Source organism: Xiphias gladius, chromosome 21 (genome assembly GCF_016859285.1).
Source record: "Xiphias gladius isolate SHS-SW01 ecotype Sanya breed wild chromosome 21, ASM1685928v1, whole genome shotgun sequence".
Lineage (NCBI taxonomy): Eukaryota > Metazoa > Chordata > Actinopteri > Istiophoriformes > Xiphiidae > Xiphias > Xiphias gladius.
In genome coordinates, this window is record NC_053420.1 from 24,454,635 (window position 1) to 24,509,038 (window position 54,404).

At 41.9% G+C, this 54,404-nt stretch overlaps 3 protein-coding genes and 3 non-coding genes across 11 annotated transcripts; 1 reads left to right on the plus strand and 5 right to left on the minus strand.

Moving 5' to 3' along the window:
• Positions 1–18,683: 18,683 nt before the first annotated feature.
• On the minus strand, positions 18,684–35,594 carry eogt (EGF domain-specific O-linked N-acetylglucosamine (GlcNAc) transferase). 3 transcript variants are annotated; one of them, XM_040116565.1, is made up of 16 exons: positions 35,498–35,594; positions 33,939–34,191; positions 33,189–33,289; positions 32,792–32,900; positions 32,446–32,540; positions 32,247–32,351; positions 29,058–29,164; positions 28,571–28,674; positions 27,501–27,593; positions 27,005–27,076; positions 26,133–26,219; positions 22,201–22,269; positions 21,799–21,860; positions 21,500–21,619; positions 20,519–20,621; positions 18,686–20,208 (listed from the first exon to the last, which is right to left on the minus strand). In XM_040116565.1, exons 2-16 carry the CDS (start codon positions 34,140–34,142, stop codon positions 20,062–20,064), a joined length of 1,578 nt encoding a protein of 525 aa, XP_039972499.1. In that variant the 5' UTR covers positions 34,143–34,191; positions 35,498–35,594; the 3' UTR covers positions 18,686–20,061. The 3 variants fall into 3 exon arrangements, with proteins under 3 accessions (XP_039972501.1, XP_039972499.1, XP_039972500.1); XM_040116566.1 differs by lacking the exon at positions 35,498–35,594 and adding an exon at positions 34,368–34,463; XM_040116567.1 differs by lacking the exons at positions 32,792–32,900; positions 33,189–33,289 and having other exon boundaries at positions 18,684–20,208.
• trnar-acg lies at positions 31,389–31,461 on the minus strand. The gene has a single exon. It is a non-coding gene; the product is annotated as a tRNA-Arg (tRNA).
• On the plus strand, positions 32,053–32,124 carry trnae-cuc. The gene has a single exon. It is a non-coding gene; the product is annotated as a tRNA-Glu (tRNA).
• A 449-nt stretch (positions 35,595–36,043) lies between the features above and the next one.
• tmf1 (TATA element modulatory factor 1) lies at positions 36,044–46,122 on the minus strand. The gene is made up of 17 exons (XM_040116006.1): positions 45,987–46,122; positions 44,498–45,885; positions 43,531–43,634; positions 42,995–43,121; positions 42,681–42,786; positions 42,419–42,561; positions 41,506–41,672; positions 40,859–41,015; positions 40,326–40,418; positions 40,062–40,218; positions 39,747–39,939; positions 38,142–38,211; positions 37,965–38,057; positions 37,708–37,830; positions 37,444–37,602; positions 37,034–37,159; positions 36,044–36,904 (listed from the first exon to the last, which is right to left on the minus strand). The coding sequence occupies exons 1-17, from the start codon at positions 46,120–46,122 to the stop codon at positions 36,764–36,766; spliced, it is 3,483 nt and encodes a 1,160-aa protein (XP_039971940.1). The 3' UTR covers positions 36,044–36,763.
• On the minus strand, positions 38,542–38,614 carry trnar-acg. The gene has a single exon. It is a non-coding gene; the product is annotated as a tRNA-Arg (tRNA).
• Positions 46,123–47,063: 941 nt separating the features above from the next.
• uba3 (ubiquitin-like modifier activating enzyme 3) lies at positions 47,064–52,413 on the minus strand. Of its 4 annotated transcripts, none has more exons than XM_040116582.1 (18): positions 52,368–52,413; positions 52,206–52,244; positions 51,356–51,476; positions 51,161–51,241; positions 50,979–51,061; positions 50,788–50,868; positions 50,440–50,483; positions 49,914–49,978; positions 49,587–49,742; positions 49,383–49,485; positions 49,096–49,209; positions 48,726–48,779; positions 48,564–48,600; positions 48,385–48,466; positions 48,191–48,291; positions 47,969–48,032; positions 47,753–47,807; positions 47,064–47,609 (listed from the first exon to the last, which is right to left on the minus strand). In XM_040116582.1, the coding sequence occupies exons 1-18, from the start codon at positions 52,385–52,387 to the stop codon at positions 47,521–47,523; spliced, it is 1,389 nt and encodes a 462-aa protein (XP_039972516.1). In that variant the 5' UTR covers positions 52,388–52,413; the 3' UTR covers positions 47,064–47,520. The 4 variants fall into 4 exon arrangements, with proteins under 4 accessions (XP_039972516.1, XP_039972518.1, XP_039972517.1 ...); XM_040116584.1 differs by having other exon boundaries at positions 51,756–52,244; positions 52,368–52,397; XM_040116583.1 differs by lacking the exon at positions 52,206–52,244.
• Between the last annotated feature and the right edge of the window lie 1,991 nt (positions 52,414–54,404).

Sequence of the window (54,404 nt, forward strand, 5' to 3'; positions counted from 1 at the left end):
CTCAGCCTAGAAAAAGGAATATGTGGTTAAGAGCTGCAACTAATCATTATTTTCATTATTGATTGTTCTGCAGATTAATTTCTTAATTAATCGATACATTTTGTGATTTGTCAATAAAATGTCAAAGAATTGTGAAAACATCTGTCACAATTTCCCAGTGTCTTTAAACTGCTTGTTTTGTCAGTCCAACAGTCCAAAACTAAAACATATTCCATTAACAATCATATATGGCAAAGAAGAACAGCAAATTCTCACATTTGAGCAGCTGAAATGAGTGAAGAGTTGGCTTTATTGCTGGAAATATAACTGAAGCCATCGTCGATTCATTTTCAGCTGATCGACTTAGAGTTTTAGCTCTACTGCGGTTTGGATGTTGTTATTCCTGAAACAACTAGCTGATTAATCGATTAGTCAATCAACCAGAGAATTAATGGACAAGAACTGTGTTAATGGATTAATGGTTGAATGTTTTTTCCAAGAAAAAAAGCAGGTTCCTGCTTCGCATAAGAGAAATATTTTCAGATTTTCTCTGTTTTTATAATCATATAAATTTATATCTTCTTTTTTTTCTGCCATCATGTACATCTACGCAGGACGTCATCTCACCTGTTGGTCGTCTCTGTCTCCTTTGATCACTCTTCCACTGAGTAGCTCCTCTATTGACAGGGAGTACAAGCCATGGCTGCATTCACTCACGCCACAGCTCTCCGCCGCCTCCTCCTCTTCTTTCTGCTTCTCCTCTTCCTCACCCAAAACAGAAGAAGCCCCTGGAGAGAGGAGGTACAAAGACATTCGGTCAGAGAGGTCAGTCTGCCCTGGGGTATCTCAGTGGCATCCAGTGGCCTTGTATGAAGGTCTACACACACACACACACATACACACACACACACACACACACACACACGCACGTACACACAGGGGTAGAGATGTGAAGGCCTAGATTCTGTCAGATCCATTGTTTACAATAGGTTCACCTACCCCCAGGCTGAATGTGATCCCCACTCTAGACATCACACACAACTCTCCCACTCTCTCTCTCTCACAAACACTCACACACACACACACACAGACAAACACTTCCTCATACACTATCTTGTACAAACACATATGCAGATGTAGACACTAAAACAGCGTACTGAACTATTGGACACAGTAAAACTTAAACTGATTCCGAAATGGGCATACATAAGAAAAAACCTCCAGAATAACCTCGTAGTTACTTTCAGCAAATCAGATAATCAAACAAGCTATAAACACAAGTTGATGCTCTACACACACACACACTATCTCTCTCGCTCTCTCTCTCTCTCAAACACACACACATAGTACATTTGCACAGTGTTTGCAAGGTAAATTCAAACAATGTCGGAGGACAGCAGGCGAGACCCTAATTACAGCTGAGTGACAGGTTCTGTAGCGTGTGCGCTTCTACACACTCTCATACACACACACTCAAACATTCACAGGGTAAATTACCATCCCGCCATAAGAGTGTGTCAACACACCTCTCTTTACAAAGGGACTAACTCTGCAATCTAAATGAAAGACAACAGATTCACATTAATAACAAAATGTTCTCCCCTCCTCGAACCTTCATTATTCATCATGACTCATTGATATGCAGCTCAATCTGCTGATATGCTCAGAAACTTCCTGGGAAGGTGTCAGCTCCAACCAAGTCTGATACCTCTCCTGAGCTATCAGTGTAGTGCCACTGCCCCCTAGTGGAAAACCCACCAACGGCCACATACCAGTCGAAGATCAAGGAGAGATACTGTACCTCAGGAACAACCACATTAATTCTACATTAGTGAGACACTACAAAAAGGCATTGAAGGTGAGAGAGAAGGACTGGGTACTGTTTGGGACAACAAAGGTAAATTATCTTTCAAAACAACACCGAGGAGTAGCACAGGTCAGAACGACAAAGATGGGATCATAACGAGGAAAAAAGAGATTGTGAGATAACAAGAGGGCAGAAAATGAAAGAAAAGCAATGATGTTAGAATAAAATGACGGTTTAAACATATACTGGATAATATATTATGTTAAGAGACATACTGCATAAAATAGGGGATGTGTTCGATTCGTGAGTGCCTCTTAAATATGTGCTTCTGCAGAGGAAGTGGAATGCAAATGCAGAAACAAAATCAGTGCCATCCTGTACATTATTTATATAGGTCTATTTGTGTATTTTTAGATTATTATTTTGTGTGTTTATTTGTTTTTGCAATGTATGCAAATTATCTGTGTGTCTGCGTGTGTGTGTTTCATTCCAGTACAGTATGTGAAAGCATGCCATGTGCGTGTGTTGTGTGTGTGGAGTGATTAGGCATGCTGCATGGCACCACAGTAGCCCATTTCTTATTCTCTTTTTAAAGGCCTGGGCCATGGTACGCATTTTTATCAGCTTTGTTCTCTGATACACTCATTAAATTAGCACAATAGTGCATAGGTGTGTGTGTGTGTGTGTGTGTGTGTGTGTGTGTGTGTGTGTGTGTGTGTGTATGTGTGGTCTCCAGATGAGGCTCAGTCTTGTCAGGACTTCAGGGACAAAATACTCATCAGTCACAGCAATGTTGTCACCTCTACTGGGTGTGACACATATACACAGATTGTGGCCTTATAACAGAGTATTAAATAAGTAACAAGAAAAAAAAAAAAAAAAAGAAATCTGTGCTCGTGCTCATGAAGATACAATCTCAAACATTTCCACACAAAACATGCAGGTCTCTAAAAAGTGTCCCTGAGAGCATTATGTTGAAGGAAGCAGAGGTGTGTGTGGGGCTCAGCTGGTCATCACGGCTGTGAGAAGTCGCTGTATTTGGCAGCAGAAAGGACACACATACACACACACTCACGCTAACAAACAGTGCACAGACATGCCCAAGATTATCTGAGAACACCAAGTCTCACTCTTTCTAAAATTATCCGTTCCTTCTGTATCACCCTCCTCACCTCCTCCCTCTCTCTGTGTGTCTCTGAGGGTTGAGGGGCTGATTTGTGTCGTTTCTTGCAGTAATCACACATGACTGACACTGGAGCTCATTGACATGCAATGTGACAAACCCACCTCGGCCACAAATATATCTATGTGCCCTGCATTCAAACAGCGTCATCTGCCAGCACTGTTCGAGCACACACGCACAGTCGCCAACATACAAATGCACCCACCTCATATGCAAAATTATACTTGTACGTACAGTCTCAGTGACCTTATCTGCCACGTCAGGAAACACGTGCGCCACACATGAAAAAAAAAACAACAATGAGACACTACTTGCATGATTGGGATGTTACTGACACTCTGCTGTTTGTCAGTCACAGAGATTATACCAATCTTCAGCACAGTACAGGAAGTTCCCGTTCAGCAGAACCGAGCTCCTGCAAAGAATAGAAACTGCATTATTACTTGATAATCTCAGTGTCTCCTGTGTAGTATGTAACAGAGTTCATCCCTGGACTTCTGTGAATATCTCCGGTTTATCTTCTGTTTAATGGATGCATTATCTCTCTCATTGGAGTAATTGCATTTGTTAAAGTGCTGTTCATCAGACTTGTTGACAAGAACGGGAGTGAGATATGAATTTGTAAAAGTCTGTTTTAGATCGTTTGACAAGATAGTCTCGTCATCAAACTGATGATTGATTGGACTCGCTAGTCGCTTAAGTATGAAGATGTTGGTCACGTGGTCGATCCATCCAACAACCATTGGCCCAAATTCCATCGTATTTCTTATGGACATTCATGATCCTCACAGGGATGAAGTTGGTGACCTTTGACCTTTTTACCTAGCGTGAAGAGGTCAAAATTTCCCCTTAATTAATATTTTGCTCAGTGCCAAGGTAAATTGACAACTAATATCAGGAAATCTATGATACTGGACAACTTTATTATTATTCTAATCTATCTACAGGCCACAAGTTCCGATGCTGTGATCAAGAATTAACAAAATCAAAATCAGCAGGATGAAATTCACATGAAAATTCACTGAGCATATTTAGGATCAACTCTTAAAAATTTGAAATTTTTCTGTACATTTTATTTAATTGTTCTTAGTCATTCAGTCGGTGCCTTTTACATTTTATTTATTCAGAGGCATTGTTGTGTCCTGGAATTTTCTCTACAATAAAACAGATTGGGAGGATCACCTACCCTAATTCTGTACTGAACACAAGTGGGTTTAATTTATATGAAATGTGAAATGAAATAAAGCTAAATAAATTTCTAGATCCCAGATAGAGGAGCAAAAATGTCAGTATTGATTTGGTCTCATAGGTTTAGCTTTTACTTCAGTGTGCATGTGTGAGAAATAGAAAAGCAGTGAGATCGAAGACCACACAAGCATCACACCAGAATATCTCCGTATGCTGATTTTCTTTGCCCAGGCACAGACCAAGCAGACAAAAAGCATATCAGTGTAAAACAAAGTGCATCTCCCTAAGGCGGAAAGATATTGAAAATGAAATGGGCAAAAGCACAAACCCCAATGGAATCTTATATGAAGCGTTTCAGATTTCAGCCGATATGCACAGTATTAACATTCAGTTAGGGTGTGTAATCTTCTGCTTCTATATTTTTGTCTGCCTCTGACTCTAAACCATTACAGCATGCTGCTCCTCGCCATTTCCTCTGGGTCATTGGGCAGATAGAGCGAGTGTGTGCACACACACAAATGCACACTGTCACACACAGAGACACACACAAACTTAAATTAACACACCAGTATGTATTCAGAAGCTAGAACCCCTTACATTTTCCTATCCCCTAATGATCAGCCCGCTATTATCCTGGTTCTTGTGTGTTCCTGTTTTTGTCTCTCTACAGTATCCATGGTTCCGTATATGGGTGTGCAGCTCTTTCTCCCCTTTCCTCCCTTTATCAGCATGTAGATGAGTATCTCTGCTTTCTCCTCACCCACCTTTTTTTTTTTTCTGCTACAAACAAAGTCATTAACCCCCAGCTGCAAGTTCTAATCATGAATACGACACCAGGCTCAATTGTGTGTGACGCAGGGTGCGTGAAGCTGCGTCAGAAAGTGCATGGGAGTTCCCCTGACTGTCATATCAGGCAGAGCCAGGGAAGTAGAAATCTAGGACATACTACATGTGACACATGATAGATTGATAGACATACACACACAAAAAAAACTAAAAAACTATATGTAGGTTGTGAAATGTTCTGTATGTACTCTGATATACACTGTATATGTTTAGATTGTACATAAATGAATCTGTTTTAGTGTAATTTATGTACATTTATGACAATGTTCTTGCTGTTATAATACAGCATTATGCTAACACTTCTTCCTCATACTACTAATACTTCTAAACACACCACAATATTTAGGTATAATCTTATGTAAATTCTGCTATGTGGACCTGTGTAAGGTGCACAGCAATTTTACATTTATAATACTTTATAGGATGGGATTCTTGCCAAATAAGAAAGGGTCAGAAGCCATCTGAGGGACACATAATAACATTGCACCTGTTTACTGCTATCCATCCATTCTGCCCCCACTGTATTGTTTCTTCCAATAAACCAACGAGCAATTGAGTGGAGGATCCTCTGTTTGGTGAATTTCCCAGATAGGGAGAAAGAGAGGAAAGAGAGTTGTGAGAGAAAGTCTGAATTCAGGGCCATTACCTGGCTCTGGTATTGACTGCAGAGTTCAGAGAACGGCCTTGGCACTAAGGTACCATTACAGCTCAATTGATCGGCCTGCACTTAAGTCCAAATCCCACCTTGTTGCACAAGCCATCGTCTCAGGATCCGATGACCATGAAATGTATGTGTGTTTGTGGAGCTTGGTGTGTGTGTGTGCATGTGCAAGAGGCTACAAACTCCAACTGTTTTTGTGTTCCTAGACTTTGGTGTTTTCCAGGGTTGCTCTTTGTATCCTCTCTCGTTTTCTCTCTACCAATCTCTTTCTCAGCTTATTTCTTCCCTCTCTCTCCTCTCTCTCTCTCACCCTCTTTATCTATCTATCTATCTATCCATCTTTATTTCTTTTTTTCCCCTCCCCCCTTTCATAGATAAAGTCAGCAATGATCAAACTCACAATGCGTGTTTCATGTGTCAAAGCAGGCAGCCAGTCAACTCTCCCGGTTTACACAACGTGATAGCAGACTCATGCTCTATTCACATAGATCAGTCCTCATACACAGTTTACACAGAATGAACAGGAGCATTTGTTTCATAGTCTAGTTTTGCTGAATGTACCTGTCACATTCACATATTGCAAGACAGTCTCATTAAAGTCTTTTAAAAACCTCTCCCACTTAAACAGAGTCGTGGGAGAAGCAGATGTAGGCTGTTACTTGTTTGATGGAGGGAAAAAAAGCACAGACACTAACAGGCTAAAAAACATTACCTCGCTAACGCAACAAGTCTGTGACCAAGGTCTAGTCTCTGGTTTCCTCTTTACAAGTTTGTTGTTTAAAACCCAGACAGCCAGCATGGGCCGACATAGATCAGAGCAACCCTCCTCAGAACCACTGACAGACAGAGGCACAGCCGGGGCCGTAAATCTGGCGCACTCTAATAAAGCAATAAAAGGCTGTTAAAAGTCAGTGTCCCTCAGCACTCGAAGATAGATGGAAAGGTGGAAAGAAAAGGGGACACTTTTAGATGGCTGTGCACACCCACACACATTTTTGGCAGGTTTCTTCCCCTCTCTGATCGAGACAAACTAGGTATCTGCAATATTGATGCCTTTCTCCTGTTATTACTCCTCTTTTATTCTTGCCGGCTGTAGCTCACTTTTGTGATAAAAAAAAAAAGTAAACAGTGATTTAGATTGGTGAATCACAATCTTTATGTACTGTTATGCTCACTCAGTATGCTCTCTGCCTCCACAACAGAGATGCCTTCATCACTGCAAGGTCTACCGTGAGGTTTCCTGCTACATTGATTTCATACCAGCACTTGCGCGGACAAGCATATGCATACACACTGTCACATTGTATTCAAACTATCATGCACAACTGCAAATGTAAAGTTGCTTTTCACATCCTGGCTTTACTATTTGTAAGAGCTAATACCAGACTTAGTATTAGGATTAGGATTTGGAATTACAATAATGCAAAATTTTGCATTTTCACTATCTGCGCGTTTGTAACAGGAACATCAGTTTTTTGAGTAATGGAAAACAGACTCTTTTGTCTAGAGAGTGCTTCTTTTCTTTCTTTCTTTCTTTATCTTCCCTCTCTTAGTTCTTTCACTGCAAGCATCTTTTCTTTTCACCAGCTCTCATACTGTCCCTAAGTTTTTCTTCCCTCCCCAACCTGTAGAAGTGAAGGATCAAAACAAGGACAGGTATACAGAAGAGAACCGGTGAACCTGAGCATGATAGGAGGGAGGCAGCACAGCCTAGCCTATTAAACAAATTCTCTGCGTGTGTGTGTGTGTGTGTGTGTGTGTGTGTGTGTGTGTGTGTGTGTGTGTGTGTGTGTGTGTGTGTGTGTGTGTGGCAGTGTATTGCCAACCCTGACTAGACCCTTCTTCTGTGGCTCCTTGTATCAAATGACAGCCTAGAGCCACACAAAAAACAGGCCTAGGCCCTGACAGTCAGTCTCCTGAGAGCAGCAGCAATTCTTTGTGCTTTGTGCCCAAATTATGATTAATGGAAAATAAACAACCTTGATGTGGAGCCTGCTTTGATTTTCTATGAGCTTCGACCTCTGCAGAGTTGTAGCTACTCTTTAGCCCCAGAGAAAAGCACCGGACAAACATTCACTGAACTCCAACTCTGGGCCTCATGTGGCTTTTGTAGGACAGCTTTAAACCAATGGATATACAGATAGAGAAGCTAACTTACTGCAGCTTTCACCGCCTCTCCTTTTCCTTTACACCACAGACCCACAAACACACACAAACACACACACTTGTTTGCTATCTCTGCGCATCCATATACACACAGAAACTCATATATGCAGACAACCGACATCTTGATTATATCAGTCCCCTCTGCTGCTAATGACCAGCTTGCTCGTAATTATATTAATTACCGTACGTGCCATGCCTGTCAATTGGCAAGGCAAAGGAAAGGGATTGCTTGATACAAGTGGGAAAGGAAAGAAGCAAAAAAACGGGGAAGGAAGAAACCTACGGATGCAGGGGCTGGAGTGAGTGATCAGAGAGGTCGGGAAAATAGTAGAGAAAGAGGGAGAGAAGGGGAAAGAGAGGTCGGGAAAATAGTAAGAGAGAGCAAGAGAGAGGCAAAGACAGCGAGCACTGTAGAGAGAGAGAGAGAGGAAGCCTGATCAATTGTTCATTTTACAAAGTCACTGAGACGTGTCAGCAGTGTCAATAAGTGAATTAATTTGTCTGTGGGTCCCCGGAGCATGACACCATATCACTCTGCTCCCCTGAGACAAGCAGGGCCTCTAACCCCCTGACACACAAACAGGCGTACATACTCACACACTCACACCTACAAAGCAATTCCACACAAGGATCATACACGGATATGTGCTGACACAAAAACATTTTCATATAAATGTACTCGTGCTTGTAGATGCAAATTCTCGCCATACACACACAAACACTTTTTTTATGATTTGGGAGGACTTTGCATTGACTTAGATTCATTCCCCTCAGACTTACCCAAATCCTAGGCATAATCACTACATGCCTAACCTTAACCCTACCGATAAACAACCCAAAATGTAATGGTTTTCTCTGTGGAGACCAGCTTTTTGTTCCCAAATGGGAGGTGAGTCCCCATAGAGTGACAGGGTGGACAGATTTTTGAGTGAACCCAGACACATGCACATGTAGACAAGTCATTCACTCCCAGTTTCCTAAATTTTAATGTAAATGGAAGATATTGATTGATAGCAATAACTGTCTCTTATTTCATCCTGGATAAGATATGCGCAAATATGTTCAATCCACCTCCCGGATGAATTCCAGTAAATTACAGTGAATGTGAAGTGGATGCAGACACACGCTCACACACATAGACACACACACAATAAGGATTCATCCTCGACCGAGCAGTCATCCCCAAGGGAGGCTATTGTCCGCTGGCAACAGACATCAGTCAGCCACCAAGAGGGACCCTCGACCGCTGGCTGCCTGCTGTTTTCATTACAAAGCCATCACCTCCAGCACGCACGCATATAAACTGTGCGCACGCACACGGACATACACATTTATAAACACTCACTCAGTCCTCTGACAGATTTCCCCTCAGTCCTGACTACCCATAGTCTTCTCTGTTGAAGCCTTTCTCTCACACATCCATTCAATCCAGCTCTCCGTTCAGCTAACACCCACGCTGGGCCTTGGCTTCCTCTCTTGCCCCCCTCTGTTGTTTTCTATCTCTTCCTCTCGTGCCCCATCCGTCCACTATTTCCCACCTTTCATGCTCTGCATCCCACAGGGTTAAACCCTCTTCCCCCCTCATGAGGCGCAGTGTTGTTTGAGGGGCTGCTGTGATTACCACCCCGTCACCGACGCACCGCTTCCTCGCCGTGGCTTCACAGTGGACCCACATGCACCCCACATGCACATACATCCAGCAAGTTGGGAGCTTTTCATAATCCCACAAACACACTAACACTCCCACGCAGTCACACCGTCGCTCACAGTTACCAACACATCTGCCAGCTGCCAGAGGGAGGGGAACAGGGACTCGCTGTCTGTCGCAGAGACGCAGACAGACAGACGCACACAGATAAATACATACACACACGAGTGTAAGCAGCAGATTGCATCCAAGGTGATAGATAGAGCACTGTGGGAAGGAGCTGTGCCTGTTCAATTACAATCATTACTATCAGTTAGGGAGATTTGTCATGGTCAAAGTGAGACAGTGCTGTGGAGAAAATCACCTTGAGGCCTGTGAAGTGGTGTTATTTGACGTCAAAACTCTCTCCATACTGAAAATGACGGATATTAAACATAAATTAATTACTCCAAAATTCCAAGCAGATGTTTAAAAAATAATCCCTCAGCAGTACATGAATGAATCTTTAAAGGCACTTTGACACACCAAGAACAACAATCCACTAACCATCAATCTGTCACCTACTTTCAAACCATGAGAGCGGTAACTTAGAATGTGGCCGCTGTGCCTTTCACTGTCCTCTCGCGGCTGGACAGGAGGAAGCCGTGTGGCACTGTGAGCTGTCAGTCAAAGCAGGACCTGTTAGATGGAATTAGAGAGTCTGGATGGTGTGATGGCGCCACACAGGAGACCAGGGCCTGGCTGTCACTGATTGACTGACTGACAGAGGGAAGAATGGAGGACAAAAAAAAAAATGCACACAGCTGTGGAGATCGAACATGAGACCTCCACCCTCTGGACCAGCTGGTACCTCCCCTTGCAAAATGATTGCTGTGTGAACGTAAAGCCCACATTTACAGTGACGTGGGGTAAACTGTTACCTTATATGTCGCTACTCCACCATGCTCATACGCTTGATGCTTGATCCCAGTCTGTGCTGTGCTGGTGGTGACAACGAGAAGGGGATGATGATCATGTTATGTCAAATGTTTTCAGATTGATAGATACTATACCACTATGACATTATAAAAACCAAAAAGGCACGTAGACCGAGTTTAAGTACATCCGTTGATATAGAAAAAAATATAGAGAAAAGGTATCTATATTTTTAGCAAAAAATGGGAATAAGAGCACGAAATATTCAAACAGAAGGGCAAACATTAATTAAAAGCCTTGTTTTTTTTACAAAGGATTTTTGAACCTCTTATTGATAATTGCAAGTCTAAGGAGGTCTCCGATGATAATTTTTTTTTCTTACAAATACATAACAATCAATCCAATTTGATAGGAATTCCCTAAAAAAAATTTTTTTTGTGAGAATTGTGAACAAGATATATACTAAGCAGGATATTTTACAGTTGAAAAATCAGCTTGTCAGTGCTCTCTGGTAGGCTAACTAGGTAATGGTTACACTGTTTCTAAATTAATATTTTATTTCTGTACTGCAGGTTCTTGATCACTGATACCAATATATTTCCAATAAGCTAATATCTGCTGATATATATCACCCTGGTCGATTTATCCGTCTAGCTCTAATTTTAATACATAACTGCGATGCTGCTCTTTTAAAATGGGGTTTTTAAAGGGGTCCCTTGAGGCTGGAAACAGAAACCAAATTATTCAAAAAGTGTAATTTATTGACTACATTCAATGGTTTCTTGAGGCAGTCTTCACCAGAGGTAAAATCATTCTGAGCTGGAGTATTCCAATAGGTTAAGCCATCAATTAAAATTCAAGCATTTAGTATTGCATGTGGACTACATTACAGATGAAACCTCATCCTGACTTAATAATCCCACTTAAAGACTGAGCAATATACAATGCATAACAAGAGAGAGGATATGTGTGAGTCAGTTTGCTACAGAGAAAGGTGGATAATAATGTTTCCATTATCCAGTGGGATTTTTCAAATAATCATTGCCCGTAGTAACTGAGCACCCATTTCACTCATGGAGGCTCAAATTCATTGGATCTCATCCAAGCCACCACACACTGTTAACAAGGTATCACATGTTACACTGTAGCCTGTCAGCAACATCCGAACTTTACCCTTCCCTGCCCAGGGTCATGATCTCTTTCCAATTGCTGTTTTGTGGTTGAAACAAGAAACAGATACACACCATGCGCACACTCATTGATCTAATATCTCTCCTTCGTCCATTAGAGTCATGGATCTCCTGTCTGAGAAGAGACATCCGTCCCTGAGTGGATTTTCTCAGAACCTGATTTCATGAGAATGAGTGAAGGCATTATCGTCCACTGCTTCTGTGTGATGCCTATTTGTACTCTCTGATTCAATACACCCAGAAACTGCCCGAGATGAAAAGTTGTCCAGGACACTCTCATTTACAAATGAGAGCCCTTTCTCCATCTTTCTGTCCATGGCATGTAAAAGTCCTCTCTTCTTCTTGTTTTCTCTTTTCTCCTCTCCTCCTCCTCTCAGTCAGGAGGTAGGCATTCATCACAGTCAATCTTTTAATGTCAGTGTGTGTGTGTGTGTGTGTGTGTGTGTGTGTGTGTGTGTGTGTGTGTGTGTGTGTGTGTGTGTGTGTGTGTGTGTGTGTGTGTGTGTGTGTGTGTGTGTGTGTGTGTGTGTGTGTGTGTGTGTGTGTGTGTGTGTGGAGGTGATCACCAATCTGTCAAGCTGCTGTCACCTCACAAGTCCTACATGGCTGATCCCTGTTTATTCATCTAGCATATCACAGAGAACGCCTTTCACACGTGCAGCGTTTTCTCTACTTTACAGACATGAACAAGTGCGCACACTGATACACAAGATTCCATTGTGCAAAGTTTCTCCTATTACTTACACACATAGACACACACACAGGTCATTTCACCTATAGGCTGTCTATTTCTCCTTTTCACACACACACACACACACACACACACACACACACACACACACACACACACACACGCACACAGACACAACGCACACACGCATCTCCTTCCCTTGCTTCATCTCTCACAAATATTTTTTCTGTCTCTCCAGCTCAATTTCTCTCGCCTTCCTTCCTGCCTTCCGTCGCCACTCAGCTTGGACTCATGCACATTCACAAATGCATACAATCCATTCCCCCTCATTCCTAGCCAGTCATCCCGAACAACCCTCTGTAGGATAAGTAGATAGGAGGCTGTTGAAACATGTAGAGCCGAATGGCCCTCTGAGGATACTGTCTGTCCCACAGCTGGGAACTGCTGCAGGAGGACGGGGAGGAAGAGGAAGGGTCTAGATGAGAGAGAGCCTGGAGTGAGGAGTAATTGCCAAGTGTGTGGATGTTTGTGTATGTGTGTGTGGATCTGTGAAAAATGCAGTGGGAGGAAGGGAGGGGGTGTATGAGGCGGTGGAAAAGGGTGACAAAGACAGAGGAGAAGCAATCCACTGCAGACAGGAAAAGCAGCACAGCCAGGCATCAGACTGCCACCCTCACGCAGGTGCCTGTGTGTCACAGACTGTGTGTGTGTGTGTGTGTGTGTGTGTGTGTGTGTGTGTGTGTGTGTGTGTGTGTGTGTGTGTGTGTGTGTGTGTGAGAGAGAGAGTGAAGGACGGCTGGGTGACGGGGGGGTCAGGTTGGAGAGGGTAATCTCCCCAGGATTAAGAGTGCTGCTCCTGTGTTAATGTGACTGTCAATGAGAATTAAGTCCCTGGACCAATTCTCTCCATCAGGCTCTGCTCTGCCCCTCTCTCCTCTCCCGTCCGCCCCGTCACACTAATGACACCACTTTCTGTGGAGTGCCAGTGCTGCGCGCTGAAAACAATGAGGGAATAATTACGCTCTCTCAATACAGTACAAATTGCGTAGTCGAGCCGCCGGACTGCGAGAGATATAAGCAAAGAGGGAGAGGGAGCGCGAGGGGTGGAGACGGGGATGACTAACAATTACAACACGATAGGGGTTGGGTCTCATTACTGCGCCCATTAACATGCACCAAGTAATTTTCTCCTCTCAGTTTATGTGTGTGCGCAGGAGAGAGAGAGCGGGGGGGGGGGGGGTGTCTGTATCTGTTGAGTGCGTGCGTATGCGCCCAATAGAGTGTGCCCAATAGGGTCTGCAACACACCTCCCTGCCTCTGTGCGCAATCTGCTCGCACAACCCGGCGGCAACTCATTTCCCTCCCATATGCCTGAGCCCCTCGCGCTCTCCTCTCTATTCCCAGCCAATCGCGATCCATGCAAAGCGATTAGAAAAGAGCCTCGGTCAGCGGATCATCCTCGCAGATCTCCCAATAGGCGCCGAGCAGCGCCGAGCTCGGACCGAGGGTTTATTTAACCTCGCCGTGGCGAAACACTGCATCAATCTCACCTCAATCTTTCCCTGCCCTCGCGCACGCGACTGCACGCGCTGCACACGGTCGGCGGAGCTAACGTCCGTCTGACTTGGCTCATCATGTGTCCCGTTTTTACGCGTGGCCATCGCGCACCGAGAGACAGCGGAGTCACTTGGAGATCAAGGAGGTTTTCGTCGGAAATCCTGCTGATCTTTTAAGAAAGCATTCCCCGGCGAAATGTGCACACTGCGCCCCGAGCCAGGAGCATCAAAGTTGCTTCCAGCTCGCCAGGCATTTAGTGAGTCAGTCAGTCAGCCAGTCACCACCGCTTCTCTCCCTGCCGCCCATGGAAAAACGCTCCCAACCACCACAGAGAAAGTCCCCCTCTGACCTCCTCGTATGCGTAGCCTATTGACCGTGCGCCATGAAAAGACACGGGCGCTTCAAATGGGAATCTATACTAATTTAATTGGAATGAATCAAACACCTTACCCAAAATCTATAAACTCGATGGCATGGTCACTGGGATTTGTAAAAGATCCAGGTGAGGTAACAGAGCGCTTTGCCACTTCCTGCTTCAACTCCACTGGTTTTGTTTTTCACTAAGTGGGGCAATCCTTTCGAGCCTCCTGTCCAGGTCCCGGAGCCCGCGCACAGACACGCCGAAGCAGGGCTGAGGGTGGCTACTGCCACGCCGGAGAACCAGCCCCACGGAGCCGGCCGAGAAAACAGCGCTCGCGAAGCACTGGTGTGGTCCAATCTGCCATGATCTCGCCGCGTCCCATCTCAGAGCCAGACTGAGGAGAAAGTCGTCAAAAGTGCGTAATTCCCCCAAAGAGACGCCGGGAGAGTGTTTCTGGCAAACACCCCACACACAAGTTCATCAACCTGCGCGCGATTGTCACGGGGAGGCGTTGGAGCCGGCGGAGAGATGCTGATGAGAGTGATGGTACAGTGATGCAGGAGTGATAGTTGCGCTCCCGTCGCTCCTCCCGAGCGGGGATCGATTGGACACGAGAAATGCGATGCGAGCCAGTCTTCCATATTCAGAACACGTGCAACAACGCCCGCCCAGTTCACCGGCTCCCAACTACACCACCTCTTCCTCACTGATGTCATGTAGTTTACAAGTAGCCTGGACTGTTGGGGTGGAGGGGACGAGGGGACGAGGGGGGGGGGGGGCAATCCTGTAGCTATATGTCCAATGAGAGATTGGATTCATCACTGCCAGTCTTGGACTGCAATGAGTCCATCTTAACAAGTCTTCCAGTCTGGTTTTTCGTCATCGTCAAGTGCTTCACATCTACTTTTAGTGGGCTGTTTCGGTTAATTCCCCGGGTCTTAAAACGTGGCAGGCACAACAGATCACCGAGGGACAAGCGAACGATCTTTTTTTTTAACGAGAAAGGGATCTTGAGCCCTCAGGTGGAACATTTGGGGTTAAAGTGAAGTTAAAGTTAAAAGTAAAATATACGAGCACAAGCTCTTTAAAGACAGACCTTAGGCTGGAGGTCATACCTTACACTCACATTTTCACCACTTTATTCGGAGGGTACACCTTGAGTACTCTCATGGTCCCTGACGCACAGGTGCCGCACTGTGCGTGAGTGGGTGACCCCTCCGCATCCCAGTAATAGCCCACCCGGCTTCTACACCTTCGATCATGTTACAGGTGGTGTCTGGATGTCAATACTCGTCCCGTGAGCCCCCCCCCCCTCAGCGAGACGTTAAACAGAATGCAATCGCCGCCGCCTCCCCGCTACGCACCAGGAGACAGACCGTCAATTATTCCATCCCTGGAATATTCCCGCGTGTTGATGGCGATTGATCGCTCCGCGCTTTATTTGCAGTCGTTAAGACTTAGAGGAGGTCGATGTCTGCTAACGACCCATGGTGAGGAGTATCCGATACATTCAGACGTCTTCCTCGTTGCCTTGTAGCCAGCATTCCTGAGCCATAACGATGTGTCCTGTGTCAGGACCAGGTCCCGTGTCCTTTTTGCGGGGAGTAGTTTAGACACACGCGCCCTTTAAACTGACCCAAGCGAAAAGAGCCATGCACCGTGGAGTTCAATGAGTTTCAGGACGGCAGCATAGAACCGGCTCAAGCGTCCTTGTCTGCCACTATCCTCTACCCCCTATGACAAATCTTGCTACCTGACAAAAGCGCTGTATGTTATGTCCCACCGATTAAACTGGGCCTGAATCTATTACAAATCCACCTGTCTGGCTTTGAACCGAGAGCGGGTTAGGCACTAATGGTGGTTTAGCCAGTACTGAAGTACATGCAGCCCTTTGGCTGCGGGATTCAGATTTAAAAAAAAAAAAAAAAAGCCCTGAACCGAAGTTAGAAAAAGAAAAACCCAACGAGCTTCAGCTCCATGGACAGAGCCAGACGCGCTGCATATAAAATCAGCACGTCGGACAGCTCCAGACTGTCCTGTCAGCGGGCTCTTCCCCGCGCTTACGCCGCTGTCAGGTAGCTAATCGAGTTTGCAGACGAAATAGACAGAAAGTGTTTTTGACTGTGTAAAGTGTAAGTGAAGAGAAAAAAAAAAATCACTCCCGGAAGTTGACAACACCAACAAAAACAGAAACAACAACAAAAAAAAAACCCAACAGCATATTCTGTCTGCACCGTCAAAAGAGTTGGGTCTACAGAACTGAAGCTGCGTGTGGCGAGGGGAGTCGGAGGCCTCTTATCTTAAACCGAGGCAGCTAATGGATGCGACGGCCCGTAGCACTTATCTCATCTCTCCTTCCTCGGGTGGGGGCCAGATAGTACCAGAGGGAAACCGCACCATGTGGTGTACACACTTTGCTGGACTTTGAAGCGTGAGGTTGGACGGTGTGAAATGTACTTTGCGTCCCCTCGTGCGTCCCATTGCATTGTCTGGTTCTGGTTGTTGTTGTTGTTGTTGTTGTGACAGGGGGCTCGCTGCGCGCTCCACGCGCGTACACCCGCTTCACGTTCAACCCTTCTTAAGCAGGAGTGTCATGTTAAAGGTGGAAGAATCGTCCCCACGCAGTACACTGCGGTATTGTGAAAGAGGTATGGGGCCTAGGCGGAGGGCCTCTTGGAGTGTCGTGTGTCGGAGGGAAGGGGCTTATAGGATCCTCAGGGGGAGTCGTCGCCCGGGGGAGAAGAAACATTAGGGAAATATCCGCTAAGAACTGAAGTCCTGCACGAATCCCTCTGAAAGACTCGCTCTTCCTCGCGTGAGGGGTTGGCGCCTGGAAAAGTTGGCCGAGGTCAAACGAGCGGACTGTAGGTGATTTGTCCGGGTGTTTATTCCTCACGATAACTCAGCTCATGCCAATGATCACGATGTGAAAGAAAGAGAAATGGCTGCACGATCAGCTTTATAGGCGACGATGAAAGCTATAAATACAGTAAAACACTGGCCTGGGACACGTAGCTGTGTAAATAATGGACCAGGAACTTATAGAATATTACTGCTCCAGTGGACACGTCGGAAAAAACTAAAATACGACACCAACGGTCAAACAAAGCAGCTGGTGGAGTATCTCCCGCTTGAAAAGTAAACTCGTAACCCCCCGGCGCGGTGTATAAACTTCCTCCGGAGTCTGAAGTGTGAATCGGGGCTCAGGCGGATCTGGCGACTTTACCCACAGCCTCCACCTCAGCGATTAAACCCCAGGCTTTGCTTGCGACCAGATCCCCAGCCCTGGCGCGCCTCCGGCCCGTTTCCTCGGAGCCCAGGGCGTGTCTTCGAGCCGACGGAGATAAGTCATTCAACATTGGTAAAGAAAAGCACATCATCACTCAGCGGACCCCGAAGCGGGGCTGCCGAATAAACTCCGAGTGGTGAATTTCCGGAGGACCCCGCACCGAGGCCCGAGGCGGTCGACGTGGGGCCTGTTCGGTGTCGACAGGTGGGGGAACGGACGCCTGCAAACAACGCCAGCGCCAAACGCTGCGCCCTGGCGGCCAGTGAAGCACGTATAAGGTGATACTGAGCGCACAAGGGGCCCGACACACGCAGAGGAGAAAGTTTCCTACTTAGGACTTTGAAAACTGCTCTCCTCACGCTTCACACTTAACGTGGAAATGCGGGTCGGTCGATCGGGTGTGTTTCTCCATGTTCTGATGTCTTCTCTTCCACTCAGATGCTCCATTTTGGACACATCCAGCAGCCAGGCACTGCGCTAAGAAACAGGACGTGGACATCGATTTGGAACCGCCATGAAGGTTAATGAGAACAGACATCTTGGTTCCTCTGCTTTTGATCCCCCCCCCCCTGCATGGAGATTCTTAATTTCTTTACGAGGTCACTGGCCGTAACCCGAGCAGGGCCATAAATAGTGTCCATCCCAGACAGGCCCGGTGTCTGTCAATACTGGGAAAGTTCAGACCCAACTTCCGCAAAGAGCGGGCAGGAGCACGACTGCTCACATCAAACTTGTGATATTGGAGCAAACACACTTGAACCAACATTGTCTTCGTATGACCCAGTTGATATATTTGTACGCGAGTTATTTCCACTTTCTACACTGTCGGATCAAGTCTGTCAGGGACCATCACACAGCGCAGGGTGGAGGATTGGCCCCTTGCGTGGTGCTGTACTGCCCCCATGTGGCTATGATGCGTCACTGTTAACTCTGGGAGTTTTTGAGGCTATCCAGATTTATTATGGCGACAGTAAAAACTGAACTAGTGCCCTTTTGCGAAGAGCGCGTTCCCTCCTTAGACATGAACTCTCTAAAATAATGAAACCGACAGCAAAGAGCTGCCTGGGATCAGCAAGAACTGGCAAGACAGAGGCTTCAGTTTTTCCCCTCCAAGGTCAGACTCCAAAAGATGATTTATTAATTTCAGGATGAATTAAATCTCTGATGCCTAATATGGCTGACACAGATAGGAGGACATGCTTCAGCATTTTTTAGAATTATTTATTTCAAAATATTACACAGCTTTGGAATATGAAATCACCTATACGACTAGCAAAGCCCTGACCAAAAAGGTCTGACTCAGGTCAACATGGTTTCCCCGATAAATAAAACATCAAGCTCACGGAGAGACCAAGAAACATGAAAATGATCCTCTGATCTCTCAAAATACTCTTATGCATTGCATCAGGTTGCATGCAAATTGTGCTCATTCTCTAATTTACTGTAAAATATAAGACTAACAGCAATTCAGAAGGCTTTAGGAAAGGTAGCAACTGGAAGCAGCCCCCTCATTTGACCAAACTGATAATGCATTTCCTTTGATTAAGTGCAAAGGAATTCCCAGTAAAACAGACATCAGTATCAAAAGGATGGTCCATTGGACCAACAAGACATACGCTTAAATAATGACTGTGACAAACATAAAAGAAAACCATTTAAACTTTAAATAGAAATGTAATAGTAAAAGGTAGATTTAAAGAGCCTGTGAGATAGTTTTGATATTTGACTGACAAAAGATAATTGTCATTATGTTTTGAGAAACAATGGAGTGTTGAAACTTAAAATACTTGAATGTATATTTCACAATACTTAATAACAGTGTTTTAAAGTATGAATGTACTTGCACGCACACATAGCACAAATACTGATACAAAAGAAAAAAGCCTCCTGGCAGGAGGAGTGTCTCACTTACCTTCTGTCTCTTATTTTTATTTTTTTTAGAGTTTCTAGTGTTTTTAGTGTTGATGAGCATATCTGAAAACCACATGATTTCGATATGCAAACTAACTGCAAAAAAAGTCTTAGTTTGCCGCTATATGAGCAAATCCAGCATGTGAATACTGGACATCATATTAGAGGGGTATATGCTAGATGTGCTCAGAAACTCTGGTGTGAATATGAACAGCTCTGAAGAGGCTCGCATCAAGGTGACACTGATCAAATGTGACAAGATGTCGCATGTGAAGGGATGCTGTAACAGCTGCTCATTAGCTAACTTTGTCGGCGTGGAATGAAGCAGACGCATGGGAGGTAATGAAGAAACATAGGACACATCTTATCGCTCTCCAGATGCTTCGACTGCACTCCCCTCGTCCTTAAACTGATTTGACACTAATAGAGCTGATGGAAGCTATTCAAAGCGGAGTTGTCCGCCATACTGCTTTCGCTCATCCAGACTTATCAAAGCAGCGGACAGGAGGTGACAAATATTCCATCTGACCACTGGTGAATGAGGTAACTTAAAAAAAACTGCTAAAGGTACATTGGCAGTGTCAGGATGTCTTTCGATCATTACAAAAGGCAGGATCGTGTTGAGAGTCCTTCAGGAGACAAATGTTTGGATCCCCTCTCACAGAGACTCTAGAGTTCATCATGAAGGGCTCGGCGCTGCCATTTGGGATGTTGTGTGACGTAATTGACTGCCTCCAGCACAAGCCGCATGAACTCCCCCACATCAAAAGAGTAGTTAGTAAACTTTGGATGGTCACCGAGGGTGGGATGGTGACCCTGCGAGAAGTGGTAGAGGAAAGTAGTATACATTAAATGGACATACAAAAGCACAGTGAAACAAAACAACAAGACAGCATAGGAATGTGTGTGTTCATGTTGTCAGGCTGTCCTCTCAGGTGACAGAAAGACAACCTAAGTGAGAAACGAGGTCGGCACATTTGTTCTGCTTTGTCTATAACTGCACATAATTAAATGTGTGCATGGGAGTGCAAGTGAGCGTGTGTACATGTGAGATGGGTGAGATGAACTGAGAAAGCTCAGGCTGAGGTGCCAGGGAGCTGATGGTTGGTACGGGAGTTTCCCCTACCTTGTCCTGTGGGAGCACTTTGTCCATTTTCTGCCAAGTCACGTATCGAATGCCCCGCAGCCGAGCCAAATCTCGATAGCAGCTCTCATCCTGACAATTATATCTGGGAGGGACAGATGCAGACACTTAATCTCTTGCTCTCCTCAGTCTGCCTCACTTTCACACTTTCTTACTCCATCTTTCTCTCTCTCTCTCTCTCTCTCTCTCTCTCTCTCTCACTGTACGCACACTGTGGTTCTCGCTCTTTGTCAGTCACCAAAATGCCAACAAAACCCTCCCAAACATGGTCACACACACACAAACAGACACATTGCAATCTTTTGCTCTAGCCAAGGTAGCCATGTGTGATGAATGCGTGGTTAATTAGGCAGTATTTCACAGTCATACACCAAGTGGCTGAGGGGTACTCTGCACGCTGCCAAACCCACTGCTATCCCTGCTCCCCTCTCTGTCTTTTTTCTGTCTTTCACTCTTACACACACACACACACACACACACACACACACACACACACACACACACACACACACACACACACACACACACACACACACACACACACACACATGCGCCTGTGTGTGTGCATGTGTACTTGTATGGCTATACATTGTGAGGAACAGTTTGAATTTTAAAACATTGGAGTGAGGACATTTAGGGAAAGTGAGGACATTTTTTGCCGGTCCTCACTTTCTGACACACCTTAAAAGGCTATTTGAGGGTTAAGACTTGGTTTTAGGGTTCAGGTTAGAATTAGCTTTAGGTTAGGGCTGGGGTTAGGCATCTAGTTGTGATGGTTAAGGTTAGGGTAAGGGGCTAGGGAATGCATGATGTCAATGATTGTCCTCACAAATATAGAAGTACAAACATACATACACAAACACGCGCACGCGCGCGCACACACACACACACACACACACACACACACACACACACACACACACACACACACACACACAAACACAAACAAAAAGTGTCACTCACAGCTCAAAGATGACAGCCCAGTCAGGGAGGAAGAGGAGGTGTGTCAGACCTGCCCCGTGCATCCCTATAAAGATGTCAGAGTTGTGGGTGATCCTCAACTGCTCCAGAAAGGGAACATCCCTGAGAGACAGACAGGCATTCACACATCAGTCATCTTCGCAGTGTGAACACTGTCATATTACACATTATAAAAAGCTAAACACTTTCTTTATTCTTATACAGCACTGTTACATCCCTGACCAGTGCTAAGCAGCCCTGAATAGCTCTTGTAGTAATGTGGCGAGCGCTGTATAACTCACTTGTATTTGTAGTCCACCACATTGACCTCTAGTAAAGGCACAGTCTTGAGGGCATTTACCAGCTGTAACAACAACAGAGGGATGTGTTGTCTGATCAATTAGAGAGCAAACAAATATGGGCACTGACCATTTAAATCACAAGTCTTTTTCACTAGTACTGTTTATAGCAAATACGATTTTAAATAGGCACTTAACAGAGGCGGGCAGTAAATCGATGTTAGAAAAGAGGGGATGAGTGAATGGGAGAGGTGTATAAATTGAAGAAAGAAAAAGGGACAAAAAGAGGGAAAGAAAGACAGAAGACAAAGGAGGACAGGTTGCAGAACAGAAGGGGGGAGAAGAATAAGTGCAAGGAAGAAAGAGACAGAAAGAGGGAGGGAGAGAAGGTGGTGCTGGACTCACCTCCACTTGGTTTAATATCCTTCTGTATTCTGTGCTGCGTGCCAGCAGGGTGACACGAACACGCCCCTCCTGAAAACAGCAATGCACCCAATAATCAATCAGCCAAGGACAGAAAAGACAGGCGGCTGGGAAAACATGATGTTCATTCAGAATAATTTAAAGGCTTCTTCTTCAAATGTCTCTCTATACAGCAGAGAGGAACAGATAAAAATGAGCTGAAATCATATTAAAAAGATATGCTTTTCTGATATGTTCTACTTTGTTTATACAGACAGTACAGAGATGCATTCTTTTTCTGTATTCTTCTACTGCCACCTTGTGTTCTGAAACAGTATTTAGACTTGTTTGAGACGTCAACATTTGTGACATGTGGGAATAACTAATAAGGATCAATTACAGCAACTTACAACCTGTGCAGTCTCTGGTACACAATGAATCAACCTCAACTACAACTCCTTACTACAAGCAGTGAGCATGGATTTAGAGCAGAACTAATTTCTCCTCGCCTACTTAAAATGATTTTTAAAAAATGTATTGAAAAAGATGCCATTCTGAGCAAGGACGGGCCAGAGCAAATTATGACAAGGGGAGATAGGAGGAGACGCGCGGTAGACGAGGATGAATAGAACACAATAGACGAGCGCAGCAGTGTGAGTCTCTGGTTGTGCCATTAATCTAGGGATGAAAAGAGGAGCTGGGGATAGGGTCAGGGCAGAGAAGACCTCTCATTCAGTAGCCGGGTCTGCTATGCCAGCAGCCCCATGTCTCGCTGAAAAGCCTCTTAACATATTTCCAGTGAGGGCCATGAATACCCAATGAGCTACTCCAGAAAGGAAGAAGTTATCGGGCTTTGCAGGTCATAAAGATACAGTCAAGTACTTCAAACCCGGGATCATAAAATTCCTCTGAGGACTGTTGGAGAGTTATAGATGTAGGAGATCATGGCTGTGAGAGTCTCAGTATGCTTGCATGTACAGCACTTATGCATGTACTCTTTCAAAAACTAGTGGGCTCTCTTCGTGAGTTTAACATAGTTAGGAGATCACCTACAGTGAAGTCTGGTTGTAGTGAAATGTATTGAGTTGTAGTGATTGTAGCAACTCTCCATCGAGCGTGGCTGCTTAGTGTGCCGTTCAATATCAAATTTACTGTAACAACCTGATCTTTGCTTAAAATGGCAAGGAAGTTTCCAAACTCCAAATCCCAAACACAGGCTTAGAAAACCATACTTCTTGTTTTCTATTTCTTCTAAAAACATTATGAAATTCAGTCCCCGAGACACAGTTATGGTATAGAGGCCAGAGCATTAGGCTACAATATTATAATGTGTTATGTCTTTTGAAATATACTAAAGTACACACTATTGAACTGGGTAATGCCTTATCAGACAACTGCTTCAAAAGCAGCCACGTTGCATCCGGTTGTTGGGTGGTTCTGAGCCAGCACTCTTAACTCCTTTTGTCTCTTAACCCATACCAAATTCCACGTGTATTAGGCTATGATGCTTAACAGTACGTCTAAAAGCCTTTTCTGATGTGAATGCGATCACAGGTCTAAAACTTGACTGGTGGTTCAATAGGAATTGACTGATAATACCACATCAAAATGGCTTTCCCGGGGCTCAACTCCTCACTGTGAACTGATATTCACTGCTTGCTTGTTGATAAGGAAAAATTTCCAAAAAAGTCACTATGCTGTAAAAAGTCTTAACTCAAGAAGGCTACAGTTAGCGTTTGAGTGAAGCTTCAAAAGGAAGAATGAGTTGGTCATTGCCAAAGCTCACTTTGGTCTAGTTTCTTCACGGTGCCTTAGCATAGATTTTTGATGGTTGGTACAGTTCTATATCCTAAACGTGAACACATGGTAACTCTCTCTCAAACAATATAGTTTAAAATCTCAGGCCTCCAGTTTCTAGCAGTTCAAGCTTCCAGTTTGTGCAGGTGTAAAGAGTAGCGGCAGTATTCACGGTATAAATAAGTTATAGATAAATAATAAGATCAAATGAGTAAAAAATAAACATTTCTAAGGAAGATTCTGACTTGTCAATATGTCCATTTGTAAAACTGAGTTAAGTGATTGCTCTGGTCATCTATTACATATACAGTATATGGTAAAGGTCTAATTTGCTGAGCCAACATTTATATGTGTATTAAAGTTAGGTTTGCAGGAGGCTAAATAATACTACATATGCTGATTTGGCACCAGAATGCCAGAAACACACATAAAGTCTCCCCCTACGGGGAATCAAACTCAGGGCATGGAATCCTAACCACTAGACCACCAGGGAGCTGTGCAAGCACCAATGGCTTGTATGGCAACAGAATAGCAATGTTAGATGGACTGCATTTAAGCGTGAACACGTTATTGCTTATCATACATTCAAATTAAGATCAGACCTACAGTAACATACTTTGAACATTTACATATTCAGTATTCAATCTTGGCCAAATGGAGTTGTTCTCTGATATCAAAAGAACATTTGAACATGTTTAGGGTAGTTTGTCAAGGAACCTAATTGCCTTTGCTTGTTGTCTGAGCAGAATCAACTTGAGTGGATAATTAAATGAAATATAAATAAGGAACTTTAATATATCAATTGGCACTTAACAAGGATCATAATGATTGACTAAGGCACTGCACTGGTTGTCTGTACCTGACCAAATAAAACAGTAGACTACCACAAGCTTTGTAATCAAAAGATTCAAACATGATGAACACAGTAGGAGCTCCATCATGGACAATGAGCCACCAATCCTGACCCCGGCAGTTCAAGTCTGGCTGGGGACATTTGTTGCATGTCATTTTCTGTAATTTCTCTAATAAAAGGCATAAAACGCCCCAAAAAAATCATGAGTACGATAGTTGTCCTCCTCCTTTCACCTTAACCTTTCCCTCTTCCATAGCTTGCCAGAAGGCATTAAAGTACAATGTGTTTAGATTTAGGGTCACAGAAGGAGAAATAATTGGAGTCGGAGCGTAAGAGGTGTAAGAAAGAGCGGAGGAGTGACATAAAATTTAAGCATACACAACAAAGTTAGAAAGCAGAAAGACCGGTGAAAAGGATCAAACCCTTCTTCACAGTCTGGCTGCATAAGTTAATGTACAAACTACAGCATTGAGTGCACAGAATCCTTAACACTAGACCACCAGGGAGCAGATGAATTGGAGGCTCATGAAGCAAGAATAGAGCCATTCTGGGATGAACTTTTATAAGGGATCTTATACAATTTAATACGTTTAAGTTATTTAGGCACAAAGCACATACAACTATCTTAATTCTGACCATTTTCCAAAGCAGTGATTTGAGCTTGCAAAGAACTGTAACTTGAGCTAGCTTCTATCTATCAAACAGAACAAGTCACAGCCTTCATTTGTTTTCAACGTTCTGTTTTCACTCTGTGCCAGTTGCTCTTCACTCAGACTATTTTGGTACATGAGTTAAAGGATACCAAATCAGCAAACTTGGCAAGCAGTCTCTGATGGCATACTCCTCAGGTTTGGAGTTTTCACATAACACTTTGTTATCGTTCTCAGTTTGTGTAATTGTTTTGGGCAATGTGACAAAGCACCTTGTTTTCTGTTGTGCTTTTCATCTGAGCAGAATTGAGCACCCACTGTATACTACAGAAAAATAAGCATGCATTTTGCGAATACACTCAAGCAAAAACAAATTAAAATAAACACAAACTTAAAATAAATGTTCTGCGACAGGGAGAGCACCAAATCCTAACCACTTGACTACCAGGGTTCTGGCACAGACACTGAGAGCCTTCTGGTCAAGATCATATGGCTTGTAAGGTAGAAGTATAGCCATTCATAGCTACGTATATGATATTTAGAAATAATACCAACTGGTTCAAATTAGGGTCCTGACTGTTATATATGGAAGTAAACAGATGTTAATTAGTGTTTCCTAAAGATGTTCTTCCTACCTTTGGCCCGTCTTGCGGGATGTTCAGCCGATGGAGGACATGCTGGGAGAACGCCCTAAACATCCCTTCACTATAGCAGTCTGAGATCTGCCATCAACAAACCACAGAATGTGTCAATTTTAGTCACATATGCAGTTTATTTTTCTTCCATTCAATTCAAAATATTGTATTAGAATGATTATTTTGTTATAGGTTGTATACAGTCAAGCAAAAAGATTAAAATTATTTCTATTTTTAGAAAATCTACTCTCTGATTTGAAATGAATTGAAGGTAAATTGAATCTGGCCACACTTTTGCACTACCGCATTGGACTGTGATGAAAAATATGTTATACACTGGGAATCTGATAATTGTAAACATATTTCCTGATTTCCCTGGAATGAATATCATATGAGCCTAAGCATTACTCAAGTCTGAGAATCTCACACAATGCTGTGTACTGCAGCTGTAACTGTGAACACATGAATATAAACATGACTTGTGCTGCAGGGGCAATCAAAAGCATCAGCTTGAGGCTGAACTATCAATATTTCACACCTCACGGCAGCTACCACAGGACAACACATATTTACGTGTTATCATCTTTATAGTAATCTCCTTGAAATTATCATTTAAATAACATAAGAACTTGCTGTGCTTTTGAACACATCACGTAAATATTTGATCCCAACTGCATGTTTATGAGTAAACAATCATTGTGCATGAATCTATCGCAAAATGCGAAATAAAAACATGTAAATGAAGACACAAATAAGGGAGCACTGAAAGTGCAGGGCACTGCAATTTGTTCAAAGCAAATACATATGTAAAGTACATCTGGTTAGCGGCTACACACACAAACATGCACACATATACATGAGGGGTAACTTACGAGAGGCGTGTTGTAAAAGAGGCCATATCTCATCCTTGGAAGGAGGGAAAAGAAGGCATCTTTGAAACACACCTACGGACAAGTGTGAATAGATCAATGAAGGAAGAATACAGGATAGCAAAGATACCTGTTTGTCTGTGTATATGTCATAGTGTAATACATACATGACGGAATATTGATGGACTTTGAGCATCTGTAGGAGGTGCTAATTTCTTATCTGTTCAGCCATGGTTGTACATACTAACTTCACCGTTTGTTTCATATATATTTCAACCAGACCATTGTTGCTGCTTGGGGACACACCAAGCACAATATTTCCTGTGTGCCAGAAGATTTTTCCTACAAAAAAACAACCCAGTACTGGAGAGCTATAACAACACTCGAAGGGCTTTAATGAACTTAACGGACTACCACTACAAACAACTAAGTTGGTTATTTCAACACCTTTACAAAGAAGGAGCATACAAGGACCACCCAGAGGTGACATTATACCTACTCTTTTCGAGTCATAGGTCTTCAAGTGGATGATGTCATACTCTGAGAAGGCCTTCCATGTTTCACTGAACAGATCTCCATAACCATAAAAACTCTGCGAATTGACATAAAAAAAAGAAGGGTACAAATGTTGATTAAATTAATGTTACAACTGAAATGAAAAACAAAGCAATAAAATGAAAATCAACTTCAGCCTTTAGCAGTGCTTGAGTCATTTATCTTTTTCCAAAACTCTGCTGGTTTTATTTGTCTAAACTTTTGATTGTATACAAAATCTGTTAGCACACTATTATCTGACAGCCTGACCCTATTTGGTTTGCAGTGTGCAGTTTGCGATGAAAGGCTCCTGCTTTCCTTCTCCCTGTCAGTTTTGGCAGCCTCCTGCTTCTTTTTCTCTCTTTCCTTTTTCCTCTTTACCTCTGTGCACAGTGGGGGAACAATGGGCCGGATAAGGCTGCCCGTAAATCATTCTGTTTTTCAACTGGTGTTTCCCCTTGATGTCTTCATCAGGCACTCATGCCACTGACTTGTTAAACAAAAACTGTGAGCATAGTACACTGCAGACAAACTATTGTTTGGCTTTCTTGCTGGGTTATAGCACTCAAATTATTGATTCTTGTGTTTTCAAGTTGCTCTGGACTGTAATGTAAGACAAGCTGTTTTCTAGGGAGAGAAAGCTCAAATATATCGCTCCATCTGCAAAAAGAATTTAGTGCGTTATGTATCAGCATTTTGAAATCTTGTGTTGTGATCCAAGAACAGTTTTGAAACTCCCAGCCTTAGGCTTTATTTCATAAATGTGAATTTATTTCGAAGGTAGAATAGAAGAGGCAATCACCAATTCACTGGAAGCAGGGCACATGGAAAGTCCTGCCTTATTTTTTATTTTTACAGATAAATAAAGGTGTGACATGAGCATCTTAAAATTTTATTTTCTTTTGCCTCAGACTATAAGGGGGACAATAATGCAGCAAACAAGTGAGTCATTTATGAATTGCTGCAATTTCCAGTGCTAATAGCAGGCATGTTTCCCTTAATTTGAACAGTTACCTTCAGCTAATAACAACCCACCGTGTCCCACATGACAATGTTGATATCTGTGCTGAAGGAGTTGTTGATGTGCTGGGAGATGTAGAGGTTGACAAAGTCACAGAAATGGTGGTACATGTTCACCCCTATGAGAAAAACACAGTTATTATCTTGTCATAATGTCGCAACTGAAAATGGAAAATAAGTTAACTGTCAACATCAGTCTGTTTTAGGAATTCTAACTAAAAGAAAAATAAACTACAGTCAAGCTTTCAATACATTATTTTACAATACAATATATCAATACATTATTTTAAATAGCCGGTTTTGGAGGAATCATTGCTATTACATAGTGGAAACATTAATTGAATTCTTTATCAAATGTCTAGCCTCAAACGAGTTAAATGTGCACACCTGACAAAAAGGCTTGTGTATTGTTTTCTTTTAAGACGTAATGACATTTAAGGTTTTTGAGACTTGTTTAGATTGCAGGGCTTTAAACTGACTCACGTAAGTCTTTGTCACTTACCAGCATCCAGTTTCATAAAAACTGTGGGTTTTTCAATGATGATTTCACAGTGTCCATCCTCTATGGGATCAAAGTCCAGCTCTGTGTATGTCTGCAGCTCAGCATACCTACAAAAACAGCACATCACATCAATGTAGTATTGTAAATAGAACTGTAAAAAATCTGCAATGATATGGTACAGGTGACACACCATGGAAATAAGAAGCATTACAACCCAAAAACATTTACAGCATGATGGATTTCAACAGTGATTGGATTTCTTTTAATGATCCTATGCTTAGGATTGGGAAATTTCTGACCTTTGCAGCTGCCAGTGGTGGCATCAAAAAAGAAACTGTAGCAGACAGAAATGCACACTGATACCCCCCCAAACCCAGCAGTGACACCGACATGAATGGGCTCAAAGCAACACAAACACCACTGTAATTTCCACAGAGACTGCCAAATTTTCTCCAAACAAAAAATTACACCATCAGAATTATCTGTAAAATGCTGAAATAACATAGAAATACGACGCCTACACTACCTTTAAGTATATACTTACAAGTCTATGTTGTCTCTACTGTTTAATCTGAAATAAAATAATAAAGTTAAAACAATCAGTAATATTTTGATATCTATCCTCCCTATTTCTGCAGTCCTCTCACTGGTGGAACTGTAGAACAGAACTGAAGAATAAATAATCAGTGGGAGATTTACAGTTCATGAGGCCTGACACTGATAAAAAATGTGATAACATTTTTGGTGTGACTATTGATGCTTCATAGAACATTTAATTCAACAATTAAGAAAAAGGGATGTGTCTTTAATTGCCTATTTAAAGGCATCTCATCGGTCATTTTAAAAGAGCTACAACAGTCATATAAACACTAAATTGTTATGCACTCTTTAAGACCAGGAGGGCTGGTACCAGCTCCTTCATTTTCTTGTAAAACATGGCAACGTGGAAGATATATGATTCATTTATCAAATTAAATAATTTAAAAACTTGTGCCCGAAGAGGTACTGTGTAACATTCATTATACAATGTAATGTTTACTGGCAAACGATACTAGTGGAGGCTTTTCAGTTTCAATGCTGCAAGCTGCTTTGATTGAGGAAATGTTTGATTGTTGTAGTCTACAGTGGTCATCGTAGCATCCCTCTCTGCACAAATGAGAAAACACAAGCCAGCCAGGGGTTGAACCCGGTATCTGATCAGTAGTCAGATGCGTTATCCATTGCACCACTGGCCACCCATTTGAAGGGCTGACTGAGACAACTATTTGAACCGTTGACGATTAGGAAAAGTCCAGTTAACATCTGTGTAACAGAGTAAAAATTTGATGAACTGAAAATTGATCTAGTCAAACTGAATCATGATAATAATGAATGGTATTACTAAAAATTTTTGATTTTCAGAACATGAGATAACAAATTGCTATATTAGATGGACATTATGAGCACCTAATTTGAGTGGTTATGTTGTGGTCAGCATTCTCTCCACAAATGAGGGAAAACGTGCTACAAGCCGGCCAGGAGTCAAACCTAGAACCTCCTGAGCAGTAGTCAGATGCTTTATCCATTACACCACCGGCCCACTGCCAAGGTATGTGATTTACCTTGTTAATCATTTAGAGAAGGCACGTTCCTTAGGGTTGATGTTGTTTAATAATGTGATGGTATTATGAATGGGCAAAAATAATGCTTTTACACAACAGTTAATTTCAGATAGTGGTAGGTTCTCTGGTCTCAGAAAATTAAAAGAAAAAGTGATGTGGCTATGATAGTCAACATAGAAGCATTGCATTGTTCATTTTAAACCATCAGAAAATTTCTGAGCTGGTCCTTCCTCCATTTTTTTTCACTGGCTAGAGATGGGAGTTATATGATTACATTCATTACACTACATAATTTGGACATTTTCCTTTTGGTTCAATGCTATACAAAGGTCTGACAGACAGGATTGAATAGTTTAGAGTGCTGAGGCAAATCCAGAAGATTAGGAGGAGTCCAGCTGTAAACTGTGTGAGACTGTGTACAGACAGACACCAGCTTTTTCACACAAGGCTAATGTTGGTCTGAAACCATTTCACAGACTGTGGAGGTTGAATTTTTACAAATGCGGTAACTTTTAATTTAACAACTCAAACAGAATAAAAAAAATACTATTCCTGCTATGCTATTACTAATTGATATTAAATAGAACATTTGTGATACTTAGAATAAGAGATACCAGCCTGCTATATTATGAGTAGCATTTTACATATACTGTGTAATTTAGTGATGCTGTACAAGAATATTTTAGTCAGTGGAGCATGATTCATTTTACAAATCATGAAAAATGCAACACGAGCCAGCCAGGAGTCGAACCTAGAATCTTCTGATCCGTAGTCAGACGCGTTATCCATTGCGCCACTGGCCCGCTGCTAGGGCTGCTAAGGCTGCTGGTTTCAACAAAATAGAAGAACAAACTCCTCCCCCCCACATTCCTGGCTGGTCCTGCCTACCCCCTACCCTTTGGGCGCTGCTTTGAGAAGAAGCAAGTGGTTTTCAATCCCTTCAGATATAGTATAATCACAGCAACAAAAGTGAACTGAGATGCTATATAAAAGTAGCACAAGTAAAGCAACTTAACAGAATTTTTTGAATGAGATCAAATATACCTGCTGTGGTCTATGAGTCACATTTTATTTATATTTACTATATATCAATGAGGAGAGGAGTAAATTAAATAGTTCAGTCTAAAATATCAGAAGGGGGCCTGCACTCTAAAGTCGTGCTGAAATCATGTCTTTTTCTATAGATGTATGCAGACATATTTCAGCACTTGCCATTCTCAATTCTACACACAAAATCAAGGAACACACAGGGATGTTCATGCAGATCATTCAGTCAAGACCATTAACAAGCACTTAACAAACCAACCTCATATGGACGCAAAAACCATGTACATATAACCTATGGATTTATGTCATACAAGAGAAAAACTCTTCACAAAAACCCCATCATCACCTCCCTGGTGGTCTAGTGGTTAGGATTCAGCGCTCTCACCGCCGCGGCCCGGGTTCGATTCCCGGTCAGGGAAATTCGTTTTTGGCCTCTTTGGTAACCATAAAACCATGTTTTCTCCAATTCCAAATAGCTCATTTCAAAGTCAATGGTTAAAGCTCGCTAACATAATGTGTGAATGTGTGTGTCCTGCCTCACCAAGATTGCAAGGGGCTCTTGTGCTCTCCCTCCGCCGCAAGTGCTCGCTTGTTAAGTATGCAATGACCACCAATCTCACCCCTCTGAATGAAGTCCTCCTTGTATCTGCAGCATAAACATGGATGAATTTCAAGGCACTCTCTCATCAGTATCAGTATAATGCTTCTTTTAAGGACATGTCAGGATGAGTTTTACTGACCTCTCATGACTTCTGCGTGGCTTCCGCAAGTCCAGATAAAGGTTAGTTGCCTTACAGAATCTAGTGTGGCTACTGCATTTTAATGATGAGTGCCCCTGGAAAATATTTAAGATTAGAAATATTTAGTATTCAAATAATATTAATAAACTCTGGACCTTGGAGACTTTGAGTGTGGTCTCTATACTATACTCTCTCTATACTACTGCTTTTGAACTGCAAATCATGTCCACAGGCAATCAGGCCTATTGTTTGTGGACTCTTGTTTGACACAGTGTCTCTATCTGCCCGTTGTTTCTTCCTGTTGACTTAGGAGGCCCGTGGGAACTGAGGAAATGAGCAGACTTACTGGCTTGCTGGCCTTGCAGAGTGTTTTGAGCTCAGAGAGACGCTCTTTGACGTAGCCAAAATCAGCCTGCTTCCAGAAAAGCTCCCGAGCTGCCTCCAGTGAACGAGCCCTAACAGATCAGAGATTCAGGCAGATCAGCAAGGCCCAAACCAAAATGGCTCATCAATGATTTATCCTACGGATGAGCACACTTTCACTTTGGAGAGACAATGGAGACTGTGGTTAAGTAAATTCAATACCTATGAATAAAAGAGTACTATTATTTTTGATACTTAAGATAACCGAGCTTCTGACAGACGATGGATGGCTGCAGTGAGACTGTAAAACGTAAATTATGTACACTATACTGCATTAGACTACTCAGAATGACAAATTGAGAACATGTGAGGAATATTACCATCCAGAGTCAGCTTTGGTACAGACTGGATAGCTAAAGCGCTTCCCTGGATCACAGTTCTTCTCGTAACCCCAACAGGCAAATAAATCCAGCAGTGCATCCTGTTGTAAAAACAAGTGTAAATATGTATGTGCGTGTGTGTGTGTGTGTGTGTGTGGGTGTGTGAGAGAGAGAGAAAAGAGAAAGAGAGCGAGCAAGCAAAACAAGAAGCTTCATATAGTGGTGTGACACAAGTTTGCCATCGAATGTTATCTTTTTACACAAAGTTGTGAACCTGAAAAGGTTCTGTAAAAATCACAGGAAAAACATTCAATGTGAGAGGTTAAACAGTGGGGAGGTTCAATGTCTAAATATGGACAGAAAGCAGATTCTGACAAAACGTATTTGCTAGTCCATTTAGTGAACTAACTAAGCTGATGGTGTGGTAACAGGTGTAATTAACTTAAAATAACTTTAAAAAACATGTTTCTCCCTAATACTCTTCTTATTACAACTGTAACTGCAATAGTAAAGTAAACTCCAGAGTAAACTCCCCACGTCCACTGCTCCAGTTAGGATAGAACAAAAGGCTCTGAATAATCTAGTACTTTTTAAAGAAGTTACATGACTGCCAACTCTTAAGACAAAAAAGAATCCTGATGTTTAAAAAATAAATAACGTACAGCAAAACTCAAAGGAATTGACTAAGGTGCTACCATTCTACTGAAAACATATTTCAACACTGAAAAGTGGACAGAGTCCATGTCTTACTTTAAAAGGGCAGAGTGGGTCCAGGCGACATTGCTTGGCGACCCTCTTGTTGTTGTAGAGGAAGTAGGGTATGTGCTCTGGCGGCAGGGAGATCTTGCTGTAGTTGAGGAGCAGTGCTGGTGGTTTGAGGTTGGTGTTCGCAGCTTTCTCAGTGGTGACCACAGTGGAGGAAAAAACTATGCCCAGCGCTACCAAGAGCAGCATAGTCAGAATTGCACAGACATGTGAGATAGCTGCCTCTCTTCACAGCCCTCTGTGAGAAAGGGAGAGACAGCGACACAGACTCAGACTTGCACTCTGTAATCTTGTTTGAAAGCCTAACACCACAGTATACAAGCATGTGGGCACAAGTAAGTGTGTGGGAACATAGCCCCAGGCGGATCGGAGGTCCACATAAGGAAAGGTCCTGTTGCAGGAAGTATTACTGACCTTTTTCCGACTGTTGTCTGAGCAATCATGTCTGAGACTGGAGGGCACATGAAAAGCCCTGGCTGGTAATAATGTGACCTATGCAGCGCCAGGTGGCCAAACCAGTATTTACACAACAGTCATTATTCCATTAACCAAGCTATTTTGTTAAAAGTTTGAAGCATGTATGTGCTTACACAGCCTAGAGCCAAGGACATTTTTCACTCTAAAAATCAGTGATGGAAGAACAGTGTGACCTTTGCGGATGCTGTAACCACAGTGTGATTTATAACAATGGCTCTCAAATCGTGTCACATCTGAAGGAGCTGAGGCTGATGTTGCCGGATCAACAAAATTAGTAAACTGTTTATTCTGCAGATTTGGTAACCATAGGTGGTAGGAGTTTGAGCAGGACCAGACCAGTCATTTAATTACAAATTCTTCAAACAGTCTTTGCTAAGGGCGTAAAAACTACCCTGCTGCAACAAAACGACGACTCGCTGCATCTGGGAAATCTAATGAAATACTCCAGGAGTAAAGCTAAATGTGAATTAACGTCGATGATACATATCTTGTGAGAGCATATGCTGAAATTAATCATTTAGGTGTTTATACGAGGCAGAGGGGTTGTTTTTCGTTTACAAGCCCCAGTAAATGTGTCCCCTGCCGTTATGTCCATGTCTACTGTCGCTCATGGGAAGAAGCGTACTTCATTTTAGCCAGCTAATTAGCTTAACTGTTATGTTACTATCAAACTTCTAGCTAGCGTAACGCCAGTTAGTTTAAGATAACGTCAACGTTGTAACCGACCAGGACCACTCAGTGACGTGACAGGCGTGTGAGATAAATCTTAAGACTGGGGAGATGCGGAGGTAATAACGCATTGCCTACTCTTTCCTATTTCAAGAAGTGTAAAGAATGTGAAAAATACTTTATTGGAGGCTAATGTGTGAAATATTTAGGTGTTGGCTAACATGTAGCGTTAGTTCCTGACAAAGCCAAGACCCCTTAACAAATCATTCAAGCTGTACCGATGTGGAGCGAAAGAACTGGATAAGAAACAATATTTAACATTTTCGCGGTACGAAAGCTTGCACTGTCAGTGGTCGCCTAAATCCCGTTGGTCCGAGATTGTGTGAGAGACAGTTTACCTGAATGCACAGCCTGCTACTCTCCAGACTGAAGCGACTATGTCGCCGGTGGTCGCCATAACACCGGAAACCTAATACCGGCACGTAGTGCGCAGCGATAGCCACTGAGTGGCGCTGTGCACCACACTTTCTCTTTAGACTACACTTGATCCTCAATACTGTAGCGGCTCTCAAAACCACCTTTTCAGGACCATTTTAACACCACATGTTGACATCAAAACAAGACCCCGCATCTATGAAATAAAAAAAACTAGGCTGGAGTCAGAAAATGAAAGAACAAGCTTTAAACGGTAAAACCCATTATCAAAAAGTATTACACCCATGTTCAACAGTTTTATAGAATCTGATTCAAACGCCATTGATTAAATGTCTCTCTTTAAAAGAATCACATCTGTTCCTCACAAATTTAGGAATTACAATAGTTTATGTAGTTTATGTTTCAATGTCTAATCTTAATAAAATTGTATTAATCACATTTTTACAAGTACGGGTGGCTGTGGGTAAAAATATAGAAAGGGATTGGACAACTGTATGGAATTGTTCAGAACATGGAAATTTTATTTGAGAAAGTTTTGAGTAGCATTGCGATAATGTATTTTGTGTGAAGGCAATGAAAACGCTGACTTCCAATGTGATTCCACTTAACTTAAATTAACAATGACAGTATTTTCCACCACCCAAATAAATGTTTACTCATTTACATATTTATATAATTTAAAATCCAATTTTCAGGATTTTGATCACAGACTACTCTCAGGTCTACACCACATTTTGTAATTTTTAAAAGGAGTTTAGCATACATAAATTTCTCTGTACAAATTTTTATATATTTCTTAAACCATTCTGATTATGCATCAAGAAATAAACAAGGGTGATTTTGTATAGTGCAAAAAAACGTCACAATCTCCTACAGTTATAAACTGTCTATACAATACTAGGTTCATCATGAGAAATTATGTCTAAAGCAAAGTCTGTACAAACTCCGAAAGATTTCAAATGGACACCTGAATCAAAAACTGTGGCTATCCTTCATATTGATTCTGTATTAATGCAATGTATGTTATGCATAATCCCAGCACCCCACTTAAATAGAGTATATGATAATTAAAATAAAATAATAGATAAAGATAAATGAATTTTATTTTGACATAAGGATTAAACTTCAACTCCCTGCCTTATCTTTTTCTGTGAATGCGTTCGTGGCTAAGATGATTGACTGATTTAATTGTGAGTGTCCCAGAAGTAACACAGTGCAGTAAAAACGGTTTATTTCTGGTTCTGCAGCAGTTCATCAATCTGGGTTTTGTACATGTTCTTCACATCTTCCAGATCCAGTCTCAGCTCCTCCGCCTCCTCAGCCTTTTCTCCATACATCTGTAGGATGGTGTTGTGCCTCTGCTCCAGATCCTGAAATGCACAGCCACACAAATTAGAAGAAGTACCTCTGCTGACACAAAGTTCTTCTAAGGAGTTTAATAGTTACAATTACAATTCTTTTCTGATCTCCGAGACTATATTCAAGATTTCAGCATTCACCTTGAGCTGAATTTTCAACTTGGGGATCTCCTTCACCTTCTCCTCCATCTCATCGTTTTGATTGGTGAGTCGAACCAGCTCTTCTGCCATCACAGAGCGACTCCGCTCCAGGCTAGAGATTTCAAGCTTCAATAGCAGAATTAAAGAAAAGGGGTAGTCAAATCCACGGTTACATACTGTAGCTGCCTTTGAGAGCAGGAAATTAAGATTTTTTTTTTCTATCAAAATGTTAATTTTGCTGTTGACATACATTTTTTCACATGTAAACAGATATTTTTTAATCATTAGAAAACATAGTAAATTCGTCCAGCCTTCTATCATCAGACACGTGGTCCTGAAATGTAGCAAAACCATCTAACTAGTGAATAAAGTTTTAAGTAGCTTTATGCAATTTTGTTCTACATTGCTACCTGCAGCTGAGCTATCTCTCCTTCTCTCAGCTTGAGCTGAGACTGGAGGTTCTCTATGATGCTGGAGCCTCCAGACAGTCTTGCAGCCTCATACAGGTTGGTCCCGCTCATTGACACAGACATGGTCATGGTGCCTAGTGAGTGGTCTAAACAGTCATCCTGGGGAAAAATAAAACAAGGTTTAAATCCAATCACGCTACACAAATCCAAGCATGTGCAAACGCATCTTCATTTCTAGATTTTAACATTTTTCATTGTGTCTACCTGGGAAAGAATAGAGGTGTGCAGACCAGCATTGTCCACCCCACTGATGGAGCTGGAGCGAGACAGGGAGGGAGTGGAAGATGCTGGGGGCTCTCCGACAGAGTGGGTCATAGTCTTCCGCTCCTGAGAGGGAATCATTTCACAACTATTAGAAAACAAAATTAAAACATCTTCCCTTTTTATGTGGAGAAATACTTTTAAATGAAACGGTCTAGAGATAATATTGGATATTAATCATTTCTAAAATCCTCCTGGACCTTTTCCTTAAGTGCCTCTTGTGCTAGGTAGCATTTCTTCTTTTCTTGCTCCACCTTCATCTTCTCCATTTCTAGCTGATTGGTCAGAAGGAGCTAGTAGAAGAAGCAAAAAAGCATACATGAAGAAGCTGTTTCGTAGAGTATAACAACAAGAGCAGGAGAGCGTATTTATTGTACCTTTTCCTTCTTGGCTTCTTCTAGCATTCGACTGTGGTCTCCTCGCAGATTTTCCAATTCAACATGCTCCCTACATTGAGATAATAAGCATGAAGTCACTACAAACAATCTTAAAACAACAGTATTAAAAACTCAAAACTAATGGAATACCTCTCGGTATTTATTATCAAATAAAAGCGTAACAGTGTGAAATGTTGTATAAAGACAATTCTCTGTGAGCTTTTCAACTGAAGGACAAAAATGGTTCCACAGGACTTATTCATCAGCTTAAAGATTCATATTTCATTCAATTAATTTTTTATTTTTTTTTTACTGCCCTGTGGCAGATATTCTTCCTTTGTGTCACATAATGCCTGCATTATACATTTTTAAAATCTATCAGAATGAGATAAAAACTTTCCGAGCCAGCCAGGAGTCGAACCTAGAATCTTCTGATCCGTAGTCAGACGCGTTATCCATTGCGCCACTGGCCCAGTCACAACATGTTGCCCTCTCACAATAGATAATCCTGTTATGTACAGACAATATGCAAGTGCATGACTGGTTCGTTTAGAAGGGAGAGGGGGCTCCCCCGACCTCTGCTTCACACTCGGACTCACTATCTCTCCAGGAAGCATTAGCATTACAAGGGGAGATGTGGTGATTGAGTCTTTCTGAATTCTTCCACAGGTTTTATCCTACCCTGAAAAGGTATGCCAGTGATTTTCTTCAAGTGTCTAAAACCTCCAACCAAAACTGCTTGTTACAGGTCTAATGAAGACTGCGATATTCTTTTGGGCCCCAAGTGTTCTTTAACCCTTCCTCTTAACAAAGTAATGAAACACCAATTGTGACTTTTAAATCCCAGATCACACATAATTAACAGCAGATGAGAAACCACGTATAAAAACAGACAACCACGGTGTGCAGGTGGTCATTTTTCTTCTTCTTGTGCTGTTTCACAGCATGTTACATCTGTTTTAGTGTTGCATATAGTCAGGGAAAAATGGCTTAACAGTCTCTTCACAAAGGAAAATGTTTTGGCACACTACAACATTTCATATGCATGTGCAACAGTGGGAAGAAAGATTTGCATAGACGAAAATCTTTGTGATACCTACTAATGTTTCAACAACAACTCTCACCAACAATGCATTTCCTCTGTGGTTTAGTGGTTAGGATTCAGCACTCTCACCCCTGCAGTCTTAAGTTTAACTCCCAGTCAGGGAAATGTGCTACTTCTCTGATGCCGCTTGGAAAAAATCTACATTTATTGGCCATCCTATGATGCTCTCACTCTTCCCTTCATTGTAAACAATGACTGCAAAGCAAATAGGCTCCTGACAGCAAAATTAAATTAACCTCTTGGTTTAAGCTATAATCTTTAGCAACGCCTTCAGTATTTGAAAACTACTCTTTGTCCTAGCTCAAATTCACCCACCTTACTATACATGTTAATACACACATGCAACACAACCCATCTATCCCACACCTCACATTCCACTGCTATAAACATAACGTAAATACATCGAGAAGAGACAGTATATGTGATCGTGACTGGCTGATGGATGGAGGTAGATCATCACTAAACTCTGTTGGCCTGAGTTTTAAGTTGTAATTTATTACCTGCTGCTCTCATCCTCCAGTTTCTCTCTCCTGTTCTTCTCAGTGTCCAGCTGTGCCAGGAAGCGGGCTTTCTCCTGGCGGAGCAAGGAATTCTGGGACTCCAGAGAGGCCACCTGGGACTTGATGGCCAGCAGATCCTCCGTTGCTGAACGCTCCTTCTCCACAGCAACAGCCAGCTGTGCCTGGGCATCCACTGTTGAAAAGTAAAGGGCATTAAAGTAAAGAGCAAGAAGAGGTTAGGATTTTTGCCCACTTCGTACAGTATTGTATTTTGGGGATTCTTCTACACATAACAGTTAAACTCCTGCGTCTTACCTAGCCTATCAGAGATGCTCTTCTCCAGTTTTTCCCAGGATGCTGTCTGCCCACCCAATGACGCCTGTAAGTTCTCAATCTGTCGAAGAAGGGGCCGTGTTGCCGAGGTAACACTCTGACTGAGCTCCTGGTTTCTAGTCTCTGCTTCCTGGAGCCTCTGTGGAAGATGACAAGAAAAATATGGCATACATACTTCAAACAAACCCTGCCCTGTCACAATTGGCTTGCTTGGTTGGACACCTTCTATCGAGCATATTATGTTACCTGTTGAAGCTCACTGATCTCCTCCCTCAAATAGTCTTCTTTCCTTGCCTGCTGTTGCTCAGCCCTCTGCAGAGCCAGTCTCAGGTCAGCCACCTGTGCACAACATTAGAAAGTGTTGATGAAGTAATGTCCAGTTAAAATTAACAATAAGGAAGCGACTGTCAAGTGCAGAAAATTCAACAATGGCAGAACAGTAAATCCAGACTATACCAGCTTCGTTTCATTTAGGTGTAAATGAAAGAAATGACCAAATTAGTGTGCAAAAAAATAAATAAATAAGCTCACTGCTATATTAACAATTCTATATGTCTAATGTAGCATCTCCAACGAAATTATCGTGCATATGCTGTAAAAATTCACTACTAGTGCCCAGTTAACTGAGTGTAAACCAAAGCTGACTGTACACGTTGCATGAACTTATTCAGTATATGCTGGGTCCCTCACAAAGCAACAATCCAGTAGGTCTGAGGAGCCTTCAACGCCTGCAAACAAAGTGTTCCATGATGTGTTTCTACAGCTTGAGCATGTATTACCTGGTTGGCCAGGGCCTCCTGTTGCATTCTGGCCTCCTCCTGGGCTTTCTCAAGTGCCAGGCTCAGCTGCTCCTTGGCCTGCGTTTCCCTGCTCAGAGCTGCTTCTTCAGCCTCGCTGGCTCTGCTGGCATTCGCCTTGTGGAGTTCTGCCAGCTCCCTGACAGCAGATGTTGAAGACGACCATTAACATAATGAACCTATTATAGTGTAGCCAGTGAGCATAAGAACAGTGAAACATTCTTTGTTGTTTTGGCACTGTAACTCAAGCACATTGGATTTGAAATGAAACTATTACTGCGGGGTATTTATATACAGTATTATTTAAGAACATGTGAATTTATCCAACTACTTTCTGTCCCCTTAAAACTGGGGGAGTATATATAAAAATGGTTAGAGATCCTAAACTGTTCCCCAAAATAAAGGTGGAAGTTAACACTATAACTTCAGTTTCATTGCTTCTTTTTTAGATCCTGTAAACTGGAGTGCTTCACTATGAATGTGTCACTTTCCAAATCATGGAAATCCTGAAATCATGCTCAAACTTTCAACCGGGGAAGAATACAATAGCCAGCTTGAGGGGATATATTTACAGTAAACGCTCTGGTTGTCAGTATTCAGTATTAATAGCAGGGTGTGGCAGTGTTTACTTATAAGAGTTGTCCAGAGCGGCCTGCAGGCTTCTGTTTTTCTCCAGCAGCTCCTCAGAGTCTGACTGCACCCTGCTCAGCTCTCTCTCCTGCCGCTCCACCACAGTGTTCAGCTTCTTGATGTTTTCCCTGTGCTGTTTCTCTACCTCCTCCTTCCCATCTAAAACCTAAACATATTAAACATGAGCAGACCGGTAGCCATAATTACACTCATTTCAGTCAATCACAACTAACGCTTTATCTAATCATGACAATAACTGAGGAACAACAGCCAAGTCTTTGGGAAAAAATAAATCATGTTTTACACTGGTTCATATGATGAAAGACAAAGAGAAAACAGTAACGGACCAAGTTAAACAAATAATAAATGAAAAGATACACAACATTTAAACGCCCGACGGTCTTCAGTTTCCCTGAACTATACAGTATATAGGACATTTAAGAGAACAAGGGGTTTCATCGTGTCTTTGCTAAAAAATGAAGTATTGTTAAGAGGTGTTATTAAGCCGTTTTGTTGGGGTTTTTTCTGACACGTTGTAGTCATGGCCTGATACACTATAAAAATATGAACCAAAAATGACTTTGACATGAACCAGCCTACTACACCATCATTATGTTGAGAATGCAAGGCTACCCTCAGATAACCAGCACTAGTAGCAATTACATGGCTCTGAGGTGTGTATTTGGGCATAAATTCACAAATGACTGTTTTCTTTTTCCAAAGTCTAATGAATATGATTCAGTGGCTTATCAATTCAAAGAGTGTAGCGTTAATGGCACCTAAGACAGGCTTTTTCAAGGGAAAATCCACAAACAAGTCAAACAATGGAACAACAACTTGTCCTCAAAGCCAATTCAGACTGAATTTGACAGTATAAAAGGATAAACCTTTAACACTGGGCTGAATTCTGACCTGTTGCAGGTGCTTAAGCTCTTCCTCCTGCTCCTTGATTTTCTTGTGTTGCTTGGTGATCTTTGTGTCGCTCTCCTTCTCCTTCACACGCAGCTTCTTGATGATGTTGCTGTGCTGCAGCTGCTGCTTGGACAACTTTTCACCTAAAAGTGAGAGAGATAAACACCTGCTTAGGTAAAGTTAAAAACAGATGCTGACAAGTGGACAAGTAGTGGGTTGGTGGAGATGGTGAATAACAGTTTGCTCTGTAAATGTGTCTTACCCTCTTCCAGCAGACCTCTGATCTGCTCCTCCTTCTCTCTGATGATCTCCATTGTATCACTGGAGTTCAGCCTCATAGAGAGCTCTTCTCGCAAACCCTTTATCTCCTGTAGCACAGAAAAATATCTTTGCAATTTGGGATTTGAGCGTCAAAATAGATACATTTGGGTTATTTGTAGAAATAATAATAATAATAATAATAATAATAATAATAAAAATGATTTTTTTTTTTAGCTCTTGGAGAACTACTGTTTATCAATTTATTTGATGGGAAATGAAGAAAGGAGATCCTCTAATCTCTAATATGGGAGTTACCTTCTTGGCAATATCTCTCTCTTTGCAGGCCAGCTGAGCCTTTCTCTCAGCATCTGCTATGCGCGTGGTGAACTCATCCTTTAGGGACTGAACAGTGGAGCTCTCCTCTTTTAGGCTTATCACTTCACTGTAGGATCGACAGACTTGTTAGTGAAAGAGCTCTGTCAAAATCTATACAGCCTCAAGGTCAAGAGGATCTGCACCAGACCTTCATTCAGTCAGAGTGACTTAAAGAAAACATCACTTAACATTTTAGCAGTATTTCTATATTGTAGGTTTAACAATTACATCAGGTATATAAATAGTGACTATTTAAAGCTTTATAGTAGCTTAGCTGTTTGTTTTTCACAGAAGAAAACAACAATAATAGTTTCTGAAAATGTTACTATCTATATATAATCTATAACGGTATTATATTGGCAAAGCTTCACCTGACCTTGACATCAGCTAGGACAGTAGTCTCTTGATCAAAACAACATCCTTATCAAGATTGTTACAGTGCTTTTGTGAACTAGGTGCATGTGCTGTATACTCACTCTTTGAGATTGTCACACTCCTCCTCCAGCCTGGCCTTGTCTTTGCTGACTCCCAGCAGCTGAGACTCTCTCTTTTCAAGGCGGCCTGACAGCTCATCAATGACCTACAACATGTCCACAACATGTTTTATGCTTACAACAGCAGGTGCACAGAGCAGCCTAAAAATATAAAACTTACTGATGAGGAGAGTAGTGTGGTGGTGTTAAAATATACTGTGTGATTTTTACAATTGCCTTGTTTGCATAGCAAAACAAATTCTGGGACTTTTAGGGGAAATACCAATATATAAAATATAGAAATTCTGTCTTTACTGTCAATTGGCAGATATCTTAAAAACAAAGACAGTCCAATGGTCTTAGACCACATGGGAAAATTGAGATTAAAGCTGTGAGATGGGATCAAATGGAAATATGACATGACATTGTACTAGAGCTATTTACTTCTGTTTTGCATTCTAAGGAATCCAATCAAAAAAACTGAGTTGGGTGTGTGTTTGTTTTTTTGTTAATTTTTAAATGTTGCTTTGCGATTACTGCAGAGTTACAAGTTATTTTTCAAGTAATTACTTATGCTCAGATAAACAGCTTTTCTTAGATTGTTTGAGAGCCGTTTAAGACTTTTGTATGGTACTGTATTGTATATATACACACAACTCATTCATAACAACTATACCTAATATTTGTTTACCACAGTGTTGTGGCAAAGATATGTATTTAGTGTTACGGTTTTTTGGAGTTGAACAAAAAGCTCTAGTATATTCAGCATGATCCACACAAATATATGGACTATGTAAATTTCAATTCTGCAGAATATCATATCACTTTGACCAACTCATGCCTGTACTAATACATCTCTCCAACCAAAATATTGTCCAAAAACACAAAAAACATATGTACAATATGTGAAAAACACAAATATTTACAACTGATACTACCAGCTACATAGGAATTCAATGCCAGTTGTTACCTTTTGAAGCTCCAATATCTGAACTGTGGAGACACTTTTCATCTCTTCTGTGATTGGTGGAGTGATCTGTTCTTCAGCGTTGGAGGAGGGATCAGACAGAGTGACGCTAGCCTCAGATTCCTGTCCCTGCTCTGTCAACTCTTCAGGCTGCTCACTATTCACAGGTGTCGCACTCCGTCCGCTCTCCTCCATCTCATCCACCGACTGCTCCCTCATCGTTTCGGTGAATTCCTCTTCCTCTTCCTTTTCCTCCTTTCCTACCTTCTCCACCACTCCATCTTCCTGCTTCTGACATACAGCTGGTGACACTGTTAGAGGAGCAGGACCTGCAGTGACAGACGCTAGTGTCCGACTGCCAGGGATCTCATCATCTGAGTTAACCTCACTGACACTTTGGCTATCCAGCGACTGCACACTGAATGAATCGATGCGTTCAAACGCATCTGAGGAGGAACCGCAGCTCTCGGTGAGTTTGGGGTAGTCCTCCAGTCGGGGGAAATCTCCACAGGTGGAGGCAGTGAGAAGCTGGAAAGAGCCCTGCATTAAGTGAAGGCCAGCCTTGCCCTCACCTGTTTCTTGTCTGGAGCTGGCTGAGCTCTCACTCAACACACTCTCGTGGTCGAGCACTTCAATGTCACTGGTGGTAGAGGTTCCTGAGGAGAAAGCACTTACTGGAGGGGAGGGGGTATCATTTTGACGGTCCTCCACCTTTGAGTCTTTATGCTCTAGGAGTACTTCCTTAGAGGATGGGGAGGGTGAAGGATCAGAAGGAGGCGAGCTCTTCGGTTCACAAGTGACAGCAGAAGGTTCCGAGGAGTCTGTGGTATCCTGCTCAACCTGGTGTTCTGATGGAGTGAGCGACTCCTCCGGTTTTGAGTCTAGAGAAACTGTTGAGCCAACATCTGTTTTTACACTACTCGTTTTGCTGTCAGGGTCACAAGCAAGATCACTAGAAGAAGAAACAGGAGAAACTGGCTGCAGGAGGATAGTGTCTGAATAAGGTGCTGCAGGTAAGGACTCGGACTCCACCAGCTGGCTCTCAGAAACTGTTTGATTCTCATGACTCTTATCAGCAGGTGCCGACTTTTGAGTCTCCAGGTCTTTTTGGATCACAGCCTCTTTGTTTCTCTTTTCCTTCTCCTGAGGCCGCCTTTGGGACTTAGTAGGGGGTACAGACACTACCTGGGTTTTGGTGACACCTTGTACATCCACGGGTGACAGGAAGGCACTGAAAAAGTTTTCTGATTCATCCACAACTGTGCGGGTGACAGGGGTAGTAATGGCCTCAGAGGAGGGAGGAGGAGCGGTGATCTTTTCCTCGGGGGGCGCTTCCCACTGCGTCATCCCCCATCCTCCACTTAAAGACAGCTTTCCAGGTAATGTAACATCTGACAAGGACAGGTATCATGTTTAATCTTTGAATTGGTTTCTAACAGTAATCCAAAAATCAACGTATGGCAACGTTACCACCCTAAGTAACATTACTTACCATCGTAGGGCATTACAGTCGTGTCACCCCACTGGTCCTCTTCTTTAATGTCCAGAACACGGTCGATTGACTTCTGAGCTGTTGTTAAAGCTTGTTTAGCGAAGCTGGACAGGTGAGATGCATTGAACCAACTCATTTTGACTGTTTCGCTAGCTAGCAACCACCAAGTATACAAATTGTTACACGGATCTTGCTGGGGATTTGGCGTTACCACACAAAGCAGAGTCACTTTAACCGTCCCGGCATTTTCCGTCGTCACCTTTAACGTGGTGTGAGCAATATTTAGCTGTTTCAAATTTTGTTTTGTCCAGGAAAGCTCCGTTGACAGCTAGCTACCACCTAGCTAGTTAGCAAAGCTGTAAGTTAGCCAGCGCATAACGTTGGTGTACAGGGAAAGCATCAATCCCAGATACAGTTACAGCTCGCAAATTGGCCATTTGGCACTCAAAATCGCATAATCGCTGCAAGTAAGTCATGTAGAAATACGGGTATCTCTGTAACCGAATCAGGAACTCTACCACTGCTATCAAAGCCAAAGCATTCCCATGGTTAATCCATCATTTTTTCGTCTCATTTGCTCGGCCGTCATCGTTTGTTTTGGTCGCTCTCAACTTGTAGCGCAGCTAGCATTAGCCTGCCCTCTACTTCCTTTCCACGTAGCACCATGACGTCATGATCCGATCCGAGTGGATCGCAAACGCCGTGAGCAAGTCCAGTCATCAGTTGGAGATCGTCCACCATCCGGACCCAGGTTTTTAAGAGTTTAGCCACTGAAGCGTCAAATTATAAGACTCGGGTTTCACACAACTGCAATACATATATAGTATTAGTTCAATATGTCAATGCTGGAGCCTTTGCTTTTTCTTACAAGTTAACCCATACCTTGAAAATCAAATGCCCAGCCTGAGGTGACAAATGTAAACATAGGCTTTCTAAAGCAAGGTGGATCTAATGTAGTAAGACCTGTCATTCCATAAATACTGAATTTGCCGAGTGGTTATTATTTCACTCCCACAATCACATGGTACATAAAGAAAATATAAACAGTGCTTTGTAAGAAAAAACAATTTATTCCAGTTCATACATCCATCATAATCAGTGTCTGTTCATTGCCACTTTAGTGGTTACTGCAACTAAAAAACTATGTGAATAAATAAATATTTAAAATATTCAAAACCAGAAAAAGTACAGAATAATCTTTTCCAGAGTAACCACTGCTTGTCTCTTTGTCTGCACAGAGAACGCTTTTAGGTTGTAATGCAGGTAACACCTTAACGCAGAAAACTTTAACATTTGCAGATAATGTATCACAAAACATGAAAAGGTGTGAACTATGATTTGGCTTTTCAGTGCAAAACATGAACTTCAGTCGATAAGTACAATAAAACAATAAAATTGCCTACTGTATAATTATTTATACAGTGACTGAATACACTGTAAACCACTCCAGGTAATTTAAATATCCTGCATCCTGTCATAGTTGGCCAAGAAACAAGAATGACATCAACTGGTTGTGGGAGTGCTTGAGTTCATCTTATGAGGTAAAGCAGAGTCTGAACAACATGGTCTGGGGTGTGGTGACATCAGCTACAGCCAGCTCTTGTCCGTCAGTCAGCCCCAGCTCTGTAAAAACATGTTCATAACATAACTGAGTCAGAATATTCACAGTGTATTCATTCATCACGTATTCACTGTACTCTGACCATTTCAAAGTGTATGCTGTGCCATTCCAGGGAAGCATATTCAGTAAAAACAAAGCACCTCACCCTTTAGAGTTTTTAGGAGATTTGGTCGTGTCCTCTGTTCAATTGAAGCGACAGACTGTAAAACAAAATACCAATTGAACTTAAGATCAAGTTGAAATTTGTATGATTACCTAATTTCATCAGGACACACCTCACATTACCACAAGAACCTCACCCTTACACTACCATGAGACTGATATGAAAAGACAAAACAGTGTGAAACCAGACATTAATTACCTGTAAATATAATGTCTTGTTCTTTCCTTCCACTGTTACTGTTATAGCAGGTGATTTCATTTGTCTGAAAAAACGTATTATATGTGGTTGCTGAAAACAATGTATAATACATACCTACAAATCAAACAGCAAGATAACAAAGTAAGACCATAAGCACAACTTGAATATGTTAATTATACTGTAGTAATTGGTAATACATTCTAATAAGGTAGGCAAACTTACAGGGAAGAACTCTCAGTCAGGTAATCAAGCACCTCCTGGAGTTTGGAAGATGGAGCAAAGCGCAAATCCAGAGGTACTTGGCTGCAGGCTGAACAGTTTTCCTGCAACAAGAGTGAACATAAACATACCTTACCCAAAAGGCTACTTGATCACTGTAGCCAACATGAACTGGCAGATGCAATCTAGGGACAAACCTTCCGTTCTGCCTCAAAAGTGTATGTGTACAGGCCGTCAACATCATTGAAGACCATGTAGTTATTGAGTGGTATATAGGCACTGCAGTTGGAAAAGGTAACATCATGAGAAATGGTGAGAGGCATGCACAGTTTATACAAAAATTTACTTTGTGCATATGGCTGCCAAGCAAACTCACCTTGATGCTATTTTGAAAACCTCGGTTGCACAAGCAGCTGGGTCAAATAAAGCAGAAAAAAAAGTTACATCCGGGTGCAGATTTCTGTCCACAAAATCTTTCATGAAGGTCCACAGGTCTCTACTAAAATAGCTTCCCATGTACTCAGTCTTAATTACCTACCAGCAATAACAGCATTTGTAGACGCTACAGCAGGGATTATCCTCTTAACAACACCTGCAACATTTAAACAGGATATAAAACATTTATTTTGCTTACAACTAACTATCAAATCAAAGAAATAACGGCTATACAAATCTGATGATTAGAGTGAACATCAATAAGACATGTCGTTTGCAATGTTTTCCATTTTTTTTGACAAAAAGAAATAATGTTTTACACACACAGACTAAGATACGAAGGTTCCAAAATAATTCGGATGGCAACAGCCTGCTTTATTTTATGTACTTTGGCTCTTCTCCCTTCAGAACTGCAAGAAAAGTAGCAGTGTTCTGGTGATGAAAGATGAATATGCTACTGCGTGTATGCTCACCCTGGGTTAGTCTGTATGTGACTCCTGTTATGTTGAACTCTGCTGCCCTCTCCATAGATCTCTGGTACACCCAAAGGATGTGCTCCGGGTCATCTCCATCCAGGGCCACGCCATCTAAAGCGCACACACACACACACACACACACACACACACACACACAAACAAAAAACTTAAGTTTACTTATTTGTTCCTAGGTATTGTTTGTTGAGCCTTATGTCATACCTAATATTCATTCCAGACATTGAACATTTAACAGAAATAAAAGGAACTGCAGGCTGATTTCATACCTCCAAAGGGTGTCTCTTTGGGCCACAGCAGCATCCGGACATACTCAATGCAATGCTCTGGCAAACGAGGCATGGAGGCTATTGTACACATGGGGAAGTTGATCTACAAGGAAAGGTGTATTTTAGAAAACTGACCAGGGACTGTTTCTGTAAGACCATTAAGCCGCAGTTGTAAACATTATTTTAGAAAAGATGCTACCTTACCTGAGGAGGATAAAGCTCAAGGGTGCACTCGATGCAGGCAGTCATCCCAGGGAGAATGACTCTGGCATTGCCTTTAAAGCCTTCGGTCCCGCCATCAATTAAAGGAATGATGGAACCTGGATCCAAGACACCATCCTCATACACCAGCAGAGACAGCTGCACAGAAAGACGGATGGGTTACACAAAACTTCTTTGTTGCACAACAACCAACAGCTTTACCATTAATTAATTACAAGCATTACTCGAAGAAAATCTAGCTTAGACAATTGGCAAGAAACAAGAAAATACAGACTGTAACAAAGATTGCAATGAAGAGGAATAACTTACCAGCATACCATTCATCCATCTCCTGGCAACTACAGAGTCCAGTCCACAGACAATTATGTGGAATTCTGGATGAGAACAGAGAGATTAATACACTCAAATCTAATGTCTGATAATGATACAGTCCAACCAGTAGGGGTGTAACAAAATCCTGTGGAGCATTATTTCATAATATAAAAACACAATGTTCACCACAGAGCTGAAAAATGGATCCTAATATAATTCAACACATATGATGTGGCTATGTGAGCTGTGCTGAGTGGGAATGTATCAGCTTTTCAGGAAGGGAGCCAGTGTTCTGTAAAATAACAAGCAAGTGAAGTGAATTTTTGGCTCCTGTTAAAAGCTGGAATGGCTTTTCAGTCTGTCTTTTGGTCTCAAGTAATTTATTATAATGAAAAGTATTTTGAGTGCATCAAGCTTTGAGCCCTGTATTGTCCACTGAACTGAATCATAAACTGGCTGTACTGTTACACCCCTACCAACCATTCCCAACAAGTAGGAAATTAAAGGTCATTAAGATACTTACGTCTGTAGAATGTTTCATCTAGGTCTTGAATTTTCATAAAATGACTGCACAAAGCATTTAGGAGAGGTTCATACAGACATTGCCTTAAGAGAGGTGTTTACTGTATGTCTACATTATTAAACTGTATTATTTTGAGATAAAGTATGGCTGCTTGTATTTTTTTTTTTACCACAATTTAATTAATTTTCACAGTCTTACACATACTATGGCAGGGATACCTTGTTCTTTCCATTTGGATTATGAATTACTGATTGGGCTTTTGAAACAACTGCATTTTTTAGCTAGCATATACAATCTTGCAACAATTTTTGAACAACTGACACAATGCATTACTGTAGAAAAGGATACGGGACTACACAGCATCCAGGTATTCGGCTGTTGATAAAATCAGCTGCAACGTCCGCCTTGGGTAGACCTACATCTTTTGGCCTGGCCAACATTACACAATAAAAGAAAATAATTGCTCAATTCAAACATTACATTATTTAATAATACATGTCATAAACTTTACACAGAATGCATTCTATAATAATACTGACCTGAAAAGGAACTGTCGATTCAGGTTAGAAACATCAATGGTGTCCATGTCAACAACATGGATTTTGCGAAAGCCCGATAAAGCCTAAGCCAAAAGTGGAATAAAAACAAGAAAACTACATGTGGATTATTCATTAAAACTTAAATTATACTTTTTACATATTCATAATAATTGTGATCATACCAGGTCTTTCAGCAGTTCACATCCCAGACCACCAGCACCAATCACCAGGATTTTGCAGGTTTCTAACATAAACTGCATTGACTGTGGTGAGAGATGATAGACATTATATATTATAGTAATACAAGATGGCACAGGACAGATCGAATGATTAATAAAAGACTTGCATCACACGAGCGGTGTGAATGTAATTGTTACCTCTGCACTTGGTTCAAAGTCAGGATGCGTGAAAGGCCCCGATCTTTCCAGAAACTTTTTGATATGGTTCCATCGTCCCTCCCACTCACAGGTGTGTCCATTGCCTCCATCCACCACCATCCTGCAAACAACAATACGTGCACTTAGGATGTGTCAACAGCAGCATCCTTGACCGTTTTTGAGTAATTAATGGTAGAATACATGCATAATGGTAATGTATGGTTTGATATTAAACAAAGTCTACAGAGACCATGCAAAAAATGAAATCAATCAAGACAATCAAAACTCAATACTCTGATTCATTTCCACACGATAAGGGTGGTATTTACGGTTCACAGCAGATTATGCAATAATGTAAGTGGTTCGAGAAACTAAATGGGAGTATTGTTTAAACATTCACTTGTGTTTTGATGCCTGCACGGTGTCAGTGTCTCCTCTCTAACATATGTAACCCATACGATATAATACGTTTGACCCCTCCAGGAAAAAATGGTAACATTTAATATCTGACAAGTGGGCGCTTGTGACCCTATGGCATTTGGTTTTCCAACTCTCTTGCCTGGACAGCCCCTAGTTGCTAGGCTAGGCGAATAGCCAACATGACAACAGTGAGAACGTGCAGTAAAGACCTCTAACTTTGAAATAGAGGTGAATGATAACACACATCAATTACTGCACAAACGTGTTAGCTGCTCACGCTCAGCTAGCCAGTAGTTTTGTACGTAGACTAGTTAATTTTATTTTTTGTTTACAATCAGTATTAGATTAGCTTCCTCAGCTAGCTAACGTTAACCTTCCTCCTGTCTAGTAACCTCAAACCTTCCGCCAGTTCTACCAACTCATCACTAACTTCTCAGTCAGCTCCACTACTCTCCTTCTTTTCTTCTCCCTAAAAAGAGAGAATAAAAGAAGGTTCATTCATGCTGTGCTTTCGTAGGTTAATGAGATTTGAAAGCATCTTTCGGGCAGTTAATGACTGTGTTCCTTGCTTTTCTCTTCGGCAGCTACTTACGGCTCATCCGTGTCCGCCATGTTTAGATACTTCTCTACCTTCAAATGTCGAAATTTGCAGTTGGAAATTAAAATCCTTTCTGCAGTAATCTCAAAACAGTCCCTAGGAAAAAGGTAGATTTGGGCGCTGTCTTAACTTTGTATCAGTAGAGCTATTTTGTTGTGCAGCCACATGTTATAGAGGATAAAATGCATATAAGCTAACTTAGCTGTAGCCATAAAGTTTAAACTGAGTTTCAATATTTCCGATAGTCATGAAGGCAGCATTGTAAACAATCCACTACACAGACGGCGATTGCATAAAAGATCCAACAGGTGGCAGCATTTAACTTTTACGATGTACGGCTCAGGCGATTTAAGGTTCATCCACCACTGTGTATACCTACTGAAGATTACACCAAAATGTATTTCATGACACAAATACCCATGATCAAACAGTGTATATTTGGCACATTTGTCCAAATGTTGGTGCTTTTCCCATTCAAGATGAGTTTGGCCTTTGGAAAAAAAAAAAAAAAAAAAGTAGGATATTGGAGCAGTAGGTTCAAGAATTTGCAATTTGCTCAACATGGTTCAGCCTTATAACTTTAGAGATTGTCTATAAAAACCATTTAACAGACAAGGAGAGACAGCAAGAGAGAAAGTGGCACATCATAGTTCAATAAACCCGTTTCAAGGATAGCAATTAATCAAATCGGTCTGATTGGTCTGCATGCAAACTGTAATTGGATCAATAATTCAATCTGTCAGTCTATTAACATTATTTCTCTTTGTGTTATTATTATGTCTTTTACTTGCAACAAACATCCGAATTAAACAATTCTGTAAAACAGCATAAAAAATAACTATTTTACAGATATACTGCTTTGAGTTGCTTTCATTGTGAATTGCTGCATGAGGGACTTAGCATGAGAAAGAAATGAAACTGAGATCCCGTTTTTATGTTTAACAACTTTACAAGTGAGGGCATCTCTCTCAAGTATCTGATTTACTGTGTCCACATCGTGCAAATTAATCTTGGTGTTTAATCTTTCATTATAGAATGATTAATAAACCTTGGATAGGCTTCTATGCATTTTAAGAGACATACCTATGGGCACAGGAACATAATTAATCCATCTGTCCACACCCCCTCTAATATTGAAGGAAATGTGGAGGAGATACCTTTTGCAGAGGTCACCAAAAATCTGGTTAATATATGCACTGATATCCTGGTGCTCTCAAATTATATGACATTGATATTTTGTGTGCGTGTGTGTGTGTGTGTGTGTGTGTGTGTGTGTGTGTGTGTGTGTGTGTGCCTGCACATGCACGCAGCAGGACAAAGACCTTTTTTTTTTTTTCTCAGAGTTCCTGTGATTTGAATGGCTTGATGGCGCTTCACGATTTTTTTTTTTTCTTCTGATTTTTAATGAGATGTTCCGAATGACAGCCTCCGAAAAACTGATAACTAAAAATAACTGCTGCAGCTATGTCCTTCATAGCTGACTGGCTGCCATCTCAGCCCTCCTCTCTCCCTCTTTCTATTTGTTCTGTCTGTCTTGTCCACTTTGATTTTAACCTCAGCTATGCTCTCATGTTAAACCGCAGAGCAATTTGATGAAAATTATTGCAAAAAATGGAAGAGAGAATCCCAGAGGACACTTAAAAATTGGACGTATTATGAATGAGGCCCATTGCTGCGGGAGTGTTGCTCATTGGCACTTCAGTAGGTATGTTTGTACCCAGATCTTTCAGGTTGAAGCGTTGTCTCCCCTATTGTTTTTTTAATCCAATATTATTTTGAGGATCTAAAGAAGGGCAGCGGAGGACTAGAAGTCAAAACGTCTTCCAGTGCTGACAAATTTTTATAGATTCCGTTGAAATGCCATCTGTCATTTTCCCACCTTAAGCAGGGATATTCTGAATGTCACTGAAGTGCCTTTGAGGTGACCCAGCTCTCTGCCATCCATCACAGCCATATACAGTTATTGTGTCCATGCAGAGATTGAAGAGCCAAGAGTTGAAGAGACCATTCCTTGAAATAATTGATCATAGA

Excerpts from the sequence above, each read along its gene's own strand:
- eogt (XM_040116565.1), bottom strand. The coding sequence starts at position 34,142 with ATGCTGCTCTTGGTAGCGCTGGGCATAGTTTTTTCCTCCACTGTGGTC. Across the intron at positions 33,290-33,938 it reads ACCCACTCTGCCCTTTTAAA|GATGCACTGCTGGATTTATT; the intron begins GTAAGACATGGA and ends TTTTTACAACAG. Across the intron at positions 21,861-22,200 it reads GGATATTAAACCAAGTGGAG|CTGGTAAATGCCCTCAAGAC; the intron begins GTGAGTCCAGCA and ends TTGTTGTTACAG.
- tmf1 (XM_040116006.1), bottom strand. The coding sequence starts at position 46,122 with ATGAGTTGGTTCAATGCATCTCACCTGTCCAGCTTCGCTAAACAAGCT. Across the intron at positions 37,831-37,964 it reads AAGAGGCACTTAAGGAAAAG|GAGCGGAAGACTATGACCCA; the intron begins GTCCAGGAGGAT and ends ATTCCCTCTCAG. Across the intron at positions 37,160-37,443 it reads GAGAGATAGCTCAGCTGCAG|CTTGAAATCTCTAGCCTGGA; the intron begins GTAGCAATGTAG and ends CTGCTATTGAAG.
- uba3 (XM_040116581.1), bottom strand. The coding sequence starts at position 52,273 with ATGAACCTTCTTTTATTCTCTCTTTTTAGGGAGAAGAAAAGAAGGAGA. Across the intron at positions 49,979-50,439 it reads AGATGAAACATTCTACAGAC|AATTCCACATAATTGTCTGT; the intron begins GTAAGTATCTTA and ends GTTCTCATCCAG. Across the intron at positions 49,210-49,382 it reads CAAAGAGACACCCTTTGGAG|ATGGCGTGGCCCTGGATGGA; the intron begins GTATGAAATCAG and ends TGTGCGCTTTAG.